Genomic DNA, 72,089 nt, shown 5'->3' with positions numbered 1-72,089 from the left:
TGCACTGGGGCTACTTCTGCAGGATCCATTGTGTAGCCTTCTTTTGACACAATTTTCCCCAGGAATCTGACCTGATTTTTAAAGAGCTCACATTTCTTTGCAGTCAACTTCACCCCATGTTGCTGATAGCGCTGAAGCACTTTCCTCACATCACTCAGGTGGTTCTCAAATGTTTGACTATGTACTAAATTGTCATCCAGATACGGTTGACAAATTTCATCTCTAAGTCCCACTAAACATTCCTCCATACTACGCTGAAACTCAGAGGGAGCGGCAGACAGACCAAATGGGATCCGTATCCACTCGTACAAGCCCCAGGGTGTAATAAAAGCAGTGAGTGGTCTACTACTCTCTTCTAGAAAACCCTGATGGTAGGCCTTGCCCTGGTCTAGCACTGAAAACCAGGCACTACCATGTAAGCTATCAAGCATATCCTGTATACGTGGTATCGGATGGCGATCTGGCAGCGACTTTTGGTTAAGCTCTCTATAATCGCAGCACAGACGGAGGCTTCCATCTTTTTTTCGTACACATACGATGGGAGATGAATAGTGTGATCTAGATTTTCTGATCCAGCCTCTGTTTAACAAATCTTCCAGATACTCCTTAACTTCTCTATGCAGTGGCTTGGGGACAGACACATAAGTTCTTACCGGTGTTGGATCTGTGAGTCTGATTTTCAGCTGCAGGGAAGGGATGTGTCCCACATCACTGTCATCTCTAGAAAAAGCTTTACACTCCTCTCTCAACATTTTCTTCACTTGACGCTGCTGAGCAAGGGGGAGATGACTCACTGTTATTGGTGGGTCCCACCTTTCTTCGTCCCCTGCTATCTCTGCGTCAGGCTCAAGCTCATCACTCCCGTTGGTCTCTACAGGCACCGCTGGAGTAGCTGGTGGGGAAGTGACAGGCTTCGCCTCCACTGGATAGGCAGCTTTTACACGCTGAACCTGCCCCAACACTGTGCGTGGACTAAGGATAACATCATGACCAGTGGTATTAGTAATGGGCAATGTCAAACGAGAATATGTCCCTTTACTAAGCGTTATCATACTTTCTGACATGCTCAGACTATCTGGCCAGGAGTCTTCATCAGGCAGGAAGAGGGCTTCTTGGCTGGACAACAAGGGACCTGTTCTCACAGAGCATTTCACATTTCTCACCTGGCCAGCTGGGATCACTTCCTTCTGCCTCCCCAGCTTCACCACACCATCACTGCACTCAGGGTCACTGGCTTTCATAATTTTCACTAACATTTCTGTTTTCTTACAGTCAAAAGAGAAAGCAGTACTAACAGCTTGGGCTACTACCTCGTATGGATGCTCCACACCATTCTTCAGCAGCTGTTCAATTACATTATAGCCAATAATAGGCTCCTCCGCTGCCCCTTTCTCACCTGTGACCAGGATAGGCACTTGAAGCGCAAACTGTGGAGCTTGTGTGGGGTCTAGCTGGAACTTTACTTCCACCCATCCTCGGAAAGGAATATCTGTCTGGTTAACGGCTTTCCCCACTAAAACGCCAGGACCAAGGATCTCTTCAGTGCTCCGAACCTTCACCTTTGGGATATGCTTCTTCCTCCAGGCATCATTGATGAGGCAAACCTGTGATCCCGTGTCCCATAATGCTTGGGTCTTCACCCCATCCAGTGAACAGTTCACCATGCACTTGCTTCCAATGAGACGCAAAAGCTGTGAGTGGTGCTGAGGGGAAATGTGACTTACAGAGACCGATCCTGCAACTCTTCCGCCTGGGTCCCATCTCTCTGCTAGCAGTCTCTCTTCCAATCGGTGAATGCTTTCCGTGAGAATAGCTTGGGTGTCTGATGACTCGCTCAGCTGTGCTTGATTGAAGGAAGATACCCCCTCTACTCTTTGGCCCGAGACATTGACTGAGTCATGTTTACCTGTTGAGTTCTTTTGAGCTCGGCAGCCTCTTGAGAGATGTCCAGTTCGGCCACATTTGAAACAGTGGTCACATTGCTCCTCATCGCCCCTCTCTTGACACTCTCTGCATGCTCTCTTGGCTCTGCGCTGGAACTGATTAGGTGGTCGGGGAGAGTACTGGGCATTCTTCCTTAACTCAGCTACCTCTTCTCTCAGTTGTTTCACAGCATCCATCAGTTCAGTTTCTGTTTGACTTTGAGCCGTTTTTATTTTCTGACTCTTAACATTGGCTTTAACTAACATACTGTGACATGAGTCTGTTTCCTTGTCATCACATGTCTGGTAAGTAACTGTTTCTGTTTGCAGCTCATTCATTCTGGCTGACTTGTTTGGGATACTTTTCTTCAATTTCTGCTGTCTCTCCCAGTCAACGGCGGCAGCCTCATTAATTTTCTCTATTAATGTCTCATCAGTCACTCTTAAATCATCCAAATGAATCTTCAGCTGAAGTTTTACATCGTCACTCAATAGCCCTGTGCTGACTGACCTAAAACTTCTTTTGAATGAGTTCTGGGCTGTACTGTACATCTGAGCTGGCATCATTAGCAGCCGCTATGAGTAGGCCTGTCACGATAACAAATTTTGCTGGACGATAAATTGTCCCAGAAATTATTGCGATAAACGATAATATTGCCGTTCTGAGATCATTTTTATCTAATATAATGATAATGGCATAATAATGCAGGTGCACCTTTTCAAAGATCAATAACTTGTATTTCTAAAGAATAAGGAACTGGAATGGGAAGACATTTTTAAATATCCACAATAAATGAACAAAACAACCAAAAACAATAAATACAATGGACTCTCAGTCTCTACTAAGACTCTGTTTAAGGGCCAGCAAATTAAAACGTGACATGCAACAGGGGGCGTGTAGAGTGACAGTTGCTAAGCCTTATGCACGGAACTAAATGTCATCATAGCTGATCAATTAGGCCTACGCAGTCAGCTAAACATTTGAAACTTGCGCAAAACGGCATGAACCCAGCATCTGCACGTCACATAAAACACAAATTGAAGCAATAAGTTGGTCATCGGATAATCCTCCTACTGCAAAGCCTTTTCATAGGTAGGCTATGCTACGTTTATGACATATAACGTTGATCACGAACACATTTCACCACAGCTGACAATTAGCTTACGACATTTTAACCGGAGCTGCCGGCTGTTTTGGCTGATTCTTGAGCTCTCAGCGGAGTGCAGACTTTGCGGAGTGTGTCTTTATCAGATGATGAAAAAACGTAGCTTATAAGCATGATTTTCTGAACTGCATTATCACTATTTTTACCCCCATACCTGTCAAGCTACAACAGAAAGCCTCTTCAGTGTGCTTAGGCCAATCGCCAAAGCCTCGTCTAGCCTGTTAATCAAATTAATGTAAGAAAGTAAAGTTGTCCGTCATGTTATTGAAAGATACATGTCTGACAACTGACTGACATGAGGGTTCACTCCTCGTTAGGCTGCGCTAAAGAAAGCACCGTGGTTATCCTCTCTTTCGTAGAGAGAGAGAGAGCGAGAGAGAGAGAGAGGAAAAACAATCAAGCATGAAAATGGAAATTATCGCGGCTGGAAAAGTTATCGAGCTCATTTTTTTTATCGTGCGATTTATTGATTTATTGAATATCGCGACAGGCCTAGCTATGAGCCTTTCTTTGAGTTCAATTGCACGAAAAAGAAAGTTCTGAGGGGATTCTTTCGCATCTTGGGTTATGTTAACAAGTCTGTGGAACATATCTGTTGTACTATTTTCTTTAAAGTGAGCTTTTAGGATTGTCTTTAGGTGCACCATGGTCAAATTACTTTTAGTTTCCAGCATGTCACGCAAACTGAGCCCTGGAGTGGCAGCTTTAACTACAGCTTCAACTATTTCCAAATCACTATGGCCTTTGCGTTTTCCCGTATCTATTTGGTGCATAAGATTAGTATAGGACAACTTGTCCTTCTGCCCCTGCTCACCGATCTGACCATTGATTCGAAACTCACGTCTGACGCTGGGTTTCCACAGGGCATGTCACCACGCGAAATACGCCTGTTAAAATTTCGCCCGAGGGGGGTGGTTGCACACCTAGCGTTTCGGTTGAGTGACAGGCAGGATACTCGTTGAAAACGGTGGTCAACAGTAGCTCAACAGGTTAGCTTAGTGGTTAGTTAGCGAGACAGTCTAGTGCTTCAGATTATATCCAGTGGTTTATCTAGCCCAAGTATGTTCAAGTGGCATACACACAACAATCCGTTTTAATGTTTTTATGTTGACAACAAGTCATGTTGTACAGAAACACGATAGTAGTTCATTTCAGTGGGCTAGCGATTTAGCTGCTATGTGTCTTCAATAGGTTATAATGGGTCAACTAGCTAACAAGCTAACTCTACCGTTAGAGAGCTTACGTTAACCTACAATGATCTGTGTGTCCTGAACACATTTATGTCGCACATAAACAATAAACCGTATCAAAATAAACCATTAAAAGAGGTCAAGAAACGTTAATTCACATTTAATATTTCCAGTTACGACCCCCGGGCTGCCGCCATTGTTTTCTGATTTTTTTGTAACTCCAGCCTCGTGTACAACGCAGGCTTCTGATTTGCTCTGAGCGGTTCAAATTTGCATAAAGTTGGGAGATCGCCAACTTTGATTCGCCCCATGAGGCGAATTCGCTTCATTTCGCCCTACCGGAGCGAATTTCGCTTCCCTATTCATTTTCAATGGGCGCGAGGCGAAATTGAACTTGTGTGGAAACCCACCGTGATGACCACTTCTGGCGCGGTGGTAAGCGGAGAGGGCGTCGGAGTCGTCGGTGGCGCTGCTGGTGGGCTAGGCGTTGTCCTGCCTATTTTCTCTCTTAGCCCTTTTATTTCTTCCTCGAGCATTTTAGTTGACGACTGGAAATTCAACTGCATCTCTGCATATTGTTTTTGTAGCCGCTGTAACAATTGCTCATTCTCATCATTTTTCTCCTTATCCTTCTTCTTTCGTCCACCATCCGTTTCTACCAACCGCTTAGCTGTCGCTACTAACTTTCGCAGATACGTCTCTGCTACATCTTGTTCCTCATTTTCTACAGCTTGTTCCACTGACTCATTGATTGACCGTATCAACGTGTGCCTTTTACCTTTATCTGAAGAAACTTTGGCTTGACTACACACCTCTTTTAGCTGCTCAAGCGTTAGCTGACACAGTAGCTCCGTTAGCTGATCCTGTAGCTGCTCCAGCTCCTCCGTTTTGCATCACGTTGAGTCGCTGTTCAGGCGCCAATTTTTGTTGCACACTTGAAGAAATAATGTTTTGACAACAAGTGTGTCGAAAGTTCTTCGTTTATTTCCACTTTTCCATGAAATACATTCAGTAACACGTTGTTCTCTGTCTCGTTTTCTCTCTAGGTTTCGTTCTCTACTTAAGTTTCGATTTCCTGTCTGTACTCAATGCCCTGAACTACTCTCTGAACAATCCCACATTGCCATCTAGTGGACAAAAATGATAATGTCATTGTGATTATCTCACAAATACAAAGGTTATACAGAACACAACAAAGCAAATAAAATACATCATGGGGGTGTACACTACAAATGCAGATTATAGAAAAAAATATATAAAAAAAATCTTTGTATATTCCCACAAGGTGTAAGGGTGCTCTGAATATGAGATCCAAATTTATTTTTCAAACTTGTGAGGTCTGCTGTTCAGTCCCTGATGGAATTTATTTTCTCTTCATTGCTTTTTCGGAGAGTGTTTCTACTTATCTCTATAAGAAAAAAAAACCCAAGAGCCTATGTTGAGTAAAAATGTGTCTTCTGAAGGCCTAAACAGAGCCCAGTCAAGAACTCCAATAACATTTTGATCAACTTTGAGGGACTGCTATGACCAAGGAGGATCATCCAGACTACTCGTGGTGATTTTACTGCATACTCTGCCTATTTATGCACTAGCCTGCAAAATTTGAGCCACCTGCAAATTCTAGTTCTTGAGCAATGAGCTTGTGAACTTTGACAAAAAAAAGAGGCAGAACAAATTTGACACCCCCCTCCCCCCGTAAAACTGTCTGTTAATTGAAAAGTATTGATCTTAGCACAAAACCATTTCACAGAGTGTCTCCTGGGTAACATAAGTGCACATGGTATTTTTTTTCAAATTTTTTTGAGACGCAAGTGCGTGCGCTCTGGTTGATTTGACGTGGAATGACCCAATGAGGATTCAATCAAGTCTGATGATGTAATTTATTCACACCAAAATCACTCACACGTTTTATAAAACTATCAATTTTACACATCGCATTACCATATCATTAAGGATGATGTGTTCTTCACAGATGTTTGTAGTGGACTTCAGTGTACAAATCATTTTCATCTTTCAGACTCCTTGGACACTGAACATCAGAGTAATGCAAATTATAATTATCAGTTTAGAGACACCCTGCTGTTCATTATTTAAACAGACAGATATAATTTAGAGTAGAGTTTTTAAAATTCTGTTTGAATTCTATGTTCAGTGATACCAGGACATGTACCTGAAATCCCATCATTGGGTTGCAACTGAATCCCATTCCTTTGTTTTGGTTATGTTGAAATGCTTCTAAAACAAGAATAACAGAAGATGAGATGACCATCACCAAAAATACTTTTCCTGGTATGGAGAGAGAGGTAAATCATACCAGCCTTGTTGAAGTAGCAGTACACACAGGTGGAAGATATGATGGCAGAGAGCAGAGCACACACAGGACACAAGATGACCAGCAGTGACCGGAACAGACCATCATCAGGGGGAGGAGGAGTGGAGGGTGGAGAAGTTGAGTAGGAAACTGAAGTCACATACAGAAGAGAATGTTAAAGACAGCAGACATCTACAAGTAGTGTACAGTATTAAATATCAACTATGATGGATTGATTCATTCAACATACAAAAACACATTAGTCATGGTCACCACCAGCATTTCCTTTCTGTTTAGTGCCAGGACAATACCATTAGCTTCAGGCGCAGAGTAAGAAGGAGGCTGTTGCTAAATAATGGTCTTCCTCTTTATTCTCTGTTACATCATATATTGAATACAAATTAATATAGATTCACCACCTCAGCTAAGGCACACACTAACCATGCATACTGTACGATTGGACACTATAAAATATGTATGACTTACACACTCTTGAGTCTGATCTTAATGGTTGTTGAACGCTTTGCTGTGGCAGTGACCTCTGAACTCGTCCATAAAACATATGCAATAGTGACATTACAGCACAGTCAAGGTAGTCTTGTGTCAAGGTACTTGTGATTACAATATGTTCCACTGTGGTATTGATCATATTCACCTTTCATATGCTGACCAACTTACCTCATCATACTGATATACAGGCTAACATGTCACAGTCCTCGAACGTTGACATACACCCAAGATCCAAATAAATTATATGTGCTTTATACGATTATATACTTACATAGAGTTCCTCACAGATGACAAACAAGACTTTTTAACTAACATGTTCTGTCTTTTACAGAAATAACTGTTTCAAAGAGCTCGAAACACTTCAACAATTCAATTATTATTGAATTTATAGTAATTATTTAGAGGTTTGATACATTCAATTATACTATAACCCAAAGTCTTGGAAAAGGTCAAAAATCACATTACTTTTTTTACAGCATTATTCAAATTGAAGCATTTATAGCCATAACGTACATAATGCAAATTAAATATGATCGTAAGAAGCTAAATTAATTGACAATTACCTGGAAAAGACATAATAGAATAGTTAGATAGACAGATATAAGTCATGTGTGCTCCAACTGCAAGCTGTGCTGTTGTGTCCACGGTTACACAGTAGTAGAGGCCCAGGTCAGATTCAGAGATGTTTGTAATCATGAGATCAAATGAGTTACTGGAGGAGTTCCAGAAGGGACGGTAGCGAGGGACAGGTTTGAATTTTGGCTCTCTGATAGACGGTAATGTCACTGGAGGTTGGTTTGAGTGGAAGCTTTCTCTAAACCATATCATTTTAGTTTTCTCACTTCTGGGACAATCACAATATAGAGTGATATTGTCTCCTGGTGAAATTTCCTCCACTCGTAGTCCTGAGAGCATACATGATCTCAAGCCCACATCTGCAATAGATTAAACATATAACATCTGGTGTTATAAAGTTAGCTGTATAAATGTGGAAGTTAATGGTCGTGAAAGCAGATCCTGTAATTGTATTTTTTTCCACATAGATAGATCTGAAAAAATAATCACAAAGCCATTTTAATGTTTTTGAAAGCATGAATACTCACACCAAAAAATGCAGAGCACCGCTTCCTTCATACGCATCTTGATGTCTGTTTGCGGAAGCCTGAGAGGCAGGGGTCTTTGATGCAAAAGTCTTGAATTATTGGTCAGCTGCCATAATGGCACTGCCACGAGCAAGGCGGGGCCAAAATAGACAAGAAGTCTACTTTATGCAAATGTTGAGCGAAGCAACAAAGCATCTGCAAATCAGAGTGAAGGCAGCGTGATGTTCCTTGTTTGAAAGTAAAGTTGAACATTTTATTCAAGATGGCGGAGCTAACTAATCAAAGGCAGTATTTCTGTACTAACAAGTAAGTTCAGGGTTTGTTGCCTTATATTTTGCTACTCCTAGTGAGAAATATAATCTGAAGTTATGTACGAGCTATCGGTCAGCCACCTAGCACGTAGAAATCGTTAGCCATCAATCACCCGCGAAGCAGTTGTCGCTGTCTCTTGTAGCTAGTGTGACTGTAGGGTGAGATGGTCAGATTTGTTTGACTTCTGTTATTCCATCCCTCCCCCTGGAGCCAGCTCTGTCATTAGGCGAGTTTGTGATGGCGCAGCGCTGCGCAGAACTGCGCACCACAAGATGCATGTGGTTAAAAATCTGTCCACGATGGTCTAGATGGGTGTGTTTACGACTCTGCAGTCGATATCACATGGATCACAGTCGATATCTTAACTTATCGCGGGAGCAAGGCGGAGCAAGAGCAAGGCTTCTGCTGCGCAGCAGCACAGTACCTCTCCAGGTACTGCGGAGCCTAGACCCTGTCTTCATGACGTCGGGACTTTGCCCTAATTGGCTTTAACATCCCTGACGTATGTGCTGGCGTTTAGATGCCTCTTCATGTCCACAAGGGCCTGTGCCTCATGTTTCGTCACGTGGTCACGTCTAGACTGAAGAAAAGAAGAATGAATTTTGTGTGACATTTCTTGCCTGAGTGTCACGCCAGATGCGTTAGAGTTGGCGACCCTGCCAGCATGTTGAGATGAGGCAGAGCAGTGGGCTGCAATAGTCTCTGTTCATTTCCAGCCACTGTTACTGTTAAATTATCAAACGTGCTTGGAGACCTTAGAGTTGGATTATGCCTGATAACCCTCCCAAAGTGCCAACACCATTATCTAAATGTATTTGAACAGCTGTATGAACTAATCATACTGACTTTTATTAGTAGGCCTACCTCACTGTGCATGTCAAAGCCAAACAATAGCTAAGACTACAGTGTGAGAATGAGAAAGATTGCTGTGTTTCTGTAGAGGACAGCAGAAAGCACAGAGGTGATTGTGGTTTCCTGCCTTTGCATTTGACTGTACAGGCAAGAGAGATCACTGAATATGCCCATATGAAACTTCTTTCAGTGCCCACAAAAGTTTCCACCCAAACAGCCATTTGTGTGTGCTATCAGAGGTCAAAACAGACTCTTGCTCACACTGTGAGGCTGCTGGTTTGGTCTGGCTTGGTTTGACTGTTTGGTTTCTTGTCACACACTACAGCTGCTGTTTTGCAGGCGTTTACAACTGCCTGTGGCTGAGTGGCTGGGTGAGCAGTGGACCACATCTCGTGTTAAGTATCACTGTGTGGTCTGTCAGTTGTGACTCCTCCCCCGAGGTGCTGACACACCATGGTCAGTAAAGATCCTATGGCACTTATCGGCTACTCTGCTGTGTACAGCACTGCCTATGTGAAAGTTGCTATATGCCAAGCCTTTGAAGATCATTCATCATCTTTATTTGTAAGTCTTACAGCAACAGTTTATCAATTTCAGCATCATATATTTCATAATCAGGCTTGTCCTCTGTCAGCACTCACATTGTGTATGGCCACCTGTGACAGAGACCCAAGTGGCATCTTTGCTGAAGTTGTAGACCTTCCTCTGCATCATGGCCTCACTTTGAAGTGGCCTCTCTTTGTCTGACAATAAACAGCATTGGCAATCAGTAAATTGTCATGGATAAATTATGACCAAATGTAATTGTGACTTAGCCTGGCAAGCCAAACTATACAGAAATGTATACAGTCTGGAGTCTGACCATTCACAGAGCTGAAGCCTGGGGGAGGGATGAACCGATGTCTTTCAAACTACTCTGCACGTAATAGGCCAGCACTTTCTGCTCAACCTTCAAACAAAAGCCCAAGTCTAACTCTTCCAAAGCCGATTCAAACGAGAGCGCTTCGTTAGCCTCATCCTTCTTTCGCTGTTCTCTATGGTTGTTGCAACACGGTCTCACACCCAACTCATCGAACGAGGACGCATGGTCAAGCCCCAGCCCCCTAGCATCAATATCGGAAGCCAAAGGTGCCTCGCAGCTCTGTCGTCACCGTGCTAAGACGGGCTCAAGGACTCTGTACACAGATAGAGCGTTCTGATTGGACAGGCTGGCCTGGTGTCGAACGCAGGCATGGCCTTAACGGTGCGACCCCAGACCATCCCGCTAGGCAAAAAAATATTTTTTGCCGCTAGGGTGCCTCTAGATTTCTAGGCTAATTGTGACTCTCAGTGAATGGAAACAGTTGCAACTTGACTTGAAATTTATATGTATGTATGTCCACACACACATCTAAAGTTGTAACATAGTTTTTGCACGTATATGAGTGTGTATCATGGAGGTATTATAAGAACTGGAGAAAGTGAGCAAGTCCCGCCCCCATGCATTTCAATGGGAATGCTAGGCTAGTGAAAAATGCCACAATTGAACGATTTTTTCAGGCTTCAACATGGCGTTTCAAGGAGCTTGTTTCCGGTGCCGTTTTGCTTAGCCAATTAAGTGACAGGTGACTGATTGACGTAAGGTACAGAAGGAGAGCTCGTGCCCACACTAAGCTCGTGCATGAGCTGAGAGTGGAACAGCCACCAATCAGCATCTGATCCGCATGAGGAGAAACGGCACCGGACATCATGGATTTCTGGAAAATGGCGACGAGGAAGTGCCTTGCTAATCGGCGAAGCTAATCAGTCAAATCCTGACCCCCTGGTGTGTATGGCCGGTGCCTGTTTTATCTGTTATAAACTGTTGAACCACCAGCAGGTGGTGTTAATGCAGCACAGTGATAAGGCACCATCTTTTAACACCACAGTTAACATGCTTGCTGCCACCATGTGTCTACTGAGGGTACTTCCAGTAGAGGATAGAGGCCCACTAACAGCCATACAGAAGCCCCCCACAGCTGAGTAGCTCAGCTTAGGACCTACAGTGGGACCATCAGGGTATCCTGAGCCAATTAAAACAGTCAACAATTCAGACTCCTGTGATGAGGTTACAATGACTGACACATTATAGATTTGTATACCGTACATAGGCTATTCATGCATACTGTACATTAATACATACACTAATTCATTCATTCACTCACCCATCCACCCACTCTCTTATTCACTCCCTCAGTTGATGTTTTTATCCAGAGCACTAGACCACAAAAGGAGGCCCTAGGGTAGCAGTAATTAAAACCAAGCACTAATCTCTGTTTGGGCCAAACAGATTCTTGGATCCCGAATCATTTACTGAATGTATGTGTTTACTGGAAGTGTCCATGGTGCTGAAATAAGCGTTTAGTTTCGAAAACAAAAGAACTTGAGAGTTACACAGAAGAGAAGTTTATAATACCAAATCATACACAAGTATCATCCCGAAGTAATGCAAAATCTGTAAAACTATTGTTCATTTCAAATATCAAACAGCAGTTACCAGGACAAGGACAAAACAGCAAGACAACAGGAAACCCACAATCACCTCTGGTCCTCAGGCCTCTGCTGAGTAGCTCAAGCAGCTATTATTGTTCATAAAGAGTCAATCACTTTCACATAAAATACATCTTAACTGCATCTAATTATCTTTGAATAACTGAAACAGTGTACAATACATCATTGCATAACATACCAAAAATGTTAAGCATCCATGACTGTTACTGTTTCAAAGTGAACTTTCCCACTGTTGTGGGTTTCCTGTTTGACTCGCTGTCTAATTTTAGCAGCGCTCATTTGCTGCCACATGTGCTTCTCTACACAAACCTGTGTGGCACATAAGGTATTACTGCCAAGATGCAATCCTAAATCACACGTTTCATTGTATTTCTTCTTTGTCATGGTTTTAGAAATGTGACGGTCATTCTAGATTAAATACAAAGTCACAATGTTAAGATGAGTGCAATCATCATTAGTTGTTGTTGATGTTTTAACACATTCCAAAAAAATGTTTCTAGTCAGATAAAATAAAATAAAATAACACAGTGTTGTGATGGTGTTCACTCTCTGTGGGACTGATAAGCTCTGACCTCTGAGTAAGTACAGAGGTCAGGATTCTCAGCTCTCTTTTTCTTGGGTCTCTGTCTGCGCTCTTTGGTAGGGATGTCCAGTGCAGCATAGCACACATCTTTACCTTCATCCTGCAATTGGCAAGCAAGTTCTGCATGTTTAGATTACATTAAAACCACAATAGTATAATTGCTTGATGATTATCATTTATGTGCATTTATGATCTCTCATAAATTAATATGATGATGAACCTGTTTCGTGCTCCTGCTCTGGCTGGTGTCATTGTCACCCTGACTCTCAAACTGGGGACCACCTGCTACCAAGTGTTTAGGCGGACAGCAAAATCAATGTCAATGCATTTTTGAGGTGTAGTAGTCATTATTACTGAAATTATAGCATTCATATGATGACTGTGGTTGGGTGAGAGAGGGAACTAAGTCGTACCAGTCTTGTTGAAGTGGTAGTACACACAGGTTGAGGAGATGATGGCAGAGAGTAGAGCACACACAGGACACAAGATGACCAGCAGTGACCAGCACTGACCACCGTCAGGAGGAGGAGTACTGGAGGGTGGATGAGTGGGGTGGGAGCCTACTGTTTCGTACAGAAGGTAATGTTAAAGACAGCACACATCTACAAGTAGTGTCGATAGAATATCAACTTAAATTGATTAAACTTAAATTATACTAGATACTGTAGATTTAACAAACAACAACACACAAAGGCATTGGCCACCACCAGCACTTCCTTTTCTTTCTGTTTAGATCTGGTACAATACAAATAGCTTCAGACGCTGAATAAGAGGGAGCCTGTTGTTAACTAACAGTCTTCCTCTTTACAAGTCAATGTGGAATCACCACCTCCGCACATAGACACATACTAACTGTGCATAAGATTGTACTCTGGTATTTTCTATAACATGTTTTTTAAAAAATGTTCTTTGGTTGTTGCTTGTCCTCTGCTTATGACTTATGCTCTCATGAGTCTGATCTTTAATATTGTACTCTGAAAGTTGATGACTTATGCACTTATGAGTCTGATCTTTATGGTTGTTGTGTACATTTTACTATGGAAGCAACCTCTTAACCATAAAACATATGCAGTGGTGACATTACAGCAAGGTGGTCTTGTATCAAAATATTTGTGATTACAGTATGTTCCACTGTGATCATAGCCATCTTCATGCTGACCAATTTATCTACTGATATGTAGATTGTCATTCCGTTTAAAACTACCAGTGGACTTCGCAATCAATGGTTGACAGAGACCCGAGACCCAATGAAGATTATACTTGCTGTATAGGATTATGTAAATTGTACTTTCATGCAAATTTTCTCAGATGACACACTAAAGCTCTTTATAAAAATCTTTTTTCACCTAGCTCCTATATCTTTTATCTTTGCAAAAAAATATTTTCTACCATTTTAGATTTTTCTAATTGTAAAAATAAATTAATTTGTGTCATTAAATTTAAATTGTTATTTCAAATTACCTGAATCACTATACCATTTGAATCATTATTGTGGAATTTAAAATAATGATTCAGATAATTACGCTATAACCCAAAGGCCTTAGAAAAGGTCAAACATTGCTTAAACATCCTTTCTTCAACATTACTCAAATAGAAGCCTAAATAATCATAATACACATAGTGGAAAAAGCTAAAGATGATGTGAGATACAATTGATTAATAATTACCTGGAAAAGACACAATCAAATAGCTAGATAGACAGATATAAGTCATATGTGCTCCAACTGCAATCTGTGCTGTTGTGTCCATGGTTACACAGTAGTAGAGGCCCAGGTCAGATTCAGCGACGTTGGTAATCAAGAGATCATAGGAGTTACTAGTGGAGTTCCAGGCGGGACTGTAGCGAGGGACTGGTTGGAATGTTGGCTCTCTGATAGACGGTAATATCAGTTTAGGTTGGTTTGAACTGAAGCTTTCTCTAAACCATAACATCTTTTCTTTCGCCTTGTCTCCTAGCGAACAATCACAATATAGAGTGATATTGCCTCCAGGTAAAATCTCTTGAACCCGTAGTCCTGAAAGCATTCTGGTGCCCACATCTGCAATAGATTAAACATGTCACATAGTTAGTGGTGTTACATAGTTAGCTGTGGGAGTCAACGATTGTAACTATCAAAGTAGATCCAATAATTGTAAGTGTTCCCAGTATAGTAGATTTTCTAATATACAGTATACTCACACCAAAACATAAAGAGCACCGCTTGCTTCATAGCCATCTTGATGTCTGTTGGCGGAAGCTTGAGAGGTAGGGGTCTTTGATGCAAACACGTTGAGGGCCTGATCAGCTGCCTTAATGGAAACTTTTTACCAACGATGAGGCAATACTCACTAAGAATAATTAAAAACATGAATTAAAATAGCCTGTTAGATTTAGCTTTGTACAATCAACTTCTGCTTCACCTTTTGTGTGTATCAGAAACTCCTGTTTTCAGTTTTGAGGACAAAAATGAGGACCCAAGTTAGAAACAAATATATGTTGAATATAACATTCTTCTGAGTTAGACTGACAGTGTTTTATAATTGTTTCATCCTGTCAATTAGTTCACACTGGTTAATCAAACATCTCCTAGTTGTGTCATCTTTCTTTTGGAATATCAATAGCTATTATATATTACATATAGCCTGTAGAGTATTTTAAAAAAAAAATCTTGCAAGAGAAACTAGAAATGCAATTCCAAGGAATTACCAGTGCATGAAAATGCAAAAATAGATAGATAATGTAGATATGGTTACTAAGGTGTAGCTAGGGTAAACATGGTGGTTGCATAGTTTACAGAGAGTTGATAGTGTGAAGGTAGACAGTTTAAAGATGAAACGTTCCAGTTCTAACTTAACAAATGATTTCTATTCATGTTAAAATGTTGATTAGCTAACTTAGCTAATGATTTCTAGCAGTTACGCTAAAAATGCTTATTATGCTAGCAATGCTAACTTTACTAAAAATGCTAACCAGGTTGATTAGCTAACTTAACCGATGATTTCTAGCAGTAATGCTAAAAATGCTAACTATGCTAACAATGCTAAATTTGCTAACCAGGTTGATTAGCTGACTTAGTTTATGATTTTTTGCAGTTATGCTAAAAATGCTAACAATGCTAACTATGCTAACCATGCTAACTAGCTAACTTGCTAGTGAGGACTTTTATTTTGAAACATTTGTTGCTAGGGTATCCATGGTGGCCACTATCAGGAAACAAGAAGTTACTGCAGTATAATCATGTTGGTTGCTATGGAAACGGTCATAAACACTTAATTTTAATGGTTGCTATGTTGGTTGCTAGGTACATGGAGGTTTCATGTAGTTGACTGGAGGCATAGTGGATGATAACTGACAGTTGGAATGGTTGAACAGTTCAATAGTTGAGTAGTTTCAGTGGTTAAATGATTTAATAGTGTATTATTGCAGTGAGGACCTTTATTTTGAAACAGTTGTGGACAGAGGAAGTAGTGAAACAGGATCTGTAGTCTTAATGATCTACATAAAGAATGATGGAGCGGCAACAATGGGATAGTCTAGCCCTTCTTCTATCTTTCTTTATGTAGATCATTGAGGATCGAGGAGTGAGGGAGGACATATAAACGCTGCTTGAGAGGGACCCACAGTAAATACTTTAAAAGTTGTATATAGTCTAATTAATGTTGATAGACAGAATGTTTAATGGATGTTGATAGGCAGAATGTTTAATAGATATTGATTGACAGTTTAATGGGTGGATGAGTGAATGGTCTGAAGAAGATGAATGGATAGAAGGTTGGATGGAATGTGCCTTATATTCTTGTTCTGATACAGCTCTCTGAGAGTAGTTGACACAGGTGTAATCAATTTAACTGGCTAGTCTTAAGAGAGCCAGGGTGTACTCTTAAAGCCTGAGACAGAGTAAATCATTTAAAAGTTGAATGTAGATAGTCTAATTAATGTTGATAGACAGAGAGTTTAATGGATGTTGATAGACAGATTGTTTAATAGATGTTGATAGACAGTTTAATGGGTGGATGAGTGAATGGTCTGAAGAAGATGAATGGATAGAAAGTTGGATGGAATGTGCCTTATATTCTTGTAGAATGGAGAGACACAGCTCTCTACTGAGAGTAGTGGATACAGATACAGGTGTAATCAATTTAACTGGCTAGTCTCAAGAGAGCCAGTCTGAGACAAAGTAGATTGTTTAAAAGTTGAATGTAGAGCGTCTACTTGATGTTGATAGGCAGACTGTTTAGAATGGGTGGATGAGTGAATGGTTTGAAGAAGATGAATGGATATAAAGTTGGATGGAATTAGGAGGACTTATTTTGATACTGTTGTGCGCAGAGGATACAGGGGAACAGAATATGTAGTCTTCAGAGAGATTGTATGCACTTGTATGAGATTGTATGCTCTAGCCTGAGAGAAACTGACAGTTGGTGCCCAGGTGGCTGACCAGCTGGAGTAAGATTCTAATTGCTGCCGTGATGTCATAATGAGCAATGTTAAGTCTATGGGGGAAATTGTAATAGTTTTTAACTAATAGTTTAAAAAGTATAAAAGTTACAAAGTTGAAAAATACAAAGCCCACATCGCGTAAGTAAGACCTACGCGTCAAAATTTGAATGGTGTTTCTACGTTAAGAGGTTGAAGCTGAATTGGCTGCGTTAGAAGAAGAATAATAATAAGAACTAGAAATGCAATTCCAAGGAATTACCAGTGCATGAAAATGCAAAAAAATTTAGATATGGCTACTAAGGTGTAGCTAGGGTAAACATGGTGGTTGCATAGTTTAAAGAGAGTTGATAGTGTTAAGGTAGACATTTTAAAGCTTAAACATTCCTGTTCTAACTTAACTAATAATTTCTAACAGGTATTCTAAAATGTTAACTATGCTAACAATGCTAACCAGGTTGATAAGTTAACTTAGCTGATGATTTCTAGCAGTAATGCTAAAAAATGCTAACTATGCTAACATTGCTAACTATGTTAACTATGCTAACCACGTTGATTAGCTAACTTAGCTAATCATTTTAGCAGTTGTGCTAAAAATGCTAACTATGTTAACAATGCTAACTATGCTAACAATGCTAACCAGGTTGATGAGCTAACTTAGCTAATCATTTTTAGCAGTTATGCTAAAAATGCTAACTATGTTAACAATGCTAACTGTGCTAACCATGCTAACAATGCTAACTTGCTAGTGAGGACTTTTATTTTGAAACAGTAGTTGCTAGGGTATCCATGGTGCCCACTATCAAGAATAAAGAAGTTACTGTAGTATAATCATGTTGGTTGCTATGGAAACTGTCAAAAACGCTTAATTTTAATGGTTGCTATGTTGGTTGCTAGGTACATGGAGGATTCATTTAGTTGACTGGAGGCATAGTTGATGATAAATGACAGTTGGAATGGTTGAACAGTTAAATAGTTGAGTAGTTTCAGTGGTTAAATGATTTAATAGTGTATTATTGCAGTGAGGACTTTTATTTTGAAACAGTTGTGGACAGAGGAAACAGTTAACAGGATATGTAGTCTTCACAGAGAGATTGTATGCTTAAAGCCTGAGAGAGAGAGGGCTGCTGCAGGTGGGGCTGGCCACCTGGCATAAGATTCTAATTGCTCAACGACCCGATTGTGATGTCATAGAGGCCAATGTTAAGTCTATGGGGAAATTTTTAATAGTTTTTAATTTATAGTTCAAAAAGTATAAAAGTTACAAAGTTGAAAAGTCATAGCAACCCGATCCATTAGAATACCTACGTTACAAAGTTTGAATGAAGTTTCTAAGTTAAACGGTTGAAGAGAAATTGCGGTTAGAAAAAGCTGTCAGCGGAATAATAATAAAGAAAATAATAATAAGAAGACTAGGAAGAACAGTACAGTGCATTTTCATGCACTGTAAAAAGCCTAGGAAGAACAGTACAGTGCATTTTCATGCACTGTAATTATCTAAATTCAAGAGTAGCACTGAATCAGTTGTTTGTTCAGGATACGTGGGCCATTAGTTGGTCAGATTTGTTTGACTTCCGTTATCCCATCACTCGCCCCCAGGAGCCAGCTTTGTCATTGGTGATGTGCAGTGTGTTCCTATTAGTGATTAGACGACCTAAGTTCCAGAGTGTTACTACCCACACCGGCCAGTGCTTGAAGTGGAGAAAAAAAACAAGCTACTCATTACAATGAGTAAAAAAAAATAGCGTGCCAGGACTAGAGTATGCCCGTTTCTGATTGGAGCCAAAGGTTCTGGCAGCAAACAGAGGAAATAGATCTGCTGGTTTCCAGCCTGAGCTGCCGGACAAAATTAAAATTCCCCGGAAGTTCAGGCAGGGTTCACCAACCCTAGGAGAAGGGCTGAAAAAGGTTACATATTGGCAAACTAAATCCGGGGTATGGAAACACCCCCCCATGAAGAATTGTTTGGGATTTTGCAAACTGAGTACAGTCTGCCAATTCTCGACTGGGAAATGTTTGCAACACTTGCATCGCGATGGGTACTAACTTTGAAATCATTGGTCCAACCACCAGTCACATTGATCAGGGATTCCTAAGGTTCCTTCCTATGCCTAAACTTTGCAAAATGACAATTAAAGGAACCGTATGTAAGAAATGTATTTCAATTAATCATAAAATGGCCCTGATATGTCACTAGACAGTAAGAAATCATGCTCATTTCAAATATGTATATCACTGACAACAGTAGTCCGGCCAAGATATATTGAATGATGAAATATATCAATGCTGAAAGTGTGAGTGTCATACCAGATGCATGACATGGGAACCCTGCCAGCATGTCAAAGATGAGACAGAGCAGTGGGATGCAATAGGCTAGTCTCTGTTCATTTCCAGCCACTGTTACTGTTAAATGATCAAAAGTGGTGGAGACCTTAAAATTGGATTATGACTGAATACCCTCCCAAAGTGCCCACTCCATTGTCTAAATGTATTTGAACAGCTGCGTGAACTGATCATACTGACTTTTATTAGCGCCTCACTGTGCATGTCAAAGCCAAACAATAGCTAAGACTACAGTGTGAGAATGAGAAAGATTGCTGTGTTTCTGTAGATAACAGCAGAAAGCACAGAGGTGATTGTGGTTTCCTGTCTTTGCCTTTGTCTGTACAGGCAAGAGAGATCACTGAGGATAGCCAGACTAGTGTACCCTTCTTTCAGTGCCCACAAATGTTTCCACACAAGCAGCCCTTTGTGTGTGCTATCAGGGTGCATGGCATGGCCATGTAGGTCATGTTTGAAGTACTGTGAGTATAAAAACAGACTCTTGCTCACACTGTGAGGCCACTGGTTTGATCCAGTTTGACTATTTGGTTTCTCTTCACACACTACAGCTGCTGTTTGGCAGGCGTTTACAACCACCTGTGGCTGGGTGACTGGGTGGGCAGTGCACAACATCGTGTACATTGTGTAGTAGTGTGCCCAGTATCACTGACTCTACCCTCTACAGACCCCTTTCTATTTGAGTATCTTAATGTTGTCCTATAACTGATGACTTTATGAATTTAAGAGTTGAGACAGAGAAAAAACAATGACAACATTTATTTACATTGTATACTGCATTCCCCGTTTCTAAACTAGTACAGGAATTAGCACTCCAATACATCACTTGATTTGGAAATCTTCAAGGAAGACGTCATTGCAGAAATTGACTATTAAATTAATTATTCTAATACTGCCCAGTATGTGTTTTAAGAACTCCCATCAGAGGGATTTAACACTCACAAACAAACCACAGAGGGGACAGTTTACTAACTACAGAGGGGGCAGTTTACTGACTGAATAGGTGGCTAGTATAGGTGACACTCTTCCTTCTGGCTAAATCAAATCAAATCCCAGTGCAGAGGGGGACACTGTGCTGAGATGTCTGTCCTTCAGATGTGACATTAAACCTCCTAATATCTAGAGCAACAACACATTGCATTGATGGTGTTAATGCAGCATGGTGATAATGCACATATTTCAACAGCACAGTTAACACGGTTGCCACCATGTGTCTACTGAGGGTACTTCCAGTAGAGGATAGAGGCCCACTAACAGCCATACAGAAGCCCCCCACTGCCTGACTCTGAATGGGCTGAGTAGCTCATCTTAGGTCACAGTGGGACCATCAGGATATCTTGAGCCTATTAAAACAGTCAACGATTCAGACTCCTGTGCTGGTGTTAAAATGGCTGCATATTATATACTGTATGTATGTTTTCATCCAAAGTGATTTACAAGTAAGGACTTATATTCAAGCTGCTTCATCAAAGGATACCTTAAGGTAACAATAAATACTTAATTAGTTTTGCAGCTTTTGCAATACCTGTAGATGTTATAATTTAGTACATTTTCAGAGTAACTTCAGTTTCCTTTGCTTTCTAAATAAAGGGTTATTTTCAGCACCATGGACACCTCTTGACACTCAGTATACCGGTAAATGATTCTGGATCCAGGAATCTGCTTGGCCCAAACAGAGAGTAGTGCTTGGTTGGAATTACTGTTGTTATTCTTGTTCATAAAAAGTTGATCACCTTGACATCAAATTATTTTATTATTACTGTGTCTTTGAATATCTTTGAATATCTTTGAATAACTGAAATAATGTACAATACATCATTGTTTGTACATAGTGTGGCAAGAAACACCAATGGTATGAAAGCTCACCAAGACTGTAAACTAAGCCTTCCTAATGACTGTCATTGTTTCATAGTGGATTTCCCCCCAGCAAGAGCATATACAGCAGCAGAGGCCTGAGCTGAGAGGTCTGTTGTGGGTTTCCTGTTTGACTCGCTGTCTAATTTTAGCAGCTCACTTGCTGCCACATGTGCTTGTCTACACAAACCTGTGTGGCACTCAATCAACCATACGCCCTTTCTGTTACAAATGACCTGATTTCTCAAAAAGTGTTACTGCCATGATACAATTAGCCAGGTCTACATGGACAGTTTCTTTGTCATTCCGATTAAACTAATCGGAATGATACTAAACTGAAAATGTTGCTTTGCGCTTTAGAATCTTTGATCGGAATAGCCGTTGTTTGCTACTTTTCATTGGGAAGAAAATGTTCCTGCAACGATAGACTGTTAAAATTGCGATGTACCTATACGGACAGCAAATGTCTAGGTGTTTTGAGGTAGCCTATCAGGCTAGGTTATTTATGCATAGGCCTAAAATAAAGCCTAATTAAACTGGCTATATGCTAAGTAGGATTACAATTCTGATCGGATCAGGATTTTCATTCCAATTGAGGTGTTTATATGACGATTTTTATTCCGATTGAGCTGTTTTTCCGTTTCTAATCGGAATAGAAGTGTCCATGTAAACGGGGAAATGAGTTTTATTGTATTTCTTTGTCATGGTTTTGGAGAATTGATGGTTATTCTGGATTATATACAAAGTCACAACATCAAGATGAATGTATCTTCATTAAAAAACAAAAAAGTTTGTATTCAGACAAAATAAAACAGTGTTGTTATGGTGATCACTCTCTCTGGGACTGATAAGCTCTGACCTCTGAGTAAGTACAGAGGTCAGGATTCTCAGCTCTCTTTTTCTTGGGTCTCTGTCTGCGCTCTTTGGTAGGGATGTCCAGTGCAGCATAGCACACATCTTTATCTTCATCCTGCAATTGGCAAGCATGATATTAAAGCTTGATTTTATATTGTGTGATATGTCTGCAATTTGTATGCATATTTACATTAATATCACTATAGATAATTAAATATGATGCTGAACCTGTTTTGTGCTCTGGCTGGTGTCATTACCACTCTGGCTCTCCAACTGTGGACCACCTGATACCAAATGTTTAGGCAGACAGCAAAATCAACACTGACACATTATTGAGGTGCACTTGTCATTGTAACTGAAATTACAGCATTCATAATGATGGCAGTGAAGAAGACAAGTGAGCGGAAGAATGTAGGGTTGGGTGAGAGAGGGAACTGAGTCGTACCAGCCTTGTTGAAGTAGCAATACACACAGGTGGAGGAGATGAGGGCAGAGAGTAGAGCACACACAGGACACCAGATGACCAGCAGTGACCGGCACTGACCACCATCAGGGGGAGTTGGAGTACTGGAGGGTGGAGGAGTGGGGTGGGGACCTGAGGTTACATACAGGTGGGAATGTTAAAGACAACACACATCTACTAGTAGTGTTGTAAGATACAGTATTAAAGATCAACTAAGATGGATTGATTCAACGAACCAAAACACACAAGGCATTGGCCACCACCAGCACTTCTTTTTCTTTCTGTTTAGTTCTGGTACAATACAATTAGCTTCAGGCACTGAGTTAGAGGGAGCCTGTTGGTAACTAACGGTCTTCCTCTTTATTCTGTTTTATATCATATATAGATTATAAGTTAATGTGGAATCAAAACGTTTTCTTTGGTTTACACTGACTATGCATAAGATTGTACTCTGAGATGTTCTATAACCTTTATAAAATGTATTGGCTGTTTGTCCTCTGCTTGTGACTTATGCACTCTTGAGTCTGATCTTTATGGTTGTAGTAGGTATGCTTTGCTTTGACAGTGACCTCTAAATGTGTCCACACAATATACAGTAGTAACATTACGGCATAGTGAAGGTGGTCTTGTGTCAAAGTAACTGAGATGTTCCGCTGTGGTATTGATCATATTCGCCTTTCATATGCTGACCGACTTATCTCATTATACTGATAACTGCGACTAAGATACAAAGTGTATTTGTCATCAAAGGTTGATAGAGACCTAAAACCCAAAGAAGATTATTCTTGCATTATAGAATTATATAAGTTAGGCTTCCATACAGATCCTCACAGATGAAAAACATTAAATCTCAAATTTTGTAACAGTAAGCCTTTGTTTCTTTGACAGAAATAATTGTTTCAAAAGAGCCAAACCACTTCAACAATTTAACTACTAAATTTATAATAATTATTCAGAGGTTTGATATTAAATTACACTATAACCCAAGGGTCTCGGAAAAGGTCAAAACTAACTTTAACACCCTTTTCTCTACAGCATTATTCAAAGCATACAAAACCATAATGAATATAATGCAAAATAAATAAAAATGTTAGAAGTAAAATGAATAATTACCTGGAGAAGACACAATAGAGTAGTTAGATAGACAGATATAAGTCATATGTGCACCAACTGCAATCTGTGCTGTTGTGTCCATGGTTACACAGTAGTAGAGGCCCAGGTCAGATTCAGAGATGTTGGTAATCAAGAGATCATAGGACTCACTGGAGGAGTTCCAGGCAGGATTGTAGCGAGGGTCAGGAGGGAATCTTGAATCTTTGGCAGTGACTAATATCAGTGGAGGTTGGTGTGAACTGAAGCTTTCTCTAAACCATAAAGTTTTTGCTTCCTTATTTTGGTGACAATCACAATATAAAGTGACACTGTCTCCTCGTGAAATTTCATTAACTCGAAGTCCTGAGTGCATTCTGGTGCCCACATCTGCAATAGATTAAACATATCACATGTAGTGTTATACATACAGTTAACTATATAAATGTGGAAGCCAACAGTTTTAACTATTAAAGTAGGTCCTGTAATTGGGTGAGTATGTCTAGTGTAGATCTGACAAAAATAATCACAAAAGCATTTTAATATTTTCAAAGACATGTATACTCACACCAAAACATGAAGAGCACCGCTTGCTTCATAGCCATCTTGATGTCTGTTGGCGGAAGCCTGAGAGGCAGGGGTCTTTGATGCAAACACGTTGAGGGCCTGATCAGTTGCCTTAATAGAAACTTTCCGTCATTGAAGTAACAACAATGAGAAAATCCATAGTTACTAAAAATAACTTTAGGTTGGATCTAGCTTTTTTACATCTAACATCTGCTTTACTGCTTGTGTATCTGTATCAGAAACACCTGCGTGTAGTTTTTGGGACATGAATAAAATTCTTATGAGTAAGACTGCCAGTGTTATGCAACAACTCAATGTTCATGTTGACTATTTGTTTACTATTTATTATAATATTCAAACAAACATGGCCCAGTTGTGTCATGTTTCTTTTGGGGATCAATAGCTGAGCATAGCAAATGAGATATATCATATACTGAAGAGCAGAGGTTCCCAAACTTTTTTTCCCACGGACCACCTACATCCTGCCTTGGCTCGTGTACCCCCACCATCCGACACATTAAAAAGTAATACATTCTATTGATGTATTCCGCATCATGTTTAATAAGCCGCCCTTTTTTTCAATGAAAACATAGCATAGAGAACATAGAGTTCATAAATGATATCCTTTCATTTCATATTAACATATCATTATGACTTGATTCAAAATTATTTATTCATGAATTAATTTATTACAAAAGATTTCAAAAGTGATTTTTCAACACCTCCACCATAGCCCTTTTCATGTCGTGTACCCCCTAGAAGCAGCTCGTGTACCACCGGTGGTACACATACTGTACCACAGTTTGAGAATCACTGCTGTAGAGTATTAAGGGCCGTTCACACCAAGAACGATAACTATAATGATAACTAAACAAATATCGCTCTCTCCAATATGACTGATGACGTTCACACATTAACTATAACGATAACGATATGAAGAACGGTATATTTGTTGAGCACTTTCAGAATGATTTTGAGAACGATAAAAAGCTAACAGCCAATCAGAACCCATCAGATTTTAGCCATCACATTTACTGACATGAGGAGAGACTTCTTTTATCGTTGGTCAGTGTGAACGCTTTTATCGGTATGGTTATGGTTAAGGTTATAGTTATTGTCCTTGGTGTGAACGGCCCTTTACCCTATCAAAGAGTTTATTTTCTAGAAGAGAAATTAATCAAATTCAGTAGTAGCACTGAATCAGTGGTTTATTCAGGATCTACGTGGGAAATAAGATGGTCAGATTTGTTTGACCTCTGTTATCTCATCCCTCCCCTTGGAGCCAGCTCTGTCATTCGTGAGGTGCAATGTGTTCCTATTACTGATTGGACAACCATAAATCTAGCGTGGTATTATCCACGCCCCCCTTATATACGCCCCCTTCAGGCCTTGTACTGTCGGTGCACAGTCAGAGTGGAACTAGAAGCATAATCCAATATGTAGACTTTTTATTTCAAGTTAGTTACAGATGAGACAGACGAAAACAAAAAATAGTATGGAGCAGGTAAAAGACTTTAAGGTATCCAATGAAGTTAGAGAAACTGCATTTTATGACTTTTGAATTGGCTGACTAGCTCAATACTCATCAACAGATTTCAAATGAAAGTTCCTAATGGCATGTATCAGTACACACTTTTGCAAGGTCCTATTGATGTGTCTGTGGAACGGTATATTAGAAGATTTTTACTCTTTCATTACTTTCTGTCATTTCTACATGAAACCTGAAGTGATACACCACTTTTCTACTAAAAGCCTGCTGGACCAATGTGGCTGCAAGAAGAGGAGTTGAGTTTTGATTGTTCTATAAATTGCAGGAGTAATAGCCTAGAAATCTAGACAGCAGCAAATGTAATTTGCCATTAGGCGTGAATTCCCCATCCTGCAACTTACAAACAAGAAGATGATAGGTTGTAGCACTATCCTGTGGAGAGGAAATTTGAAAGACAACCCTTAATCCCACCCCTCTGATTGAGCCCTATGGTGAGTTCCCGGACCCTACATCTTCATGTGATCTCAACAAATGCCTTGACCCATGGATGTAGGTTTAGGTGTGGGCACATAGGCTAATATCAATATTTTGACAAACTAATATTTTAGCAAACTCTTTTGAGCTATTTGGGCTGACTGTAAAAGAAAAACACAGACACAGAAAAGAAACACTGTCATTTGATTGGCCTAAACCACAGGCGGTAACACGAACACGCACAAGAGCGTCATATAGGCTTACTTTACTTTGTGGTGGCACTCACAGACAAGCTGTGTCGGGTAGGCTAAGTATCAGGGCTGTCTACTAATATAACCCAAAAAAGGCCAGTGTAAAACTATTAACTTATAACAATTTCATTCCCTTTGTCCTTTAGCATGTACATTTTTGCCCCTCGTTGTGCTTTGTAGATCAGCTATGCCACAGGATATTGTCACAGCTATAGACATTCGCACGTCGCCACCTAGCCATAATTTCCATCAAACAGGTCACCTCGTCGGCCGTTATCCCTTACATAATGAATGGGATTTTCACTTCCAGGGCCAGAGTGGTTTATCACTGTTGAGCGCTATAGGGCTTAAAGTTGACGAAAGATGATACACATTAAACATTAAACTCATACCTACACCTTCATGAAGTACTGCAGAGACAACGTTGTTTCGATCAAGTTTGATGATGCAGTGTTTTCACAATGTCTTCACTTTTTTTTTCACATGTTGCACTATGCTTTGGAGAGCCTTAAATAGCTCAACTGCAATCAGTCATATGATGTGTTCTTCACAGTTGTTTGTAGTGGACTTCACTGTACAAATCATCTTCATCCTTCAGACTCCTCAGACACTGAACAACAGAGTAATGCATATCAGTATTAGGACTTTAAAGGCACACTGCAGTTCATAGTTTAAACAGACTGAATCCCTTTTTCAGTGATAACAAGATATTTACCTGAAATGCCATTCCTTTATTTTGGTCGTGCTGGAATGCTTCTAAATAACAGAGGATGAGATGACCATCACCAAAAACACTTTCCCAATTTGTGGTAAGGAGACAGATGAACTAATCCTTACCAGCCTTGTTGAAGTGGTAGTACACACAGGTGGACATGAGGGCAGAGAGTAGAGCACACACAGGACACAAGATGACCAGCAGTGACCAGCACTGACCATCATCATCAGGAGGAGTACTGGAGGGTGGAGGAGTGGGGTGGGGACCTAAGGTCACATACAGAAGGAAATGTTAAAGACAGCACACATCTACAAGTATGTAAGGTACATTAAAGTAGAAACTATAAGCCAAAGTAAAGTATAAACTATTCTGGAGGGATATATCCAATATGTAACATACCTAACTAGAAAAGCACTCCGAGAGCGCAGACCTCCGCATCTGTTCTTCCTAGGTAGGTTGTCATACATTTGAACCTAAACTATTCAGATTGCCACCACGTGGCCATACCATGGCATTACACCACTAAGCGAAACACATAAACGGCTCCGGAATCGCGAGGGAATTACGGATCACTCCCAAAATATAATCGTTTCTTCCTTGGGTCATGCCTGACATTCGCTGAAAATTTCATCGGAATTCATCCATCACTTTTTGAGTTATCTTGCTAACAAACAGACAAACATACGCCGGTCCCCGATGAAAACATAACCTCCTTGGCGGAGGTAATGAAAACATAACCTCCTTGGCGGAGGTAAATAGGCAACAACCAGAGATACTATTCAATATAATACACTTCGCTACAGGCATTGAGTATGAGAAAGCCTGTTTTCGATAACGGTTTTCCTGATATGATCAATTCTGTCTGCAACCACAAATACTTTGGCAGAAGGTGGTAATGTCACTATTGCATGATAATGTATTTTGGGCAGATTGAGAGGTCGCTTCCATAGCAATACATGGTACAACTATAAAGATCAGACTCATTGGTGCTTCAGCCAGCAGAGGACAAGTTTATAGAAAAATCACAGTCTTCTGCACAATATGGTCCACAACCAAGGTGCGGATTCCACTTCCATTAATGTCTGATCAAGTTAAAATATACTGATCAACTCTTGTCCTCACCATATGATGACAAGAGTTGATCAGTATATTTTGGTGAGTAACATTCAATTTAAAAGTGTTATTGTCATCAAAAGACACAAAGATTATACTTGCTTTATAAGATTAATTCATAAGTCATCTTTAGGCTTTCAATAAAAGCCTTTGTGTCTATTAGTCTAGAAATAACTGGACAAATAAATAACAAAGGAGGCATACATTTCAGCAATTAAATTATTATTGAATTTATAATAATTATTCAGAGGTTTGATATATGAAATTATACTATAACCCATAGGTCTCGGAAAAGGCCAGAAACTCCCTTTTAGCACTCTTTTTGACAACATTATTCGTAACACTCCATAGTAAGGGTCCTTAATAAATAGCAAACTAGTCATTAACCCTTTGTTAATATGTCTTAATTGTTACTCAAATATCTATTTGCCACAAGTTAATGTTTTTTTATCATTCATATTAGTAATACAATCAGTATGGGCCTCTCACACTGGATATTAATGATCACAAGGTTCACAAAGGTCCTCGATAAAACTAAACAGGCAAAGCTGAAAGATGTAGCAAATTTATGCGAAAACCACACTGAAGGTGATGCTCAGGTTCAGACAAAAATAGATGACTAATTAATTAATTAATTATGAAGAAACATTAACTTGTGGCAAATAGATATTTTAGTAACAATTAGTAAATATTAACTTATATTAAGGGTTAGTTAATGACTTGTTTACTATTCATCAAGGACCCTTATTATGGAGTGTTATGCATTATTCAAATTGAAGTATACACAAAATCCTAATAAAATAAGATTGCAAGAAGTAAAATGAATTAATAGTTACCTGGAGAAGACACAATAGAGTAGTTAGATAGACAGATATAAGTCATATGTGCTCCAATTGCAAGCTGTGCTGTTGTGTCCATGGTTACACAGTAGTAGAGGCCCAGGTCAGATTCAGAGACGTTGGTAATCAAGAGATCGTAGGACTTGCTGGAGAGGTTCCAGGTGGGATTGTAGCGAGGGACAGGAGGGAATCTTGAATCTTTGGCAGTGACTAATATCAGTGGAGATTGGTGTGAACTGAAGCTTTCTCTAAACCATACAATTTTTGTTTCCTCATTTGGTTGACAATCACAATATACAGTGACACTGTCTCCTCGTGAAATTTCATTAACTCGAAGTCCTGAAAGCATTCTGGTGCCCACATCTGCAATAGATTAAACATATCACATTTAGTGTTATACATACAGTAGTTCACTATATAAATGTGGAAGCCAACAGTTTTAACTATTAGGTATTCACATAAGTAGATCTGAATAATCACAAAGGCATTTTAATGTGTTCGAAGGCATGTATACTCACACCAAAACATGAAGAGCACCGCTTGCTTCATAGCCATCTTGATGTCTGTTGGCGGAAGCCTGAGAGGCAGGCGTCTTTGATGCAAACATGTTGAGGGACTGGTCAGCTGCCTTAATGGAAACTCATTTTTATTGAAGTAGGCTAATAGTGATGAGAAAATACTGTGAACTAAAAATGCCATGATGTTGGATCTAGCTTCTTACATCTAAGTTCTGCTGATTTGCCTATTGTGTGTTTGTATCAGAAACACCTGCTTTTATTTATTGGGGACATTCATGGCTAGAGATAAATGTGTTTTTAATATTCTTACAGTATGAGTAAGACTGACATTGTGTTTTATAGTGTAGGCCCTATGACCTATGGACTCAATATTGAGAATTGAGTAGTCCTACACTAGCCTACTTCAAGGGATATTCAGCCATTTTTGGAATTAAAGGGATAATCCGGAGTGAAATGCACTTTAGATCAATTTTTCGGACTATTGGGAGTAAATACGTTGAGTTGACACCAAAATCATGTCATTCGGATGTATTTTGAGAAAGTTCGAGCTCACCGTTTTTAGCCAAAACTCGTTAGCCTGGAGGTGACTCGGGCATGTCATTTCGCCGCTACAAAACGCTATTTTTATACCTCTTCTACTGTTCCAAACAACACTACACTTACGTGGTAGTGAGTAGAGGATCCCTAAAGCCAAACCGAAGTATCCCCACGCCTTTATGTGGTCGGATAGAGAGTCCAGAATGAATTTAATCGAGTCCGTACCTTTCCGGAAATGTTAATAAAGTGTTGTTATAGCGTTGGCAGCTGCAACAGCGACATTTCCGGAAAGGTACTGACTTTTACTGTATTTACTGTATTTTAAGGAAAACATTTGTTTATTTACAATACATTATTCATTCACAAAGAAAATGAATGTCCTTAAAGGTTGAATAGTTCCTCATTGTTTCATTTAAGGCATTAAGATACATTTCCAAAAGATGATTTTATATTTAACTTCAAGCATGTGTTCTAATACTTTTGGACAGAGGTGTACATGTGAGAGGTCTGCTGTATGAGGGGGTCTGCACTCATTTAGGTTATTTCAGTTTATGCGCCCCTTACTGTATGTCTTGCACTCTCTGACATCTTGCACTCACACACAAATACACAGACTCACACACACACACACACAGACTCACACACACACACACACACACACACACACACACACACACACACACACACACACACACACACACACACACACACACACACACACACACACACACACACACACACACACACACACACACACACACACACACACACACACACACACACACACACACACACACACACACACACAGACCCTCTTTGACACCCTGTGGGCACCAGCATGTCAAAGATGAGGCAGAGCAGTGGGGATTAGTAGTCTCTCTTCATGTGCTGACATGTGTAGCAGCCACTGTTACTGTTAAATGACCAGAAGCATGTGGAGACCTAAGAGTTGGATTATGCCTTAGTTATAACCCTCCCAAAGTGCCCACACTATTGTCTAATTGTACCTGACCAGCTGTGCAAACTCGTCATGCGTTAGCATTTTTCTATTAGTCCCTCACAGTCTATGGCAAAGCCGAACACTAGCTAAGAGCATGGTGTGAGAGAGAGAGAGAAAGATTGCTGTGTTTCTGTAGAGGATGGCACAAAGCAGGAAGGTGATTGTGGTTTCCTGTATTTGCCTTTGTCTGTACAGGCGAGAGAGATCACTAAAGATAGCCAGACTAGTGTAACCTTCTTTCAGTGCCCACAAAAGTTTCCACGCCAACAGCCATTTGTGTGCTTTTAGAATGCAAGCCATGGCAATGTAAGTCATGTATGAAGTATTATGAGTATGAAAACAGACTCTTGCTCACACTGTGAGGGCCAGTGGTTTGGTTCTGATTCCTAATGTCCTAACCTATGGTCCTAACGTCCTACTTCGCCGAAACTTTACAAACTGACAATAAACAGCATCAGTAGTCAGGAGACAATGTATGTAGGCCTAGCTTTACTGTGAAGAAATGTCTGCCTTTAGCCAACCTGGGGCTCCCACCATCCACCTGCTCCTCCATAAAAGACTTTTTGGTCAACCGACCCCAGCAGGTGAAACTGGGTCCTCACCTCTCCTCCTCCCACACTCTCAGCACTGGCTCTCCCCAGGGCTGTGTGCTGAGCCCACTACTCTCCTCCTTCTACACATCCGACTGCAGCCCCGCCCACCCATAGAACACCATTGTCAAATTTGCTGATGATGACACAACGGTGGTGGGGCTGATCACAGGGGGAAATGAGGTGGCCTTCAGAGATGAGGTCCTGAGACTTGAGGAGTGGTGTGCATCAAACAACATGGCACTAAACAATGACCAAGACTAAGGAACTCATCCTGGACTTGGTGGAACAGAGCCGACCCTGTCCCCCTGTACATAAAAAGGCGAATGTGTAGAGCGAGTCCTTTACTTCAGCGTCCACCTCTACACTTCCTGAGGGTGCTCAGGAAGGAGCAACTAAACACTCAGCTGCTAGTGACCTTTTACCAAAGATCCTTAAATATTGACAAGATAGAGCAACGTAATGCATCTCTATGGAAGCAAAATTCGAACAGTTCCTGTCTGCTTAAAGAGGCGTGTCGCAAAGACGTCATAGTGAGATATCGATTTCTGTCAGATCGGCAAGCAGTTCAGTTCGAATGTTAACAGGTCTGCTTAAAGGGGGATTTAGCCCCCCTCCCCTTTGCGAAGACATGACGCGGAAATGATCGAACGTTTGCGCCTCTCGCTCCGCTTTTACCCTCTCTGCTTCTACCGTTCCACTATTGAGAGCTTACTGACCTATGCTGTAACAGTGTGGCACTCCAGCTGCACAGAGGCCGATAGGAAGAGACTGCAGAGGGTGGCACAAAAGATCATTGGCTGCCCTCTGCCTTCCTTGACTGCCATCTATAACTCCGGCTGTCTCAGCAGGGCCAGAAACATTTTGAAGGACACCACCGACCCCGGATGTCACCTTTTTAACCTGTTGCCCTCTGGGGCAGGCGGTTCAGGTCCATATGGGCCAGAACAAACAGACAGGGATAGCTTCTTCCCCAAAAGCTGTCACCATACTCAATGCAAACTGCATAAGGGACATCTAGGGAACCTGAAGTTAGTGTTGTCATGGCTATCTCAGCTACTTTGCTTTCAATGTCAGCGCACCGTATTGATACAACTTAAGTCATCCACACAAACAGAGACAGACAGACAGACAGACAGACACACACACACAGACAGACACACAAAGACTAACACACACACACACACACACACACACACACACACACACACTTGACATCTACAGTTGTACCCATGCTTTGCTGCATTTTCATTTCACTCTCACATCATTCTTGTGAGTATGAGTGCGTATGTATGGTGCCTGTTTTTATGGATTATAAACTGTTGCACTTCCAGTAGGTGGTGATCATGCAGCACAGTGATAAGGCACCACATTTTAACCGTTAACATGCTTGCTGCCACCCTGTGTCTACTGAGGGTACTTCCAGTAGAGGATAAAGGCCCACTAACAGCCATACTGCCCGACAAAGCCAAAAAGCAGTAAAGTGTGAAATCCACTTTTTGACACCAATATAAAAAGCCAAATCCTCTTATCAATCAATTCAAATCTCATTGATCTACTGAAACAGTTACTGAAGATATAGGGGTTTACATTTTACAGTATCTGCTAAATACAGTGTGAAAGACAAACAATAAAGCTGTTTTTCTCAGTTTGGACTTTTTTGCAGATACTGCTTTTTGGCTTTGTAGGGCAGCATACAGAGGCCCCCCACTGCCTGACTCTGAATGGGCTGAGTCTGTGCTACAGTGGGACTGTCAGGATATCCTTGAGCCTATTAAAACAGTCAACGATTCAGACTCCTGTGCTGGGGTTAAAATGGCTGACACATTATATATTTACATACATACATGCATGCAGGCACATACATCACTGGTGAGTTGTGTGGTTGAGCTGTCAAGCAAAGGCCTGAGCACCAGAGGTGATTGTGGGTTTCCTGTTGTGTTGCTGTGTTTGTCGTTGTCCAGGCCTTCTGCTGTGTGAGATGAGCAATTGTTACGCATATTTTGCAATACTTGGTGATGATACTTGTGTATGATTGGGAAATGTAAACTTCTCTTCTGTGTAACTCTTCAGTTTCTTTTGTCTTCTAAACTAAATGCTTATTTCAGCACCATGGACACTTCCTGACATTCAGTAAATGTTTCTGTATCCAAGAGTCTATTTGGCCCAAACAAAGATTAGTGCTTGGAAATAACTGCTGCAGTTATTATTGTTCATAAAGAGTCAACCATTTTGACATAAAACACATCTTACTGTATCTAATTATCTCTGAATAACTGAAACAGTGCTCAATACATCATTGTGTAACATACCAAAAATGATACAGATCATTTAAGTCAAACACCTTTGTACAAACACCATTGGTATCAAACCTAAAATTGCAAACAAAGCCCCCCCATGACTGTTACTGTTTCATAGTGGACCTTCACAGCAAGAGTATACAGCAGCAGAGGCCTGAGCTGAGAGGTCTGTTGTGGGTTTCCTGTTTGACTCGCTGTATAATTTTAGCAGCTCATTTGCTGCCACATGTGCTTGTCTACACAAACTTGTGTGGCACTCCATCAACCATACACCCTTTATGTGACATGTATCAAGGGTTTCTCATAAATATCACTGCCTAGAGACAATGCCAAATCACACTTCTTTTATTGTATTTCTGTCATGGTTTTGGAAATTTGAGGCTTACTCTAGATTAAATACAAAGTCACAATGTTAAGATGAGTGCAATCATCATTTGTAGTTGTTGATGATGTTTTAACACATTCCAAATACATTGCATGGTGTTGTGTTGTGGTGTTTACTCTCTGTGGGACTGATAAGCTCTGACCTCTGAGTAAGTACAGAGGTCAGGATTCTCAGCTCTCTTTTTCTTGGCTCTCTGTCTGCGCTCTTTGGTAGGGATGTCCAGTGCAGCGTAGCACACATCTTTATCTTCATCCTGCAATTGGCAAGCACGTTCTGTTCAAGGAACTGCAATACACATGCATATTTAGGTTACGTTAATATCACAATAGTATAGCTGCATGATGATTATTATGTATGTGCAATTTATGATCTAATCTATTGTGTGTCTACACATCTATTGGTGCCAAACCTGTTTTGTGCTCTGGCTGGTGTCATTGTCACTCCGGGTCTCCAACTGGGGACCACCTGGGTCAAAGAAAAGTGTGGATTGAGGATAAGTCATAAACATTTCCATGGCAATGCCGATCTCCACCAATCAAAGATGCAGCATTACACTTAATGATTTTGGTAGCACCTCTATGTGACATCACAAATACAACATGTATTTTCAAAATAAGTTTGATATTATGATGTGTGGTGTCCTTATCAGCATATACACTCAGTTCACAGTCTCATAGCTCATGGTAACTCTATACATGGGATGGTTACAATCTTATGGCTTATAGTCAAATTGTCAGTGGAGATAATGAATGGGATTTTCATTCCAGAGCCAGAGTGGGCAGTCAATGTTGAGCTCTTTTGGCCTCAGGTTGAAAGTTGACGAAATTTTCCTGAAGTTGATGCATTAAACTCGTACCTACACCTCTCAAAAGTACAGCAAGACAATGATGTTTGTCAATGATGTTTCAGTCAAGTCTGATGATGCAATATATTGTCACATGTTGCACAGTATACTTTGGAGAGCCTGAGCTGTAACTTAACTGCAATAAGTCATATCATGTGTCCGTCACAGTTGTTTATAGTGGACTTCAGTGTACAAATCATCTTCATCCTTCAGACTCCTCAGACACTAAACAACAGAGTAATGCACATTAGTATTATGACTTTAGAGACACACTGCAGTTCATAGAGTTTAAACAGACTGATCCCTTCAGTGATAGGAAATTTACCTGAAGTCCAATTCCTTCATTTTGGTCGTGCTGGAATGCTTCTAAATAACAGAAGATGAGATGACCATCACCAAAAACACTTTCCTAACTTGTGAAGGCAGATGTAACTAAACCTTACCAGCCTTGTTGAAGTGGTAGTACACACAGGTGGAGATGAGGGCAGAGAGTAGAGCACACACAGGACACAAGATGACCAGCAGTGACCAGCACTGACCACCATCATCAGGAGGAGGAGGAGTACTGGAGGGTGGAGGAGTGGGGTGGGAACCTGAAGTCACATACAGAAGGGAATGTTGAAGACAGCAGATGTCTACTAAAAGTGGCATTAGGTAAAGTAGAAACTATACGCTAAAGTAATATATACAGGCAACCACCAGCACTACAATTCAATACAATACAATTCGTAACAGGCACTGAGTAAGAGGGAGCCTGTTGTTCATTAACAGTCCTCCTACTATGATCCATACCACTGGGTAACATACTGTAAGAACAAATACTTTGGCACAAAGCCACCTTCACTGTGCTTTAATGTCACAATTACATAATAATGTACTATTTTGGGCAAATTGAGAGATCGCTTCCATAGCAATATGGTACAACCATAAGGATCAGACTAATTAGTGCATAAGCCATCAGCAGAGGACAAACAACAACGACTACATAGTCTATAAAAAAAGAAACAATTTATGGAAAATATCAGTCCTCTTCAAAGTATGGGCCACAGGCCCACAGCCAAGGTACAGATTCCACATTAACTTGTGATCAATGTATAAGTTAAAATATACTGATCAACTGTTGTCATCATATACTGATATGCTGAATATGCCATTCAAAAGTGTTGTCATCAAACGTTCATAGATACTCAAGACTCAAAGAAGATTACATTTGCTTCATAAAATTATATAAGCTATATTTTCATACAAATCCTCACAGCCATGAACATGACAAAAATTAAATCTCATTTTTTGTGACAATGAAAGCCTTTGTGTCTTTGATAGAAATAACTGATTCAAAAGAGCTATATTTAAACAATTAAATTATTACTGAATTCATAATGAGTATTCAGAGATTTGATATATTAAAGTAGGTCTATACTATAATCCAAAGGTCTTGCAAAAGTTCACTCTTTTTTACAACATTATTTAAATGAAAGCATATAATGCAAATAAAGTAACATTGTAAAAAGTAAAATTAATTAATAATTACCTGGAGAAGACACAATAAAATAGTTCGATAGACAGATATACATCATGTGTGCTCCAACTGCAAGCTGTGCTGTTGTGTCCATGGTTACACAGTAGTAGAGGCCCAGGTCAGATTCAGAGACGTTGGTAATCAAGAGATCATAGGAGTTACTGGAGGAGTTCCAGGTGGGATGGTAGCGAGGGACTGGTTTGAATTGTGGATCTCTGGTAGATGGCATTATCAGTGGAGGTTGGTTTGAACGGAAGCTTTCTCCAAACCAAAGTTTTTGTTTTGTCATTTTTTGGACAATCACAATATAAAGTGAGATCGTCTCCTCGTGAAATTTCCTCAACTCGTAGTCCTGAGACTATACCTAGTCTGGCACCCACATCTGCAATACATTAAACATATCACATCTGATTGTAAGCTGTATAGATGTGGGCGTTAACAGTTGCAACTATTAAAGTAGGCCCTGTAATCATTGTATCAATAAGGATAAGGATAAGGATAAGGATAACTTTAATAATCCCCTAAAGGGGAAACTCAGTGCCACCATACAGACAACAACATAAGCAAAGCACAACATGACACACAATAACATAAAGCAAGACACAGCAACAGGAAAAGCAACATACAGTTAGACAGGACACAAGCAGACAGCAAAGCAGACCATGGCAGTGGACTACCAACATGTGCAACATACAGCAGTATAGGAGGAGGAGGTAAACAAAAAAAACAACAAAAAAAAAGGTAACAATAAATTATAAATAAATAAGAAAATCAACCCTGATGTCAGAGGTGCTTATTAAAAAGCCTGACTGCAGAAGGCACAAAAGATCTCCTGAATCTCTCAGTTGAGCAGCTGGGAAACAGGAGTCGCTGACTCCTACCACTTTTTATAAAAAAGCTATGAAGAGGGTGGTCATCTTGTGACACAATCCTTTTTATTTTCCTCAAGTATTGTATTAGAAGTAGAAAAGTTATAGAAAAAGTAATCACAAAGGCATTTTAATGTTTTTGAAAGCATATACTCACACAAAAAAATGCAAAGCACTGCTTCCTTCATGTGCATCTTGATGTCTGTTGCGGAAGCTTGTGAGACAGGGGTCTTTGATGCAAACGTGTCAGCTGCCTTAATAGAAACTGTCCATCACTGAAGTAACAGCAATGAGGAAATACTTTGTTACTAAAAATAACATTACGTTGGATCTAGCTTTTTTCATCTGCTTTACTTCTGTCTGCATTCTGTCTGTTCTGTGTCTGCATCAGAAACATGATAGTATTGGGGAAATAGACCCAAGTTGGAAGCATATGTCTAACATTTTTATGAGTAAGACTGACGATGTATTTTTACATATGACCTATGGACTCAATATATTTGGTTCTAGTCTATACCCCTTTCCATAAAGTTGACCATAAAGAGAAACATAAAATCATCTGGAAATGTATCTTAACGCCTTAAATAAAATGTTTAAAAAGAGGAACTATCCAACCTTTAAGGACACCAATTTTCTTTGTGAATGTAATATACATTGGAACCCCTATGTTAACCTTATGTGTTAAATTCCCAGAGGCAGGCAGATTTTTATTTTTAATGGACAGCTATTTCATGGATCCAGGATACTATGCACCCTAATGAAGTTCCCCTTTGGAATTAAAATAACCTCACATCATCACATACCCTTCACCGCCCCTAGAGATTGGCATGGTGTTTTTTTTTTTTTTTTTTTCAGTTAGCCTATTAGCTGGTTTCATGCTCATTGAGCTCAATGCAAATCAAACCAGCTAATAGGCTAACTGAGAAAAAAAACACCATACCAATCTTTAAGTGAAGTGGAGGGTATGTGATGACGTGGAATGGAAATGGAGGGATGGTTGCAAAAAAGTTCTAAGAATTTCAGGTAGATTTCTAACATTACATAACATATGCTATCACATCCTGGCAAAGAGTGTGTCCTGTATTACCTAAAGCCATTATAAGTACTGATACTACATTCAGCATCTAATATACAGTAGACATGTTTCCCTCCCTGGGATTAAGAATAAGCATTTAGAATCTCATCCATATGAATTGGCTTTCTCCATATCTGAAATTACTTCCATTTTGTCCTTCAATTGCTACTAGCTAGCCTAGTAGTCGGAAGAGTGATTTATCTGATAGGTGGTGTTCTGGATTAGTGGGAGTGGCTTGCAAGCTATGCATTGTGAGAGTTGCTGTCATCCATACAAAAGTGTCCAAAGTCACTTTGTCTTTTCTCATTCAAATAGGCACCAAATTCGAAATTTATGTTACATTTCAACTACAAATATGACCCTCCTCCAATTAAGATTAATGTTTCCACGGGTAAAATGCTCCTTTAAAGGTTTTACATAACACAATAAGGACACCCCTGCATGGTAAGCTATAACCAAAACATTTTTTAATTGATTTCTGCATATGAGGGCATTTTTAACAGTAGTGATGTTTATGTTAGTCACGTGGCACTATGCAAAGGGTCAAAATGATCAGTAACAGTGTGTGTATATGGGCGGCCATCGGTGATATCTGTATTCTTAACTGTGGGTTTACTGTATGCAAGAGGTTGCTGTTTTTATGTATGTATGTTTTGTTGAATTGCAGGATGCAGCTCAGAACAAATGTCCCAACAAGAACAATAAAATAATATGCATCAAATACCGTTCAAACAGTCACTACTTTCACCTATTCAAATCCAACCAGGATGAAGGAAAAAAACAAAAATGTATTAATTTCATTGAACTGAAATGGAAGGAACAATCATAAAGATATAACGACCAAATTCTAACCATTTGTTTTTCTCTGTTGCCCTACAGGGCACCTATTCTTTTCATCACACCCAGTTTTTCTGGTCCAGTCATCCCTAACCTTCTCCCTCTCCCTCTCCCTCCCCCACCCCCTCAACTCCTGGTCCATGTTTGCGCTGGATGTGGTTCTTCAGGCTGACGTTGTGGTTGAAGCACTGCCCACAGTCCTGACACTTGAAGGGTCTCTCCCCTGTGTGGAGGCGCATGTGGGACTTGAGATGTCCTGCCTGGTTAAAGGACAAGTCACACAGCTCACAGCTGTAGGGCCTCAGTCCCGTGTGGACCACTTTATGTCTCTTGAGTCTAAAGGCCTCGTTGAAGCCCTTGTCACAAATATTGCAGAAGTATCTGCCATGTTTCCAGTGAGTCTTCCTGTGAGCACCACGAAGAAAGCGATCCTCAAACCGTTTGGGGCACTCAGAGCAGCGGTACTTCAGGCTCTCCCCATTGTGGGTCTTCTCGTGCTCCTGCTTGTCTTCCAGGATCCTGAACTTCTTGTAGCAGTAAAGGCAGGAAAGTCCACGAAAGCCTTCAGTGTGCTTCTGACTGTGCAGATGGAGGCCTAATTCATTGATGCAGCGCTTCCCACAAACCAGACACGAGAACGGCTTGACTTTGTGATCACAGACGTGTGTAGTCCGGCCGTCGCGCTTGAAGAGGAATCTGCCACAGTCTGGACAAAGCTCACGCTTACCACCATGTAACTCGTCCAGATGGATCTGCAGGCTGTATGGATCGTTGAAGTAGACGGCATATTTTGGAGGGTTCCGTCTCTCCTCATTTGCTGCACTAGTTTCTTGATGGCAACTGTTGGACGACTCGACTTCAGATGCAGAGTTACCACCCTGATCTCTACTGCTGGTGTCTTCTGGTCTTTCATTTCTAGTTCCTTGGTCACCGCTGTCCAGGGAACCCTGTTCTCTAATGCTACAGCTGCTGCCTAACTCATTAACTCCATTGCTGGTTGCCTCCTGGATGCCACTGGGGATGGTATGCTGGCTGGCAGAAGCGAAGACCCCTTCACTACTAATACGGTTTGAATCTTCAAGAGGATCACTGGAAGCAGTTTGTTTGTTATTGCTGTTGGCGTCTGGGCTGCATGAGTGTTCAGCAGCTTGGCTAACTTCACAAGAGCCCTCTTGGTCTGCAGCAGTAGGGGACTCTGGGCTGATGGCTTCTTGGGTTTGTTGGCCGTCTGTGCTGACCAGCTCCTGGTAACCGTCCTTGTAGCCGCACTTCACGCAGCAGTAGAGCTGTAGGTGTTTCTGCTTGTCGCAGCGGGCACTGGCCTCTTCCCCGCAGTCACAGCACCATTCAATCTGAAGAACATGCTCCTCTCCTTCATCATCGCCTTCAGACTCCTCATCTGACACCTCCAAGACCTCTCTCAAATCCGGAGTCCAATCTTCATCACTGTCACTTCTCTTCCTCTTTCTTTTTTTTGCTTTTTCCTCTTCCTCTTCCTCCTCCTCTTCCTCTTCTTCTTCCTCCTCCTCCTCCTCCTCGTCCTCTTCTTCTTCTTCGTCCTCCTCTTCTCCCTGCACCATCTCCTCCCCGGTAATCTCCTCCTCCATGCATGTGTCCTTGACTGCCCTCCCCACTGGCTTCACCACCTGCAGGAGACAAAAAGTTTCAAATTCATTGAATTTCGTTAAGGATGAAACAAAGTGAAATGGAGAGTTCAAGAAGGCTTCTAGAGCTTCCCATCAAAGGCAGATCAAGATAGTAGCAGAAGGCAGTGCAAAAGTAGAATTACAAAAATATTAGGGTGGGTGACGGCACATAGCCTTTCTGTTGTCCTGAGTGTCAAACATAAGAAATGTCTAATCTGCAAAGATATGTGGGTATATTGTTCAAAAGGTCCGTTTTATATTAACAGACTATTCATATTCCAGGAAAAAATCATATGGTATGACTGAAATGGACTTTGCTTGAAATAAAAGCAATAAAATGAATAAAAGTTTCCCTTGTTTAAAGCGTAACTCTCAACAAAAAAACAATCTAGTCTTTTTATGAATGTATCGAGTCAACCCTTCGTTTAAATGCATAATTACGTCAAAAGATTGACTATTGTAGTTTTGATCGAAGTTTCATCAGGGTCTCTAGACATGAACTCGACCATCGAGAACATTGTTTGTGTACACAGAGTTTACTAAAAAGAAAGGTTTTCAACAACTCATCAAAGCATCAAAATAGTAGTGACCCTAGCATTCTTAAGTGACGCTTCCGACGTAATTATGCTTTTAAACTAAAGTTTGACTTGGGTATATTCACAAATAGACCCTAGGTTGCATTTTGGCGCGAGTTACGCTTTAAAGGGATATTCCGCCATTTTTGGAAATACGCTCATTTTCCACCTCCCCTCGAGCAAAACAATCGATATTTACCTTGCTCCCGTTCATCCACCCATTCTGTGAGTCTGGCGATACAACTTTTAGCTTCAGCCTAGCATAGGTCATTGAATCGGATTAGACCATTAGCCTCTCGCCTGCTAGCTTCATGTTTAAAAGTGACTAAGATTTCTGGTAATTTTCCCATTTAAAACGTGTCTCCTCTCAAGTTAGAAAGTGCAATAAGACCAACTGAAAATGAAACCTGGCGTTTTTCTAGGCTGATTTGACATGGAACTACACTCATCTGGCGTAATAATCAAGGCAACTTGCTAACGTACCATAGGCGCAGTGATATCGTACGCAGCATCTGAAAATAGTCCCCATAGACAACAAGCACAGTGTTTCCCACACATAGACAAATGTGTGGCGGTGCGCCACAGATTCATCACCGACCGCCACATATTGCGTTTCGTTATTCTTTTATTTATTTATTTATTTATTTTGAAACGCTATTGAAAAACACGCAGCATTCGTAAAGCTGAATTTCCTTTCCCTGCGCTCCCTCTCTGTCACTCACGCGTCTGTCTCTCATACACACACACACACGCACACACACAGCCACTCCCCTCCGTGCACATCGCGGCTGTCTGTCTCCATGAAAACCAACGAAATCATCCCTGGAAGCGTGGTTGGTGGTCGCACTGACTCACCTGACGCTGCTCGGGTAGAAGCATAAAGTTCTCCCGCAACTTTTGTAGACTATGTGTGCAACTTAATTACCAAACAGTATTAGTAAACTCATTCTCCTTGGCCCGTTCTCGTGTGCGCACAATGGACACCGGCACCCGCCCTCCACCTGCACATTTAATCCAAATAAAACATTCACAATCGTGAACGCATTGACGCACAGAAGACGACTAGCTAAATTACTGTTATATTCGGTTAGCATCATTAGTAGGCTATGCTGCAGACATTTGATTAAAACTCTTGCATTCAAGTTGACTGACCAACAATGTTTTTCAACTCCAAGACTTAAAAGGGCCTGTCCCAAGGAGAAAAAGTATTAGCTTACCTTGAAACTTTAAACACATGTGGGGAATTGAACAGTCCAACCAGTACAGTAGGATAAGCTTAGCCTGCTACTTTGTTAACAATATTTTGAGGCTTCAACCAGACAGCTGAATGTAAGATGTGGAGTTGTAATATGAAGAGTAGGCTGTAATCTGCATAAAGTTTGCTGTTATGAATATCAGAAATGTCAGTATATATAATGTAAATAATTACATAATGTGTAGTGTGTGTTTCAAATAAAGACAAGCTTCACATCTTGGTAAAAAAAATATGGGTGCACCCCCCCCCCTCATCAGACATGGGCGACCACCACACATTGCCTTCTAATCTGTGGGAAACACTGAAGCAGTAGTAGTGCCAGTAGTTTGCAAGTTGCCTTGATTATTACGCCAGATGAGAGTGTAGTTCCATGTCAAATCAGCCTAGAAAAACGCCAGGTTTCATTTTCAGTTGGTCTTATTGCACTTTCTAACTTGAGAGGAGACACATTTTAAATGGGAAAATTACCAGAAATCTTAGTCACTTTTAAACATGAAGCTAGCAGGCGAGAAGCTAACGGTCTAATCCGACTCAATGATCTATGCTAGGCTGAAGCTAAAAGTTGTATCGCCAGACTCACAGAATGGCTGGATGAACGGGAGCAAGGTAAATATCGATTGTTTTGCTCGAAGGGGAGGTGGAAAATGAGCGTATTTCCAAAAATGGCGGAATATCCCTTTAAATACATATTAATACAAGAGATGTCTACTTATAAGTCTGCTGTTTTAAAGGCCCAGGCATAATATTTTAAACTAGCCCTGAACAAAAAGATTTTAGCTTAAAAATCAATATCATACAGTGTGACCCTAAGTACTGTTCTTATGTTTAAAGTTTGTCTTTTAACAAATATGAAGAGAATAAACTCAAAGGGGAACTACAAACATTCAGATTGAAGCCCACCATCAAGAATAGAAAAGCTCAAGAAACCTGTACAGTGTTTGGTGGCATTCTGTTTTACACAGTTGTGATTTTTGTGATATATACCGGCCTTAAAACTGTCTTTTGTTGTGAAATACATTTAGTACACATTTTTGCATTAACAGATTGTTACGTGGTGTGTTCAATAATCAGTCCTCTTGTTTTAACATTCAGTTCACTTTATTAACACATGTTCAGTTCACAGTTCTAGCTGCCGGCTCTGACTCCGTCTCAATCTCATTATCCTCTCAGTACTCTCGCGATAACCAATTAACATCCACTATACTACACGTGGCATGATGCATCATATGGTGCTACATCAAGAAATTATGAATAAAAAGGCTTTTTGGGTCTAAATCGTACAAATCTCAATGGAGGTTTGCAATGGAGATGCCTTACTTTATGTACTGATGAAGGAAGCACAAGGAAATGCTAGACTTTGAAGTAATGAAAGAAGATTATGCTACATTGACTCAAATAAAAAAATAAATAAAAAGGTCTTATTTTCTAAATCAATCGAAATCTGGATTGGATTTACCTCTAAAGTGTCTGGGTCTGGGAGCTGCTGGTCAGGGGGTGTGTGGTCTGAAGGTGGCTGGTCAGCTGGCTGGTCTGTGGGACGGCTCGCCCAGTCCGTGCTGTTCCCACAGCTCCAGCACTGCTGCACCACGTGGAAGAGTAGTCCCTTGGTTTCCGTAGAGACAGTGCAGGCATCACTGCAGCATTTGAGACACTTCTGGAACAGCTTTAACAGGCTAGCAACGTTCACAACGACATCCGCCATCAGGCCTTTCCTACAAGAGAAGCAGTGAGTAAGTAACATAATTCCTAGTTCTGCACACTAGAATGCATTAATAAGTATTCAGGTATTGTACAAATAAAATATTTTCCACATTAGATTGAAATGAACAGTTTTCCAACAACAAATTCTTTATTGCAAAATATTTACTTTTCAATCAGATATACAATCCAGATTAACTTTGTGTGCAGATACTGCAGACTTCAGCGCACAGTTTAGACATCAATAATCGAACGTAATGCAGAGGTCATCTCAATGCATGTAGCGTTCACAGAATAAATCCGCTAACCCAGCGAGCACGTAGCAGTGGTACAACAATATGCGGTACATTATCAAACCGAACAATATGCCCCCAACTGTCCAAAACGCAGATGTAAATTGCAATAATTTGGCAGGCCTACATCTGTTATTAATAAATACTGCACACCCTACATTCACAGAAAACCTCCAGAGAAGCCGTCCATTTGCCCGATCACCTCTGAAACTCATCAGCACATCCCTGCTGATGTAGGCAGGCACTGATAAGTTGAGGCAAATAAGTCCAAGAAAAAATAAAATCTCAGGACAGTTGACCGCTCCAACATAAATGGAAGGCTGCTGTATAGCAACGAGCGAGACGGAGATCCAATATTGGACCAGGCACTGGTATCTTTCATAATCCATTGTGAGGGGACATTAGGATTTCGGTTTAAACTAGATTGGAATGAACAATAGTAGTCTACAGCTCACTAGCAATACTTTGCTTATATATCTATAGACTAGTTAACTTATGCGCTTCTGACATGACGTTGCACATCACTATATTGCTAGTGCAACAACGAGTCCGCTTCTTACTGAAAACATGGCAGTCTCTCACTGCAAGTAACAACAAGCCAGTTTTTCACTAATGCTTAGCAAAAACAAGCCAGTCCCTCACTGTTAATTAGCGAAAACAAGACCGTTCAAAGCTCATCTTGAAATAAATTGATTCCCCAGCTCTTTCCACTGATAGTTAGATGAAGCAATTACAATGTACCCTATTGCAGTAGTAAAAATAAACCAAGCAAAGTCATATTGCCATTTTTTTATCAGTAGACAAAACATATACTTAATTGTTTAAATCAGTGGACTTTCTATATTAAATACCAAAACTGTACCGCTACCGTGGCCGAAAAAAAGTGATACATACCGAACCGTGGACACAGTGTATGGTTGCATCTCCAGCACGTAGGAAGATCTTCTTTTTAGATCTGCAGGGGCAGAAAAAATAATGCAACTTTAGAATAAAATGTACTTCACACTTGATAACAATCCTTATCAACTGATATATTTTCACTGGTAGAATGTTATATGGGAACCATGTTGAAGGAAATTTAGCAAGGAAAGCTATATTATCTCAGTATCTCAAAATATTCTATAATAATAATCTATAAATTGCAGAAACTTTTATCTGTCTGTGTCTCAAACTTGACAGGTGTCTTGCTACAGGCATGAGTAAGTGCAGTGCCAAGTTTGGCTAAATATAATGATTTCAGACTTGGCAGACGTCTTGCTATGAATACCAGTAAGTGCAGCGTCACCACAGACAAGGTAGAGTATGTTGCATGATTTTATGAAAGTATGATGTATTGCGACATCGAAGCAAGTCAAATTTGTAGCTTCTTTTGTCTCATTCCATCAAACTACAGATCCGCTATCCAATCTGGTAAACTTACATAACCGATAGAGGGCTGCAAAGCGAATGCATAAGTGGCGTTCACCATGTTACGAGTTGATAAACCACTGAAATGATTTTGGAAACATTATTTTAAGGTACAAAAAACTCTTTAGTGTTGCTCTAAAGCAGGTGTGCGGGTATGTAATTGTGATGTGGGTTTTCTACAGGAATGGCGTGTTTCAACGGCCACTGCACTAGTGTGCACAAATACAAACAATTGTTCACAAATCTGTTGGAGACACAAGCCAGGAAAAAATATTTAGCCTTACTTCCCGATTCTTTCAAACTGATATTTCTTGGAGGGTGCAACAGGAAGTCCATATCATCGCCAAGGGAGACGTGTGTCACAGCAGGAGTCTGAGTGGCTGGAACAGAAACACAGAAACACACACACACACACACACATTGAGGTCAGAGGACAGGAGGTGCAGACGCAAGTTAAACACAATGAACTCTAATCGCCCTCATCCCTATGTTGTTGCCTGATGTTAAGGATGCGTCATATGGTAGGAGGGCCTAAAGGCTACATTCAAGTACTATGATCATATCTGACAGGGCTGTACAGTGCAACATTTGTTGCATGTGCTACAAAAAAAAAAAAAAAAAATCAGTCTCTGCAATGGATGACTTACCAACATAGCACCGGTGCAATACAGTTTTGTATATGACAATACAATGCGTGTGAGACGCTTGTGAGACACTTGTTTGTTTGAGGTGCGTGTGTATTCTTCTGTGGGAGGACAATCAATGTGCTTTCATTTCAACTTGGTAGTTGTAGTCTAGGCGATTAAAAAGCATGTCCACTTGTGAGTGGTATCCAAATAATTCAACTCCAAATCCCAACACCTTACGAATTATCCTCTTGAATCGAGCAAATGACATATGAAGGCAAAAGTATTTCATAAACTACTGGTATTTCACTCGTGCAATCCCAATGAAGTTGAATATACTCTAAAAGCTTGTATACAAACGAAACATGATCAAATCTTAGTTGAATAACATCTTCAGCATATTGTTGTTGTTTCATCTTAAAGATGACATGTTTTCAACATGACCTTTTATCAATCCAGTTGCAGTACGCCTAGTTCCTAAACACAGTTAATGAACTGTGATTAAGTGCCCTACTTGTGATTGCTTTTAGAGATTTTATACTGATGTGGCTGGTGCTATACATCACTTCACTTTGTAGCACCGGTGCTATGTGAAAGAAAAGTTAAGATACAGCCCTTTCTGAAATGAGCAAACAGACATTAAGGCAGGCTGCACATCAAGCATGTACTAGAAAAAAAGCATTCTACTCTACTGAATGTGTAGTGCTTCCACCAGAAAAGCACACTGAAGTAGCAAGCTATTCCTTATTGTCCTGGTGATCCCATACCTTTGCTGCGTACATAGACAAGAGACCCTTTGGACAACTGCGTTCCAACTGATCTCTGCTTAATATCACACTGGTGGTCCCCGTTCCGTGTCCGTGGTGAATACCCCTGCACCTAGTGTTGGAAACAAGACTTCACGTAAGACAAGACTCTTGCCATCGCTAGAGTCTGTATGAAAGCATTGCACATAAACCATTGGCTGACAGAGTCGTGTCCCCTACCCATTCCTTGCTGCAATCATCCATAGATGTGATGAAGAGTGATGGCAGAGCATCAGGCTTGAGCGTTAAGCTGGCAGCCACACCAGCCTGTTTCTGCTGCCAGTTGGTGAAGCAGTCAGGAGGGAAGTGGGTGCAGCACATTGTGCTTGAGGAATTCACTGGATGCTTCAGTCTGCCGTCGAGGAGAGCCATCCATTGCTGCAGAACTGATGGGTCTTTAGGGAAACGCAGGAGTTGTTCAGTTCTGTTGCAACCTCGGATGATGCAGATTTCTGACACCTTGGAGTCTGTAGCCTGTAAGAGCTTAATCACAGGACAGCACAGTACATTTTACACACGGGTCATTTGAAATTCAAGAGATTTATTTGTCACTTGAACAAACAGAAACAAAAAGCAGTGAAATGTGGACCATATGCATTAGTGGCGGCACTAGTTTTTTTCTCTTCCACATTGATTTTCATCAAAAATGCAGCACTGCAAGCACACACAAGATGGAATTGTTAGACTATTTCAATGGCTAGTTGCTTACTTTCATTTCTGAGACATGTTGAAAGGTCTGCAAAATTTGACTGGAGAAAATGCATTTTGTGTCATTATTGCAGCATCGGTCTCAGTTTTCATTGTAACTACGTTGCACATATGAGCACATAGGCATTGCTCATTACTCACTTATAATAGACAGGGTAAATGTGGCCTTTTTCTGATGTGTTCTCCTCTCTTATTTCTGTTTTACAGATTACATTGTCCCGACAAATGCAGAGGAAACCAAAACAACCGAAACGAGACACTCAATAACACACGAAAACCTCTCTAGGGGTGTAATGATACACAAAACGTATGGTTCGGCATGTACTTCAGTTTTTTAAGTCATTACTGGTTCATTTTAGTACCGTTAACTTTTACATACTGCTAACCTAAAAAAGTGTCAAGTGTTTCTTGATGTTAGTTGACTAAACTGACTTAATGGTCTGCCATTTATGATTGTGTGGGCTTAAAAGTCTACTGTTGACTCCTGTTAAAGGCATTTGCATCTGCAATGCATCGATACAAACTAGCAGCTAGCCTATTCTTACCTTTACATCCTTACTGTGACTAGCTTATATTCATCTCATAAATATTGACATGTCTTGAGAGGAGACAACTATTAAATAGGAAAATAACTGTCAATCTTAGTCACTTTTAAACGTGATGCTAGCAGGCGAGATGCTGGCGAGATGCTGACGCGACGGTCTAATCAGATTCAATGGGCTAGGCTGGAGCTAAAACTGGCATCGCCAGTCTCAGGGAACGGTGAACTGGACAGAGGTAAAATCAATTGTTTAACTCAAGGGGAGGTGGAAAATGACTGAGTGTATTTCCAAAATGGTGGAATATCCTTTTTAAAGTAATGTCCGAGGAGGTTGGAGAGAGGTGTGGAGCCAACTGTCTTCACCATAGCCTAATATGATTACAACCAAGACAAATAGTTAGCTGCTAACGGTCATGTGTGATATATCTTTTAGCAGCTACGGTCTATGGATTTTCGACTACCTTGCTCTAAAGCTAAGCTAGGTGTCAACTATTATAATACTTCAAACATGCTGTAGCCGATCAAATATAGGCCTACAGTCGGAATCAACAGAACAGAAGTTCAGTTGAAGGGGTCTCTTTGGAGAAAAGCATCTGCCAAACAAACATCTCAGGTATGTAGCCTAGGCTAAATTTAGCTTAGTTAACTGTCAATATTTCGCTGTTGTAAACAACAGCACATAGCTGCTACCTGGGATTTAATTAAATTGTTCTGTCAGGTAATGTGTGTTGGTTGTGTGTGAGTTTGCAGTCAGTTAAAATACATGTGCAAAAATTACATGTAGAATCTAGGCTACATTTTGATATGACAAGACTTACTATGTAAAGCTCCCGTTTTCGGCGCGCATTTTCTCTATTAGCACTGCTAGTGCTAACGTTAACAGACTCTTCACTCCCACCAGATTTTTCCAGTTGACTTGCATGCACCGATGGTACAGCCCCGCTTGCCAGCCTAACCGTCTCTCGAAATCCCATGCGGTGTTCCATAACATCTCCTTTGTTGTAGCTGTCCAGTGTGAAGTGTTTTTCACATAACACGGTGTTTTTCGTCACGGAGGAGGCAGTGAAATCGCGTCTCTTTGCTTGGACGAAACGTACCCAAGCACGGAAATCTTTGTGTTTCTTGTCTGGGAATCGGTGGACCCGATGGCCAGACAAGTTGGAGTTGTTGCATCCAAAACAAGCGCAAGAATTCACCATTGTGGCTGACAACGAAAACCTACTCAATAATAATGACAACGACAAGCTATTTTCTCTTACCAACGCTCAGGCTACCTAACTGGCAGAACCAGCAGCAGCAATGTTTGCCTGTCGTTCCGTCATGCGTACTTCAGGAAAGTTTTGTGGAGACTATAGGCACACTTCCATCTTAATTTCTGCCTGTGGGTGTTGTAAACATATGTATTCTTATGCATGTCCGTTTAAATTGACATTTTCATTATACAACATTCTGCATGAAGTTATACAATTACCGTGAAATTTGCTCTTTAAACAAGTTTAAACAGCGGGGGGATTTAAAGAAAACTGCCTAACTCCTACAGAAATGCATAAAACCGGTTTCCGCGACGATATACGACGGCAAGGGGCTATATTCGACGAGGTCTCCAATGTCAATCAATCGTATAGGCCTACGGTATAACGAATGACCGGACTAAATGGTTCTACTGGTTTGGCTCTGGCAGAGCCGGGCTCTGGCTCTGGCTACTTCAATTTTTCGCGGCTTGTATCTGTATCATGTGCGCGTCAGATAAACATCCGAGGTCAAAGGACAGGCAAGCTGGCTGCCTCTACATCCTAGGGAGGGAAAGTGAAAACCAGCGCCCCAAGTGGTTGCGTTCCTATCGAAGAGCAGCTCCAATGTTAAGTCCCATAGACCGACTTTTCAAAAAAATACTACGCAGCTATACCAGCGATCTTATCCACCAAAAATATTTTTCAGTCTTCATACTGTAATAATCTACTAACTGTGAAAATATCAGACCCTATTTCGCCTGAATTTAAAAAAACGTAATTGCAAAGTGCGCTGTGCCATGCCTCCATCTAGTGGTTAAGGAATATTTCACACCCATTATTATGATATTAAAAGCTGCGCCGTTGAAAATTGACACAAAGTCGTTTGGGTGATCCATGTGATGAATTGTGTTTTTCTTTTCATACTTCGTTACTTTATGAATGGTGTTGTATTATTAAGGTACCATTTCGAATGTCATTACTCTGACATTCAAGAAATAACGGCTGCCATTTTTCGTGACCGAGGGTCAATGGGCATTGAACATGGGTCACGGATGTAATGTTTTTGTTCTCCCTTAAGTTTCTCCACGTTGCGTCGATAAAATTTCGAAATTCTTGCTGTATTATGTCGGACAAAAATGTAGGTTATTATCAAAGTGAAATGGTTACTATCATGTCAGCGGCGTTTGTTTCAGCACATAATTGACGTTTTCCTTCGAAATGGTCAGTCAGAATCAATGGGAGTCAATGGGGAACCGTAATGCTTGTGATAGCAGTGTACCAAGGAAGCTTGTGTCGGATGACATGACGGCGGTCATTATATCCCAGAACCAAATGAAACACACCAGAAAGGTAGATCACCTCCATCTTCAGTATTTACTGGGTTTTTTTTTTTCAATTGCTTACACACATTTTCAAAGCTCTACACACAAATTCAATAATTGCTCTAACGAAACGAAAAAAGTGTCCCCCTATTTTGCAAAATCAAACACAGCGTTCAAAATTCAACGCTGTAATTCAACGCAAAATTCAGTTCAATATTGTAAACATATCTGAAAAGCAAGCATTTGTCTCACATTTTCCATAGTATAAACTTATGTCTATCATTTACACTTTAAATCTAAAACTCTTGTTTATATGAGTGAAAATACAGAAATATGAAAATTATTTTTTTTTAAAAGTTGTTTGATTTGCATTGAGTTCAATGAGCATCAAACAGGCTAATAGGCCTACTGGAAAAAGCACCATGCCAATCTCTAGCTATGGTGAAGGGTATGTGATGATGTGGGGCTATTATAATTCCAAAGGCCAAGGGAACTTTATCAGGATGCATAATATCCTGGATCCATGATATAGCATGGCCTTTAAAAATAAAAATCTGCCTGCCCCTATGTTAACCCATGTGTGAAATACCCATAGGGTTACATAGGGGGTCAAATACTTCCTTCCCATAGCATCTAAGAAAAACATTAATTTATTTACGATACATTCTTCAATCAAAGATCAATTGTGAAATGATGATTTTATATTCCTGTTTTAGCATGGTATCAAATACATATGCTCCTCACTGTAGATCTTCACAGAGAACAAACATGGAATCTAAACGTTCCTCTCAATTTGATTGACATCACATAGTAGCCTACCACATGTCTGTGTTTTTATAATAAATGGATTCACAGATTTGCCATGTGAAATGACACTATAAATCAGATGCAAGAGAAAAAAAATCACCACATCAACTAATTTCTTGATTAAATATGTTTCTAGTGATTGCATCATAGAGAGATCTCAGGAGCATATGTCAGTTCACAGTCATTGAGGGCCTAGCTGCATTTTTCTCCCATAGATAAACACACACAGCAGCAGCAGATCAAAGAATGAAAATGACAGACACAATTTTTGCATGAACGTAACCGAATACCTGAACAAAACCAATTTTACTTTTGGAGTGAAAACTCTGTTTTCAATTTTAGATAACCGGTTAATAACGGTATTGTTCCAATCAATCTTTCTTTAAATATTATTCAAAAGTACATATTGAAAAGTCACCTGCCCATGTGTTCCCCAGTCCCCTCATAGGATGAATTTGGTCTCCCCTGTGAAATAGACCTAGTTGATGAAAAGGATTTTCCAACACTATTTAACTGCCTTTTTCAATAGCCTCCTAAATTACTGAAACATGTGTGATAAACATATGCTAGAGACACTAGGGGAATATTTATGGAATGCCTTTAACAGTTAGTCTTGATATCTATTGTGCTTCAATTTAAGCTTTTAGGCTGTTGGGCAAAAGAAAGGATAGTTTTTTCTTAAAGAGAAACTATGCAGGATTGGCGATTTCATCTTAAGTTTCGGTTTCGTTTTTCATTTTCGCTCTCGTTTTATGCTTACATATTTCTCTGCAGAGCTTCCCCGACAGCTTTAGCGTGTATATTTATACATATATGGCTATATATAAATATATAAATTGCAAGCGTGGTTCTTCTTGTTCTTTATGCGTCTCAGCCTTCCAGATGTAAACAGGGAACGATCGTCTCCTGAACAAACTGCAAGGTTGCAATAGCGGATAGGGCCACTGAGGGCGGGAGGAAATATTACTGTTTTCGATCAAATCTAAAAAGCAAAACAACGATTTCTAAGCGATTTTATGACTATGAAAAAGTTGCATAGGGTCTCTTTAACCATTCTTCTATAACGTTCTAACAGGTTACCAGAGGCCATAGAATACCAGGAACAAAAATATAATGTTTTTGCTCAGAACAAACCAGATTAAAAATCATTCTGTTTTCAGTCCCTGCATGGACCAGCTGAGCGAACTCGTCATGCTAACTTTGATTAGACTTTTTCTAAGTAGCCCCTCACAGTCTATGTCAAAGCCAAACACTAACTGTCACAGCTTTCTGTAGAGGACAGCAGAAAGCTGATAAGTGATTGTGGTTTCCTGTCTTTACCTTTGTCTTTACAGGCAAGAGAGATCACTGAAGATAGCCAGACTAGTGTACCCTTCTTTCAGTGACCAGAAAATGTTCCGCACAAAAAGTAAAGCCCTTTGTGTGCGCTATCAGAGTGCATGTCATGGCAATTAATTCATGTTTGAAATACCATGAGTATAAAAACAGACTTGCTCACATTGTAAGGCTGTTTATTTGGTTTGACTAGTTTCTTGTCACACACTTCAGCGGTTGTTTTGCATGTGTTTACCGTGTGGATCAGCACATGAAATGAGAAATTTGTGAGAAATGAAGTGCTATAAAAATGTGCAATATAAATAAAATGCTTTCTTGTATCTGATGACTGAACGAATAACTGAATTTGATTATTGAGAGAGAGCAAAAAACACTGACAACATTTATTCACATGTTACTGCGTTAAGAAGAACAATATAACCAAAAACAGCAAACAACCATTAGAATTCTATTTGTTTCTAAAATAGCACAGGAGATAGCATTCTAATGCATCACTTGATATTTTAAATGAAGCCACAAACCTCAAACAAATCATAGCGAGGGCAGTTTACTGACCACAGAGGGGGCCGTTCACTGTCCAGGACAGGCCTACTGTCTATTAAATCTGACCTGGGTGTAAGTGGTGAAATCAGAGTTACGAGTTCCCTTATTCTGTCTATGCTTATTTGTCACAGTAGGAAGATCCAGTGAAGCATAACACAGGTCCCCATCCTCAATCTGAAATAAACAATAACGAAGAGGACATGTTTAGACATGAACAATATTTACACCTGCCAGAACAGATGCCCTGTCACTGCTGAATTTCTGAAGCTAAGCAGGTGTAGGATAGGTTAGTTCTTGGATGGGAGACTTCTTTTGAAAATTAAGTTTCCAAAGATTAAGGAAATGTGCTCTACCTGTCTCCGGTTTCTGTTAACTTGCATATCAGTTCTGCTCTGTGGGAGTGCAGACACAGTTATTCCTGCAAACAAACAAACAGACAACCAGCAGCAACAGGCGAAAACAAAACAAAAAAATATTTATTATTATTGAACTTATTCAATTTACAATTTTGTTTAGTGTCATTGTCCTGTTGCTGGGTCTGTCCATGTATTTGTGTGTGTGTGTGTGTGTGTGTGTGTGTGAGTGTGTGTGTGTGTGATAGCCTACAGTATGTATCTGTGTGCCAGCCTACAGGGGAAATCAGAATGTGTGAACTTGATTTTTTGTGAGTAATATGCCTCTTGATAAAACAAAAAAAAGCCAAATACACCTTTGTGAGTTTTGCTGCAGAGGCAGTACACGCAGCCCGACAAGATGACAGCAGACAGCAGTGCACATGCAAGACACAGACTGGCCAACACCACCCAGCACTGACCACACGCCCAGGGAAAAGGAGTAGAGGTAGTGGGAACAGCATCCTGTGTCACATAGTGGCCTATATGGCAAAGAAAAAATGCAACACACTTCTCAATGCATAATCTGTAGATTATAAATCTGTCAAAAACCCCACACGTGCCTCCACTGCAACACATTGAGAATTTAACATCTCAGCTTTAACCAAATGTTGTTTTCTGTTTGACGCATATCAATAATGATATCATATAATATAATTGTAATATGATATAATATAAGACGCAAATGAACAATAAGTCAATAATCTTCCATTGTGTACACTGCCTATGTGAAAAGTGCCGGGCCTTTGAAGATAATTCATCATGTTTATTTGTAAGTCTTACAGCAACAGTTTATCAATTCCAGCATCATAAATTATTTCATAATCAGTCTTGTGCTCTGTCAGCACTCGTATTATGTATGCAAGTAGACTACATGCCCACCTGTGACAGAGACCCAAGTGGCATCTTTGCTGAAGTTGTAGATCTTCTTCTCTGTTATGGCCTGACTTTGAAGTGTCCTCACTTTGTCCTCACTGGCACAGTAGTAAAGCCCACGGTCTGATTCTCTCACCGTGTTGATCTTCAGATCGTAAGATTGATTCACATTATTCCACACGGGAGTTAAGTGACTCGTTGTGGACATGTTGAAAACTTGGTTTCTGTATGCCTCCATAGCTGAAATATTAGTACATATCTGTGCATCGGCAGAAACCACACCTGCCTGCACACATCTGCCTCGGAACCACACAATGTTTGATCCAGTTTTCATGACGCGATCACAGTACAAGATGATGTTGTCTCCGGGTCTGACACGGAGCTCCATATCTATGCCGGACACCCTTTGACAAACAAGGGAAACTGCACCTAAAATATAAATAACATGTATTATTATTATTATTATTATTATTATTATTATCATCATTATTATTATCATTATTATCATCATTATTATTATAAAAATCAAATACATAGATTTATCTCCCTCAACAATGGAATTCTCTTCTCTGATTGGCTGATGGGGTGGCCATTAACTTCGTATAACCTGCTACCTATGAAGTAGTTCCCGTATAACACTTGAATATTAATTCGCCAAACTCGTTGCGAAGTTTAAATGAACTGTCACGTTGCATCCAAGCTGAAATACAGACGTGCAGAACCATAGTAACATTGTAGCATATGACGGAGGTGGATTGTAGCTAGTTTGATGCCATGTAGGCTATAAAAGTAGCGATCTTTCAAAGTCAAAGTTAATCAGAATCCTGGGATATGGCCGCTTGACAACGGGAGAGATAGAACTAACGACTGGCTTTTGGCCGTAGCAACCAGCCATTTAGAACTAACGACTGGCCTTTGGCCATAGCAACCATCCACTTTAGAACTAGTAACGGCAGTTTTGTCCTGCAAGTAGAAAGTTGATATGTGGCGGAAAGTAGTCCCACAGTCAAGACAGTTTTAGCGATGTTAACGGACGCAACGGTGGAATAAAACTATGTTCTAAATATACAGGTTATGAATACAAACGGGAGATAAGCGGGATAACGGCCTTCGAGGTCGACCGGTTCGATGGAAATAATGGCACGGCGGAGGTAACTCCGTCTCCGTGCTTCGCACGTCGCCGGAGTTCTAGACCTCCACCTAGCCATTATTTCCATCGAACCGGTCACCTCGTCGGCCGTTATCCCTTACATATTTGCATGCACAGACATAAATATGCATAGGCCTATTTTGGTTTTTGTTGATATGCTAATGCTTAGATGAGCTCAAAAAAGTGAATGAATGGATAAATTATGATTAATGTAACTGTGACATACGGTTGCAGCTTGACATTTTCATGTATGCGTGAGGAATAGAATATATGTGTGTGTGTGTGTGTGTGTGTGTGTGTGTGTGTGTGACACCTCGGGAACAGAAGTTAGTGTGTCATGGTTATCTCAACTACTTTGCTTTCAATGTAAGTGCATCGTATTGATACAACTTTAGTTTAGAACAGAGGTTAGCCATTAGTCAAGTGAAGTCAAGTGTTTATTTTTTGGCATTTGCTCAAGTACATCGTACAGGCGTATTGGAATGCTTGTGCGGTTCACTCAGTCAATGATAATAATAATAAAAAAACACTCATTATTCATTTACTCATTAACATGTCACTATAAGTCACATTCAATCAGTGTATTTAGGAGTCTATAAACTCTATTTTGATCGATCCAAACACACAAACAGATAGATAGAAGACATACTGCACCTAAAATAAATAATTTAATAAATAGAATGAATAAATAAAATAAAAAAGAATATACACACATATTTCTACTCCGAAAAGAATTATGTACATGATGTGAATAAATGCTATGACCAAAGTGACTAAATGTATGCCAAATTGACATGACTTTTTATTCCTTTCAGGAAGTCCGCCATTTTTAAGACCGCAAATTTGTTTGTATGGATGTTTGAAAGTCAGGTGAAATACTACTTACACAAGAATGCTGTTGAAGAGCAACACAGCCAGTTCATTTTGAGTCAGTGGTGGCTTGTACACAGTAGGAGTCTCTGATCCAAATATCTATGATGACATACAAGCCTCACCGTGACATGGGCCGTGAATGGGCATCTGCAAAATGATTGGGTTACCAAAGCGGAACATTCAAGCTTGTACATTTCCTTGCGATGAAGGCCAAGGCGAGTGGTGGCAAAAAAAAGCTGACATCAGATCCGTTTTGGCTGTGATATAAAATATGTTGCATGTTTGTCTGTGTCTTTTGCCCTCGTGCTTGAGCTTTCTGGGTCAGAGAGTGAGAGGCCTAGTTTCATCAACACAAATGCTGCCATTAAAGAAACAATGTGGAAAATATAAGGTGAGAGAAATGACGCAACCACTCTAGGAGTTTGAAATGTAAATTATTGATAGTTAATGTCCCTCTCCTACCATACAGCTGTTGCCTCTTACTGTAGCTCTTTCTGTTAACTCAGCAGACCTATTGACATTTTTTTCAATATATTACCATCAAAACTAAACAATGAAAATTCAGTTCGGTCAAGACCCACTACAGTAATGAGCAGTCCCCAGTGTCCCGGGGCTTGGGGTTAGGGCCTGGTTTAGGCTTGAGCTGAATCAAAGCTGCCTACTTTGCCCCTTCCAGTTGGGTGTTCGAAAGGTCACTATTGGTTTTATATTGTTTACATCACTATTTGCATGAGCCACGACTAAAAGAATTGCAACAATATCAAACAGAACACCCCATAAAGCTATCTAGGCTGGTTATGTCCGATGAAGGAACAAAAATGATTTTGATGTAATCATAATATCATTTTATAGGCACAATAAATACACTGTTGGCAATCATGACAAGCAATCACAGATAACAGTGGACAAAGTTCTACAAGAAATAAGTCACAGCCAAATATAATCACATAGTAGATTACAGTGTAAAAAGTCTAATACATAGGCTACAGCGGATAAAGTCGAATAAATAAATAGTGTACACACACACACTACAAGAGACACCAAATAGGCCATGCATGCAAACGGACATGTGTCACACTACACAATGAGCACTGCAAAAAGAATGCTGCCCCCTCAAGAGATATAATGCGCAAGGCCAAATAAAGAATTATAATGATTGCCTAATGAACAAAGACAGAAACAGAGAAACAAACGAACAGACAGAAATTTAAGCAAAAAACAAACATTCAGGTCAAGCTTAGCAGGCCTCCATCCACCGAGGTCCACCGAGTTCCAGGTCACAAATGATTAAACCCAGGAAAAACAGTGGCTACAGTAGTTGGACAGCCGAAGGAAATCCTCAGTTGGGGCCAGCCTATATAAATTAGAAGCTATAAAGCCAATGAGGCTTATACCAGTGTGGATGACTAATAGCTGAGCACACTCTCGCCAGCGTCAGTGTTGCTGCAAACCTGTGTGGAATCACTGCTCTCTAATGTGAGCAACGTGTCTGCGTGTTAAACTGGTCACCATACAGACACAGACACCAGGCCAAGGTTCTCCTGATCGCACAGTTTAACTCCAACAGGCTCACTCTTCAAACGCACACCACACTGTCCTCCTGTTCATTTCGGACACATTTAAAAGAAGGCGCCAGTTAAGCCACCTGATCAAATAATCAGTGCCAGTGGGCCGGCCTTCATTCTACACTCAACCACCCTACCGGCTACATAAGTAATATATTTTCCTTGCGTCCTCAATGAACAGATACTCAAAAAATTAGAATATCATGCAGAAGTCCATTGTTCTGTCCAGACTGAGAGACTGAAGGCTCAGGAAACCATTGACATATGATAATACTACAGTCAGAAGAAGAGGCGCCATTAAATAGCCTGACTGGGTCTTAAACCAACAGCAGGTACTGTATCTGCCTGAACAGATTGGGAATAAGCGATGATCTAGCCCACTGCAGTTTCTTACCAAGTCTTTGCTTACCCCATCCTGCAGCTAACTTGTCTGCCCTCAGTGCACTGGTGTAGCCACACATGACCATAAAAGAGTCTGACATTTGGCTTTTGGTCACCATGCACATTGGTCAGCTTAAAGTGTGAAAACATTTTGATGCCACCAATGGGAATTTCTGAGAAAGACATGATTTGTAGAGCAGGGTTTTAGTATGTGTCAAATGAGAAAAACAGGAAACCCACGATCACCATGGTGGTTCAGGCCACTGTTAGCTGTGCATACAGTACGGTCATTTTTGGGGCAAAGCATTGGCAGTGTACATGTAACTGCACCAGTATGTTGTACATTACTGATGCACAATTAGCAACACAGTCATTGGGGTGACTGATAGCATGGAGGTAAAAGGTAGCAGCGAGGGTGGAAGGGAGGGCCTAGCATAGGGCCTGTATAGCCATTTGCTTTCTATACAGAGGAAACTGACAGATTGCTCAAGGCAGCATATATGGGACAATGGTTGCACAGGGAGACACTTGTATGGAATACAAGGGAAAGTGGGAAAAAGCACACACACTACCAGGTCCAGGTGGGAGGAGAGTGCACTGGCAAGAATGAGACTGGGTCACACAAAACTCGACAGCACATTATTTCTACTGAAAAAGCATGTTAGTGGTCTCTGTGGGTATTGCCAGAGTCAAACACCAGAAACTGTAGAACATGTTATTCTCCATTGCAATAAATACCATCAAGCAAGACAGAGATTGAATGATCAGCTGGTAGCAAGTAATGTGTCCTTTGATCTGAAGACATTATTGCAAAGTAACTCAGGGGATATTTTTGGTTTTTTACTTTCTTTTTTGAAAGATACAAACCTCCTGAAAAGAATATAAAATCTATTTTTTGGTTCTAATTTGTTTTGTTTTTGTTTGTTTTGTTTGTTTTATTTATTTGTTTATTTGAGTTATACTAGTGCAGACAAAGATCCTTGAATATCCTGAATATCTCTGTAGAGTAGTGAATCCTGTTCCGTACTCCAGTCAAGTGGTGGCGGTAATGCACAAAGAAAAGGTGCCAACCGCCAATAAAGTCAGAAGAAGAAGAAGAAGAAGAAGAAGATTGCTCAAGGCCTACAGATAGCTAACCAAATCATAGAGATAGCAGCTACTATGGCTAATAACTGATGTTAACGACACACAACCACGCGGAATCCTAGCGTTATAGGCCTACTTACTGATGTCGGTTGTGGTGAGAGAATCGTTGGTACAGCTCCTGGGTTTAGTTTTAGTCGCTGTGCATATCCGGCTTGATGCTGTCCGAGGTTGGAGAAACAATCCTGGGTGAAGTGGCTCGAACAAACTACCAACCTCGGATTGAATTGTTGTGGAACACTTTTATATATGAACATCAACCATTCCCGCTGACAATTTGCTTCTTGGGGAAGTCTGTGTAACGTCTTGGCTTGCCCAACACATCCTGGGACATTACACGCGGAGTCTGACATTTCTTTGCTCTCGTTAGGAACTGCTGTTAGCGGTCGCTGAAGCTAGCTAACGTTTCTTCGGTAGGCTTATACTGCCCACATTACATGGGGTTGGAACGGTTGGAACCCTTTTACTGTCTATGGTTGGAACATGCAAATGAGAGGGGGTGTATCTAAAGGGGGATGGGCGCCTATTACGCGTTATCTGAGCTCTCAACACGGCTGTTTCTATTTTCCAATTTGCATACGAAAGCAGGCGTGAGACGCGGTAAAGTCTCTGGGGTTGTCCTTTGGACACTAGGCCTACTCGCAGCCCAAATTCAACCGGAACAAGGTGAATGTGGTTTTGAATTCTAGGACTCCTTTAACAAGAGCCCTTTGCAAGGGCTGTCATGTGAAACCCACAGATGGTTTCATCTAGTCTAGCATTTGTATGAAGAACAACCCATAGTGTGAAGAGTGGGCAATGATCAATATCCATCCAGTGACACCATAATATGCAAAGGAAATGGGTCAATTTACCCTCTTCATAAACTTTTGCTCATACTCAAAGATTTTCACATTTACAGTTGGCCTTTATCTCAGACCACTTTCAAACCATGCCTTTTTGAAATCCAATTTTGTGTTTGCTTTAACCCTGGCGCCTAAAGTTTGCCCGGTTTAGATAAGTTATTTTTGTTATTTACTGATGTGGCCCCTCAATCAGATGACGTTGGCAACAGTGGGCCCCATATCTTTTGAGCTTGAGACCTCTACCATAGCATCAGGGTTAGGGTCAGGGTTCTGCTGAATCAGGCTGAAGGCTATATTATCAGGGTCAGGGTTCTGCTGAATCAGGCTGAAGGCTATAATATCAGGGTTAGGGTTCTGCTGAATCAGGCTGAAGGCTATAATATCAGGGTTAGGGTTATGCTGAATCAGGCTGAAGGCTATATTATGCTGAATCAGGCTGAAGGCTATATTATCAGGGTTAGGGTTATGCTGAATCAGGCTGAAGGCTATAGCCAGGGTTAGACTTGCTGCAGACAACGCGTTCGTGTTTGCATCATGGCTGCCTCGTGTATTTTGCGGTCGTTTGGTGCTTCGGTCATGCACGTCGTCGCAAGCGAAAATGACGCGTCCGTGAGATGCAATACTGATAAGAAAGTAGGGGGCGATCATGCCAAAAAAGGTGACAGCAAGATGCATTATCGACATCAAAGCTGGGGCCAATCATGAGAGTAAACAATGGCACATGGCCACATCCGCATCTGATATTAGGCTACTAGTCTCCCCCTAGTGAAGACCTCCAGTAGGGTGCGTAATGCTGCAGCGAGTCTGTACACAAGACACAGCAGGTCACACACGGGCGCATACGCTTACGCTTGGTCTAACAGCAAGTATGACTTCAGCCTAAAGGATCAGGCTTAGGGTCAGGGTTATGCTGAATCAGACTGAAAGCTAGGGTCAGGGTTTGGGTCAGGCTTAGGGCTGGGGTAAGGGTAACGTTTAGGATTGTGGTAAGTCAGGCTGGGCCTATGGTTAGGGTGAATTAAGCTAGGGAGCTGGCCAGGGCTTTAGGGACCTGGGAATGAGGCCATGGCTTCGTTCTCCCAGAAACTAGGGCCTGATCACTTTTCAATAATGTGTAATAGATTAAGTAACTTGTTACTGAAAACAATACGTCCTATACAGCAAATGATTACAAAATGGGTTTTATTACAAAATAATATATTGATCTGAATAATAGCTGCAGGCTGAAAAATGATCTGTGTCCGTTTGCATTGTTTTTTGCTTTCCTGAATATCATATTTGAAATGAGGAACGCGCCAGGTACAGATGAATTAGTATACTAAAAGGGACACTTCACCGATTAGCATTAAGCTTTGTATCTTTAGAAAACCAGTCATGGTTTTGAATGGTCGTGCATCATTCCCTCAGTTTGCCTTGAGATGGGAGAAATACGGATTTCAATGAAACCCATGAATAGGACTTCCTGCTTTCAATGATGTAAAATGATGATTTTTACATCATTGAAAGCAGGAAGTCCAACATTGAAATCCGTATTTCTCCCATCTCAAGGAGTACTGCTCTCATTTCACTGTTGTCTCTCACAGGAATATGATTATACAGTTTGTCATTAAAGTCTTTAAAGTAGGGATGGGCAACTGGCGGCCTCCTCACTCAGTGCGGGCCCGCATATGATTCTTTTTTTGTAATAAAAATGCAGCTTTTTCTTTTTTACTGCACCCGTCATTGTAATAGACAGCGCTTCCTACAATCTCCGGGACTCGGACCTTTACCATCGGCGAAGAAGAACAGTGCAAAAAATGAAACGAAAGCATGAACGATTTAAACTTAAGTCGCCAATACAACACCTTGCACAAAGTTAAATATCAGAGCTTACACCGGAGCTAGGGCCGCTGTCGCAGCCGACCTCAAATCAAAAGTAGGCTGCATCAATAACAACGACTAATTGCCAGAAGTACACAGGAATCCGCACTTAAAGCGTCTTTTGAGCTTGCCAGAGCAAAGAAGCTTTGTCAGATGGCGTAATTGTTCAGGTGCGTAGTGGAATAGCCAAAGCTTTTGGTGATGATAACATGGTGAAACTAGATCATCACTCAAGGTGTTTTTTCCACCAAAAACGAACCTGGTGTTGAACTGGTGCCGTTCAGAATTCTTTGAACCGTGGTGCTATCTAGTGAACCAGCCCGCATTTACACTAGCTCTGAACCGAACCAAGGATGCGTCATCAATATGGGTGGTGCATGCAAATGCAAAAGTTAATGAGATGCATAAACGGGAGAGTGATATGACCAGTTCTCCCATAAAAAAATGGCAGAAACTAGCTGTTTAAAATGCTAGTCTACTCTACAGTACGTCTGCAGTGTAATGCTAGTTGAATCGTTTTGTTTACTCATGGCAACAGTTGATATGGACGGAAAACTCATGCTTTAGGCACATGACACGCCCACTCCGGTTCGCAAGACTTCCGAACCAAGGTGCCACGTTCCGAACCGGCTTTTGTTTGGTGGAAACACGACAAACGGTTCAAATGTTGGTTTGTGAATGGGAACGGAGCCGGTTCTCTGTCGGTGGAAATATTTTGTAGCTTCTCTCATGTCAGATGTGCGGAAGTGCGCGGCCACATTTGGCCCTCTAATGGTGAGGATAAAAAATGGTGGCCCTCTTAGTCATGAAAGTTGCCCATCCCTGCTTTAAATATATAAAGCTATGTACTGTATCTCTGCTCAACCTTTACCTGAAGTCTTCTTAAGTGTCCCATATGGGTCATGATAAAGTTGTATAGTGACCTTTGTTGCTGGCACTAGGTTATGACGAGTTTTCACTCTTTCTCAGATCTCACACTACACAGCATGGATACAAAGATCCTTCGCTTTAACCCTCTCTGGTGGATATATACAACCTGCACTCAGACAGACGTATGCAACATTGTGTTATTTTTTTTAAAAGCTTTACAATGGGTGATACTACTGTTGTGAATTTTTTTTGTTCTAACAAATAAACAAACAAACAACCACTTCAGAAATCAGCCTCTTTGGAAGTCCTCAGTCGTGGAGGCGGGTGTGTGACGAGCCCAGAGGTGTGTAAATGACCTCCGTGTGGAGGCAGGGCTTCCCCCTCACACTGTTCCTGCACCGGTGGTCCTTACTCAACTCATGAGCCTTGAACTAAAGACAGCAGAGATCACACAGAATATTACACAACACTGTTATATGATGTTCAGTACCGGGAAAGTTTGGACTCTTGGGAATCAATGACAATATTTGTCATGTAAAATATGTGTAGTGCTTTACATTGTCAGATTAATCTTACTGTCTAAATACTGTCTCAATAAAATTCAATCAACCCTATCATTCCATATTTGATAATATAATAATATTATAGCCTCTGTGGCTCTGTGCCAGTACTTCACACAGCTATCCGCAGCTATGTTTGTTTCCTAAGAAACTACAGGGACTCCGCTTTCGAAAGAGGTCAGGCATTTGATTATAGACCAAAGTACTGTACAGTATGTACTGTATGAGCAATGCCCTTCTAAGTAGATGATGTGCAAAAAAAAAAATGAGGCATATGCATAATTAAAAAAAAAAGTCCAAGTTTACTTATGGCTTAACCTGATGAAAAATGCCAATTGATATTTGCCTCTGGGGTGCAAAAAGGAGTCAGTTCAATATAAAGTAGTGATGCCTGCAGATTTGACGAGTCAATGGAACTGACTCACTGGTGTAGTGATGGGAAACTGCACTGTGCACTGCGTCTCTGGCATATCTGACTAACGACCATCCTGTACACTTGAGTAAGACATTAGATGATGGTAGGAGACCATTGTGCCATCTACTGTGCACCTCACGCCCCGGACATGAGGTGGGAATGTAAGCAGTAAAGCAAACTTTAATGTTTTGCAAGTGCTGAAACATTCAAGATAAACTTGAGCAAATACCTGGGATCCATGAATGTAGAACTCAACTTCTTTTTGATGGACTTCTAGAAATCAAAAGGCAGTCAATAGTTTTGAGAGAGAGAGAGAGACCGTCTGCCTGTCTGTCTCAGTGTATGTGTGTGTGGGTCTGTCTGTGTGTGTGTCTGTCTGTCTGTCTGTCTTGATGGGCCCTATTTGCATAACGCAAAACCTGGCAGAAAGCATATACTGTAATTATCATGACGCAACGCTTATTCCTATGATAGACTCGAGCTACTGACCAAGGTAAACCTGGTCAGAAATCAGTGGCGAGTTGTTATATGTTATTTTAAGAGTGCATTATCAACAACAGTGATATGGGACGCACAACGCACCCTGCTTCTCTCATCCACAGGAGCGCACATACATGCAAAACAATACAAATTACACGATTACGATGGTAAACATAATCATAATAATGATATTATGAAATACATGTCCTTAGGCTTTTTTATTCAGTCATTTGAACATTATTGGGGTTAAATGCTCTGCTTTTTTCAGGCCATATTTTCGATGATAACCTATTGTCAATCAATAGTGAAAGTAACTGTGTATAACTGTTTTGTCGACTATGAGACCACAGTGAACTTAGTTTCACTTTGCCAATTAGTTAAAATAATAGACGAGTGCAGATGCATGTAGGCTATATATAATATACTCTGCTAGGTTTTAGTAAAGCATAGATTAGTGGAATACCTATCCATACGCTCGCGTGCAAGCAGATTCCTTCAAATGCACCAGTGACCATTAAAATACTAATTTGCTGTTTTGCTGTTACAGTAAAGGGAATGACAGATGTCACTCTCATTGGTTTACGTAAAAGATGTCATGCCCAAAACACACCCATGACTGATTAGGAAGCATAGGAACGCCTTGTTGAGCCATTCGGGATCCCTTTGATAATGAAAACACTCCCAATATGGACTGCCTACTAAATTTAAATTTAGCTTAGATAGATTTAGTTTGTTTACATGTAGTTAGATTTTCGCGAGTGACCATATACTGTCACAATAGAGCCAGATATGTGTTGATCTGTCTATGTGTGTGTGTGTGTGTGTGTGTGTGTGTGTGTGTTTCTGTGTGTGTGTGTGTGTGTGTGTGTGTTTGTGTGTATGTGTGTGTAAAACATAAACAAAGCATTACCTTTCTTTAAGTGAATGTGGGAGATACAAACAGTGATGACGATACCAATGAGCAGAATGCACACAGCACCCCCACTGTACAGCATCATCCAGCACTGCCCACACTCTGGCAGTGGTGCCAGAGAAGGGCCAGGACTACCAATAACTGGTGGATGGAAAACATACTACAACTAAAACAGAATGTCATGGTTGTACCTTTTGTTGGTATAGGTTCAATTAATACTTCATTTGCTCTTTAGTTTAGTAATGTGTCACTGGTTAGTTACAGGTGTTGTTATGAGGTTTTTTTTTTTTTTTTTTCTCAGTAAGCCATGTGGGAGCAGTGTATACAGTATGCAAGAGTGTTTGCTGTTAGTGAGTTAGACAGAAGAGAAACAAACAAACAAATATATTTAAATTCAATACATTTTAAAATATCATTTAAATAATTTTACCCATTGGAGTTTTAATTTCTTCGCATTCATCATTTCCTGAAAAAAAAAGACATCAGGTACGTTTTACTTCCCTCTATGAACCACAAGGCCCATCCCCACCCCACCCCCACTTCCTCTATGATATGCTTACCTATACCAGTCAGTACCACACGGGTGATAGATTTCCCGTATGTGTAATGTTCTACGCCATCCTTCTTCTCTGTGTTTGCGCAGTAGTATGTCCCCTCCTCAGCTGGTGTGATGTTCCATATCTGCAGGTCGTAGGACTCCACTTTGTCTCTCTTCACCATGTTGAGGCGCGCGATGGGCTGCTCCCTGAGCATGGTCGGGGAGATGACGAGGGGAGGCTGGTAGCTATGAGTGCAGTTTCGGAACCAGTTAATGTGTGATCCAGTGGTCATAATCATGTCGCAAAATAGATCGACCGTTCCACCTCGCTTGACCATCACCTCTTTAATGTCATCACAGCGAATGGCTCCCGTGAGTATCACTACTTCAAAGTTGGAGAAGAAAGTGTAAGGCTTACAGATACTTGAAATAAACACAGGCTCTTCATAAAGTGCAACAGTTCCCATATCTTTGGTGTTTGTATAAACATCTATGTAAAAAAACACCTTCCTAACAAACATTAATGTACTTACTGAGAGGCACAGTTAGAGAGATGTATGTCCTTTTCATATTTGAGGTATCTGTTGCGGATTTCCTTTACCAGCACCAAAGAAGGTCAACAAGGTGAAAGCTATTGCAGGAAAGCTTTTCATCCGGTGAACTTAATGTGGACACCCACTCACGTACTTGCAGACGCACCAGTGGGTCTGTAACACGTTCAGGTCAGCAGCGACTGCTGAGAAGAGGCTTTCGATGGCTTCCTGGACAAAGAGACACCGCCTTCAAGGTCTGTAGTCTGCCTCTAGAACAAGAATAAGAACGGCTTCTGTTTTGTGATCGAGGAACAGAGAAAGAAGTTGAGAGCAGGGAGCAGAGAACAGAGTTGAAGTGAAAAATAAATCTTGACCTTTAATTAAGAGGTTGTTTTGAGTTGGTGTACATTATGTCAGTCATCTTAAAACTGAATAACATTTGGTGGTGTGAACAACAGGAACTGTGGTCTGTGGTCCTCTAGAGCAGTGTTTTTCAACCACTGTGCCGTGGCACACTAGTGTGCCGTGACACATTGCTAGGTGTGCCGTGGGAAATTATCCAATTTCATCTAAGTGGTCTAAAAAAGAGTGAATAGAAATAATTTTCTTTGTGTTCATTTGATTCCTATTCAAGACACTTTGACAAGAATGACTTGATATCATTAATGCGGGCTACAGATTTTTATTTAATTTAATTTTCCATAAAATTTCATTTTATTTAACATTTTCGGCTGGTGGTGTGCCTCAGGAAATGAAAAAAGTGTGCCTTGGCTCAAAAAAGGTTGAAAAACACTGCTCTAGAGGGCTGTGCACGGCAACAGCAGACTCAATATTTACAAGGATACAAGGTTTATTTGACACATGCTGCATGCATATGATTACTAAAGTAAAGAATGCAGTGAATGTGTCAGTTCCTTCACCTGTTGTGCATATGGGGGGGGGGGGGGGGGGGGGGTAATAGGGAGGGGCAGGATACTATACTTCCCCTAGCACAGGGGTATTCAATTAAAATTCAAAGAGGTCCAGTTACTAATAGGTCCGAATCTTAAATTGTCACTCAAAATAAAGGCTACCCTGACGTTAATGAAATCAATAACACATGCACATTTCTAGGCCTATATTTAATTTATTGTTACATTTCAAGTGTTTTGAAAGTATATGCTTGTAACATAGGCCCACCAAAAAGTTTTAACTTGAATGGTACTTGAATGCAATATTTGTCTTTACTAGGCCTACATTTCCAGAAAGTTAACAGACAACAGACACTGAATTTATTCTGAATATTTTTTTTTTTAAGCACTCATGCAGCTGTCCCATCGCTGTGTGCAATCTTTAACGAACACTAATTTGCCTGTAAATGCATGCGTGATCACACAAGATCACACGAGTACCACTATAGCTATAGGCCTAGTGTGCTTTCAATTTGATCATTATTAGCTCCTCCTCCGCCGAGGAGGAGAGTATGTTTTCATCGGGGTTTGCATTTTATGTGAGATACAGTATGTTTTGACAAATAACATTTGTCTGTTTGTTAGCTCTCGGAGTGCTTTTCAAGTATTACTTGCCCTCACTGCGGACTTCTGCGCGTAGGCCTACCTTTCCTCAAACGACCCGTGTTTGATCTCATAGTGACGCTATCGTTGCCACAGTTTCACTGTGCATATCCACAGCAGAACGAACGTATTGGTCCGTCCATTCATCTTTAAAAGTTCGGTTTTCACGATCTATTTTTTCTCATTTTTGAACAAGCCATTTTCTCTCATCTCCTCTCTCTCTCTCTCCCGCTAGGCCTATTCTCTGTTGCTGAAAGATAAACAATCGAGTTGATTGGCTTAGCTACGGACGATGCTCTTTGATAATATTATAGGCCGACAATTTCAACGGGTCCGGACAGAACCGTCACTGGGTCCGGACCCGGACCACGGTCCGCCATTTGGTGATGCCTGCCCTAGCACAATGTGCAAGGTTATAGCACTATCAGTGTTTTGTTAAGATTTGCCTGAGAAGACTCAGCGGCTTAGCGTAGAAATCTAGACGCACCCTAGCGGCCAAAAATATTTTTGCCTAGCGGGATGGTCTATGGTCGCACCGTTGAGGCCAAGCCTGCGCTAGGCTCCAGGCCAGCCTAGCCAATCAGAACGCTCTATCTGTGTACGGAGTCCTTGAGCCCGCCTTAGCTCACCTTCGGCTTCCGATATTGACGCCAGGGGGCTGGACCATGCGTCCTCGTTCGATGAGTTGGGTTTGAGACCGTATCGCACAACCATAGAGAAAACAAAAGATGGATGAGGCTAACGAAGCGCACTCGTTTGATTCGGCTTTGGAAGAGTTAGACTTGGGCTTTTCTTTGAAGTTTGAGCAGAAAGAAGCACTCAAGTCATTCATTTTAAAGAAGGTATTTGCCGTTTTGCCGACTGGCTACCATTGGTCACAAATGCTGGCCTATTACGTGCAGAGGCAGTTTGAAAGACAACTGTTCATCCCACCCACAGGCTTCAACTCTGTGAATGGTCCGACCCCAGACTATACATTTCTGTGTAGTTTGGCTTGCCAGGCTACCAGCGGCTTGCTTCAGGATAAATGTCCTTCATTTAGTACTCCAGACTGATACTGAACAACTCTGACTTACAGTATCAAGCACTATACCAACAAACAGCTACCATCAAAATCACTAAATAAATTGTGTTGATGGTGAGGATTGTATATGTTTTACATGTAAGAATTCACTTCACACAAGACGGATAGAACAAGAGTGTGAAGAAGACATATTTTACATTTTGGTGACATCAAGTGGCCACAGCTGAAGTTGCATGTTTAAAAGGTCTGGATGACATACCATGTGCCAGTTCCATCTTAGAAAAGGTCTAACAACCTTTTGATATGTTACATACAGATTGCAATTGAATACAGTTAATTTTGTGTGCAGGTATCTGAGCTGGTGGTACACAGTGCTGTGCAAATATTCCAGGCACTTTCATTGTTCACAGAATACCTCTCTTTAAAACACTCTTTTTTGAAAAAAAATTGTGTTACAGTTTTTATCAGTCGATTTGGTGCTTTTTACACATCACTTTTAACACTTGCACAGCAATAGTGCATTTCTCAAACCAACTAGATGCATCGCATAGCGGCACACAATATGACCGCCGCTCAGTTCTGCACATTCTCTCGCAAAAATAAATTGACGCTTGTCAACATTTCCTGTAACTCCTATTTGTGCAATTTATATGCATACTTGCAGCTCATGTGTATATGAGTGTGTGCATGTGTTTGTTTGCTTTTGTGTATAAGACTGTGTGTGTGTGTGTGTGTCTAGATGCGTGTGTGTGTGTGAATAAGAATAGAATTGTTGATCCCGTGAGGGAAATTCGTTTCTCTGCATTTAACCCAATTTAACCGAATTAGTGAACACACACAGCACACAGTGAACACACAGTGAGGTGAATTACACATTAACCCGGAGCAGTGAGCTGCCTGCCCAACCAGCGGCGCTCGGGGAGCAGTCTGAGTGTCTGTGTGTGTGCGCACAGTACGTGTGAGTGTGACAGTATCATTCTGAACCAGCAACCCTTTCAATAGCACCATCTGCAGGTCGATGTACAGTCACTAAATGTACACATAAATACATTTATTTTATAGCCTCCCGTGGATGAAATTCCACAAAACGTGGTATACTCCCAGAGGATGTCAGGTTGATCATACACATGAACTTTGGTGCAGTTCATAACACTTCATCTGAAGATGGGTGATTAAAGCAATATAATATTGCATTTAAATTTTTTACCATGGGGGTGCTAATCACAAATGCTGGCTCTTGAGACCAACAACATTTCGGCACTGTCGGTGCCCCGGTTCAGGTAGTTATTTAGGAAAACAATTTTGGGGGGGTTTCGGGGGGGCTAGCGCGGGGGTGGAGTGGCCCCCGGGGACCAAGTGAAATTTTTCCATAAAAGTGTACTGGGGCTTCATGCCCACCAAGCTTAATGTGCCCCAGTGTTACGGTGTCCCGGGAATTGTTGACCAAAAATTCAGTGCAAAAAAAAAGGTCAGAACTCGGCGACACTACCTAAAAATGCTCAAGACAGCAATAATACTAGTGGAACCGTATTGCAGATCCGTACCACACACAATAAGCGAACCCGTAGGTCCGCCTCTTGTATGTGGTACGGATCTGCAATACGGGATTGCAGATCCGTGCCGAATGTTGTGGTAGTTGTGGCCCAGTTCAGTCCCAGTGTAGTTTTGCTATCTGTGTTGTAATACCTACTTCAGCCTAAAATACAGTTACACAAGTAGTCACACGACCAAGTATGGTGAGACAAAATAAAACGTGGTGCATTTTTAAGCAGGTAAGAGGGAACTATATTGTGTGGCGCAGTAATATCCTCACCCTTGCACTTTCAGTTTCACTTTGGAGTGAGGATATTACTGCGCAGAGTCTAAGTGCTCCCAATGTTATTCCGCCACACAATATAGTTATCCC

At 40.7% G+C, this 72,089-nt stretch overlaps 2 protein-coding genes across 7 annotated transcripts; both read right to left on the bottom strand.

Annotated features, from left to right (window-relative positions):
- Nucleotides 1-39,055: 39,055 nt before the first annotated feature.
- On the bottom strand, nt 39,056-61,231 carry LOC134064660 (zinc finger and SCAN domain-containing protein 22-like). 4 transcript variants are annotated; one of them, XM_062520487.1, is made up of 14 exons: nt 60,676-60,810; nt 57,517-57,650; nt 55,487-55,909; nt 54,922-55,086; nt 54,566-54,630; nt 53,833-54,386; nt 52,753-52,799; nt 49,792-50,348; nt 47,905-48,207; nt 47,686-47,797; nt 46,577-46,672; nt 45,780-45,840; nt 44,351-44,606; nt 39,056-41,064 (listed from the first exon to the last, which is right to left on the bottom strand). In XM_062520487.1, exons 8-14 carry the CDS (start codon nt 50,170-50,172, stop codon nt 39,508-39,510), a joined length of 2,766 nt encoding a protein of 921 aa, XP_062376471.1. In that variant the 5' UTR covers nt 50,173-50,348; nt 52,753-52,799; nt 53,833-54,386; nt 54,566-54,630; nt 54,922-55,086; nt 55,487-55,909; nt 57,517-57,650; nt 60,676-60,810; the 3' UTR covers nt 39,056-39,507. The 4 variants fall into 4 exon arrangements, with proteins under 4 accessions (XP_062376471.1, XP_062376472.1, XP_062376473.1 ...); XM_062520489.1 differs by having other exon boundaries at nt 39,057-41,064; nt 50,233-50,348; XM_062520490.1 differs by lacking the exon at nt 49,792-50,348 and having other exon boundaries at nt 39,057-41,064.
- A 1,664-nt stretch (nt 61,232-62,895) lies between these two features.
- On the bottom strand, nt 62,896-67,790 carry LOC134064723 (uncharacterized). 3 transcript variants are annotated; one of them, XM_062520493.1, is made up of 6 exons: nt 67,607-67,790; nt 67,096-67,458; nt 66,966-67,001; nt 66,533-66,676; nt 65,372-65,415; nt 62,896-64,598 (listed from the first exon to the last, which is right to left on the bottom strand). In XM_062520493.1, the coding sequence occupies exons 1-6, from the start codon at nt 67,641-67,643 to the stop codon at nt 64,476-64,478; spliced, it is 747 nt and encodes a 248-aa protein (XP_062376477.1). In that variant the 5' UTR covers nt 67,644-67,790; the 3' UTR covers nt 62,896-64,475. The 3 variants fall into 3 exon arrangements, with proteins under 3 accessions (XP_062376477.1, XP_062376478.1, XP_062376479.1); XM_062520494.1 differs by having other exon boundaries at nt 67,096-67,455; XM_062520495.1 differs by lacking the exon at nt 65,372-65,415 and having other exon boundaries at nt 64,529-64,598.
- Nucleotides 67,791-72,089: the final 4,299 nt, after the last annotated feature.

Source organism: Sardina pilchardus, chromosome 2 (genome assembly GCF_963854185.1).
Source record: "Sardina pilchardus chromosome 2, fSarPil1.1, whole genome shotgun sequence".
NCBI classification, from domain to species: Eukaryota; Metazoa; Chordata; class Actinopteri; order Clupeiformes; family Clupeidae; genus Sardina; species Sardina pilchardus.
The sequence above is the reverse complement of the archived record's forward strand: the minus strand, read 5'-3'. Positions and strand labels throughout refer to the sequence as shown.

What these genes read in the sequence shown, in the direction of transcription:
- LOC134064660 (XM_062520487.1), bottom strand. Translation starts at nt 50,172, where the DNA reads ATGGTGAATTCTTGCGCTTGTTTTGGATGCAACAACTCCAACTTGTCT. An exon ending in TACACTGTGTCCACGGTTCG is followed by an intron (nt 44,607 to 45,779) that starts GTATGTATCACT and finishes CTTCTCTTGTAG; the next exon opens with GAAAGGCCTGATGGCGGATG. An exon ending in CAGACCCAGACACTTTAGAG is followed by an intron (nt 41,065 to 44,350) that starts GTAAATCCAATC and finishes TGTCTCCTGCAG; the next exon opens with GTGGTGAAGCCAGTGGGGAG.
- LOC134064723 (XM_062520493.1), bottom strand. Translation starts at nt 67,643, where the DNA reads ATGAAAAGGACATACATCTCTCTAACTGTGCCTCTCA. An exon ending in CCACATTCACTTAAAGAAAG is followed by an intron (nt 65,416 to 66,532) that starts GTAATGCTTTGT and finishes TTTGATTTCTAG; the next exon opens with AAGTCCATCAAAAAGAAGTT. An exon ending in TCTACATTCATGGATCCCAG is followed by an intron (nt 64,599 to 65,371) that starts GTATTTGCTCAA and finishes TGCTGTCTTTAG; the next exon opens with TTCAAGGCTCATGAGTTGAG.